General features: G+C 36.5%; 1 protein-coding gene and 3 pseudogenes across 1 annotated transcript; 3 read left to right on the top strand and 1 right to left on the bottom strand.

Annotated features, from left to right (window-relative positions):
* Positions 1–20606: 20606 nt before the first annotated feature.
* LOC149253896 (glucan endo-1,3-beta-glucosidase 14 pseudogene) lies at positions 20607–22593 on the bottom strand (annotated as a pseudogene).
* Positions 22594–22969: 376 nt separating this feature from the next.
* On the top strand, positions 22970–24477 carry LOC149253895 (benzyl alcohol O-benzoyltransferase pseudogene; annotated as a pseudogene).
* Positions 24478–24546: 69 nt separating this feature from the next.
* LOC149253894 (13-hydroxylupanine O-tigloyltransferase pseudogene) lies at positions 24547–52770 on the top strand (annotated as a pseudogene).
* An 8630-nt stretch (positions 52771–61400) lies between these two features.
* On the top strand, positions 61401–67711 carry LOC149253893 (uncharacterized). The gene is made up of 7 exons (XM_089454619.1): positions 61401–61449; positions 62119–63656; positions 63777–64388; positions 64614–65051; positions 66641–66727; positions 67358–67471; positions 67538–67711. The coding sequence occupies exons 1-7, from the start codon at positions 61401–61403 to the stop codon at positions 67709–67711; spliced, it is 3012 nt and encodes a 1003-aa protein (XP_089310745.1).
* Positions 67712–72089: the final 4378 nt, after the last annotated feature.

The following is a 72089-nucleotide window of genomic DNA, read 5'->3' as shown; positions in this document are numbered from 1 at the left end:
ATTAACTCTTTTTGGACCTATACTAATTCCTTCTTTTGAAACAAATGATTTTTTAGGATTTAGAGAAATCCCAAAGTTTCGGCATATTTCAAAATTTTGTTTTAAATCATTAAGATGATTATTCCTTTCCTTTAAGTAGATTGGAATATCATCCAAATAAACAACAACTGACTTATTAATAAAACCTTTGAAATAAATGTCTATAGCTCTTTGGAATATAGCTCCAAAATTTATCAATCCAAAAGGCATCTTCTAATAGGCGTATGTTCCCCATTTGGTCCTGAATGTGGTTTTTAATCTGTCTTCAAGATGTATAAGAATCTAGTTATATCTTGAAAAACCATCTAAAAATGACATAAGTTCAGAACCTGCAACAGATTGTAAGATTTGTTCCATTGGTGGTAAAGGAAAATTGTCCTTTTCACATGCTCTATTCAGATTTCTAAAATCAATACAAATTTGAATGTCTCCATTCTTCTTTCTAACTGGAACAAGATTTGAAACCCACTTTGAGTGTTTGACCAGGAAAATAATTTTGGCTTTAAGTAATTTATTCAACTCGGTCTTGATTTGAGCTTCAATATTAGGATGGATTTTCCTAAGTTTTTGTTGGACAAGTTTTACATCAGGCAACATGGGTATAGTATGTTGAATGATATATATATATATATATATATATATATATATATATATATATATATATATATATATATATATATATATATATATATATATATATATATCATATGTTTTTAAATCATCATAGCTCTAGGCAAAAATATCCTTGTATCTTCTTAACAAATGTATGAAAGAAGATCTCTCATTAGGTGAAAGTCCAAGGCCTAAATTGATATTTTGGGGTTTTTCATCAGACCCTAGATTAACCAGTTCAAATATTAAGGTACTACTCTAGAGTTTATAGTTAGTATCTTTCTTGAATCTATCCTTCAAATCATATAAGTCTTCTAATTTTACTATATGTTTTGGCAAGGAATTTTCCTCAGAAGACTTATTAAGTTGATTATCATGTTCATCCTCATCGATGATCTGATTTGAATAAGAACCTTCAAAAGTTAAAAAAATTAGAATATCATTATCATCATTGAATACTCGCCAATTAGTAATGTTATCAGGAATGGAGGGGCGAAAAATCAACTCTATTGAAAATCTATCAGGATTGAAATCTTCTAGAGGAATAAGCTTCGAAGCAACGTTAGCTAAGAGATTAGCACTAACATTCTATAATCTGGGAATTGGAGTTATATTGAATGTTGTGAAATGGGTAGTTAAATCTTGAATCAAGGATTGATAATGTTTTAGATGATTAGAAACATAATGAATATTATTCCTTACTTGTTTGATAACAATTTTTGAATCACCATAAACTTTAAGATACTTGACATCAAGACTGATAGCCTTTTGCAAACCCTGAACCAATGATTCATACTCAGTAACGTTATTAGTACAATCAAATTATAACCTGCATGTAAGCATGGTTTTCTCTCCGTTTGGATTAATTAAAATGCATCCAGCTCCTGCACCATCACTAGACTTCGATCCATCAAAATAAAGAATCCAAAACAATTCATCACACTTATTTACAATATTATCTACAATATTAATACATTTTGATGAATCTGTTTGTGAGAAATTTTCTATTTGTGACAAAACATAATCAACAGGAAAGGGGGAATTTAGAGCAGGGAAACTACCAAAGAAGGATTCTGAAGAATAATTTCCCAAGATATTGTTTGTAAAAACTACTGGTTCATTCTCTTCATCTAAATCATTCACATAGTATTTCATGTGTTTTTCCCTATCAAAATGAATTTTATTGTAAGGGAGCCAAAGATATAACCAATCTGTTGCGAAATAACCATGTAATTTCTCATACCAATCCCTGCTTAAGACGAGGCCATAAAATTCAGTGATGTCAGCAAACAATATATAAATTTTTTGACAAACTTTTGGGTTTGAAGATAGTCTGATTAAAACAACATTCATTTCTCCTAACACTTTAACTTTTGTTTTGTCTAATTGGAAAAATTTCACAACAAAATTTTGAGGTGTAACATTCAATTTAAGACATATCGAATAGGGCATGATATTGGGGAAGGCACCTAAATCTACTAAGAAATTGTGAACATTTTTGTTGAATATTTCAAAAGTCAACAGAAATGGATGAGTGTGAGAGTTAGATCTATCTCTAATCAATATAGTATCAGAAGGATCGATTTTATCTATAGGAACATTTGGGGGTTTATTTTTTCCTTTTGAGGCTTTTGAAGTGACAACAGTTGAATGTAATGGGGATGCAGGAACAAAATTCAAATCTTTAAGTCAATTTTTTTGTTGTTGTTTCAATTTACTAACCTCATATCAAGATATATTAGCTTTAGTGTTTTTCATGTCCTCTACAATATTATATTCGATGCTATCTGAAATTATCAAAGTTTTGGTGAATAGGGTTTTCGTAACAATGGGAATGAGTGTAAAAAAAAATGAGCCAATGATAGTCAATAGAAACACATTAGTTAGTTAAATCTGAGTGATGTGCAAAAGGGGGAGATTGGTGAAGATTGTTGATACTATAATCACTCTGCCCTGGTTCACCAACACGAAGATACCCTTTTTTTTCCAAATTTCATTCCAATACACAAGTTCTTTATTCTTGGTCATCTTATATGACTGTTTATATTTCCCTGTTAGCAAACAGATCATTGGAAAATGAAAATTAAGTCCGATCCATTTATTCCCACATTCTTCCATGCAAGAAATATATTTATGAACCCTTGTTAAGGCTATCTTTAAGTTGTTAGTGTTAAATTACTCCCTTTATTAGGTTTATTTTCCTGCATTATCCTATCTTTTTTTACATTCTTCTTGTGCTACAATCTATAATGTTTCAATATGCTCTCTGCAATATTGAAGAGCCTGCTACCCTTTCCTAGTCATAAACGCTACCTGCTCTAAGGAATTGACCTAGTATTGGTGTTTTTTAATCACCTGTAGAGGGATTTGAAATTCTTCTCTAACCCAGAGATTAATCTTGAAATTATTTTGATTGATTTCAATAGTTGAAAACCAACTAGTTTGATTTCTCAAATAAAATACAAAATCTCTCAACTGGACATCCCCTACATAATGGTTTGGATTCCAAACTTTATTATGAAACAAGATAATATTTTGTTGCTAAAATTCATAGAGAAAGTGCTTTTCTTCATTCGTATACGTCTCGTACACTTCTAAAAATGTAATTGGGGAAGTAATCTCAAAAGGATGATTGGTCATGGTAAAATTCCTCTGAGACATAAAAATATTTCTCGCAAGTACATGTTATAATTAGTTGAAGGATCCCTACAACTAACTCCAAATTCCATGAATAGTTCAAGATTTATCTTCTTGATTTCCAACCTAGTCAGCTTCTTTTCTAGCTCAAGCATATTCTTTTCTCCTTCTTTGAATTGCTATCTCTATTCTTTCCAATAAATTATGTGAGTATCAAAATATTTTGTCCATATCTTCCTATGGTCACTCATTATATTTTGGTGCTCTCGCAAGATTATTATTGGTGCTCTTGCAAGATTATTACTTCTTGTGTGTCAAAAAGGTGGCCAATTTGTGTTTCCATCTCTACATCCTATACAGGCCCATCTTTGGTTTCCTTCATTACTTCTGATGGTTCTTGTGTAGTAGCAAGGGAAACCTCTTTTGTTGGTTCTTGTGTGTCAGCAAGGTGGTCGAATCATATTTCCATCTCTACATCGAATACATGCTCACCATGGGTTTCCTTCATTACCTTTGTTAGTTCTTGTGTAGCAACAGGGGAAACCTACTTCGTGGTTCTTTTGTAACAATAGGGATGGTTTCAGGAATTGCATCAACATGGGACCTATTTGTCTCCTTCTTATTGGATATTGGCACTATTATAGGGTGCTTAACTCCTTATTCCTCTCAATCTTTTGGTGACAACTTTACTCTCCAATATTTCTACATAATCATCATCTTGGTTGTATTCTTTCTATGGGGAATTAGCAGTAAAATCCTTAGAAACCCTCATAATTCGAACATTGGGTGGATCATTTGCTAGAGGAGTTACCATATTGCAAGCTTATGTGGGAATTGTTATAGTTGTGAGATTGTGGGGTGGAGTTGCCACTTCTATTGCATCCTTTGGTGAAGTAGCAACATCGTAAGAAAATTCCTTCCAACTATGTCATTCCAAGTTATCCCTTCCTTTTGCAGCAAACGTATGACCGCATCTATAAAACGTCGGGTCTGTCACTTTAAGCGCTATTCTTCAGACCTTCGATCCACCCGAGCTTCGATCGCCGATTTATTGCTATCGACGATATCGCATTATCGCAATCGCTCTATTCAAAGACCCATTTCGACCCAATGGTTTCGACGATGCGATTAAATCATAGTCATTGATCTATGAGATCTAACGACTGCCGAGCATCACTTTACACTTCTCCATTTATTCCTTTTACTTGGAATTTCTTCGCATTTTCTTCAATTTCTCTCTGTGCTTGAGTTTTTTCAAAAGCTCCCGTTCTTGGTGTTTCTGTTGCGCGACTCCTCTTCACTTCTCCACTCTTCTCTTTTCTTATGTTTTGGCCATCTTCTCAGTGTTTCTCTATGGGTTTGAGTAGTTTCCTCAGGGTTTCATTCTTCCATGTTTACTGCTCAACTTCTCTGAGCTTGACTCCTCAGCGAACCTTCACTTTGCTACTTCTTCAAAGCTTCCCTATGTTCTTTTAGTTGGATTCAAAGATCCCTTATGATTCTTCTGAATCATTCTCCTCTCCGCATTCCACTTGGGTTGTATCTCGCCCAATTTCACTTCGTTGTTCTTCTCAAACAGTCCTCAATGTCTCCTTTGCGTGTTTCGCAGAACACTGTCTGTAACCCCATGTCACAGAGCCTACGAGTTCACATACAAATCAACACTTAAAACACACATTCAACTCTTTTGAGACATTCAAAAATAACTCTGTATATATATTAATGTAAAAACACAGATTACATTTGAGACTCCTCGTCTTGCATAGGCCTGATTCTCAAGATTAGTGGCCTCTTCCTTCTGCCCGTAGGCTTACATATATTTATATGGAAACTTTGGATTGGATTACTATGAAGGACTTGATCCCATCCTTTAACAAAATCCCTAAAGCTCGCTACATGCATACATATGTGGTAGACTTTATCCACTCCATCTTTTTCTCTATTTTAAAAACAGAAAAGTCGCCTTATCAGTTCAATGGTCCACTTCTACTCTAATTAATTCCTAAAATCTCTCTCTTGCTTCTAGGATCATGGAACTAGTGATGTTCTCATTTATTTATTTTGAGAGCATTTACATATTCTCCCATTATCTAATTAAATCACTTAAAAGCCTAAATATTTCATTGACTTGAGACTTAGGAAACTAATTTCCCTAAAACACATGACCCCCTATGTCTACTATTTACAATGATTTTCCTTGGGCTGAATGTTCCTGCATCACAATATCTCAAAGCCACTCCGAACAACCTTCGAATGTAAGCAATAAACTCCATATCACTTTGGTCATGTACAATAGTAGATTTCAAATGATTCATTATTAAACCAGATGCCTTCCCAAACTTAGTGAAAAATATGAAAAAGATGAAGCCAAGCAAACCTATTGAGCATCCCTGTGATGAGCACGTCATCCACGAATAAGCTGTGTGAGATATGGATGTTCCTACCAAGGTGAAGGGCAAGGAAATTTCCCTCCAGCATAGCATTTTTAATGTGGAGACTCAACCCGTCCATAGCTAGAATGAATAAAAGTGGGGATAGAGTGTAGCCCTACCGAAGACCCCTCCTAGCCTTGAATAATGTCATAGGGTGTCCATTAATAACCACAACATATTGTACATTTGAAACACAGGCCATAATCCACTCTACAACGTTGGCTTGTATACCAATTTTGTGGAGAACCAGCCTTAGATAGCCCAAATCCAAATAGTCAAATGATTTTTCTAAATCCACTTTCATGATAGCCGCATTTATTTTTTTGGTGTGAATTGAGTGCATACATTCCTGGGAAATCGCTGTAGCATCATGAATCTATCTATTTTGTAGAAACCCAAACTGTTGTGGGAAAATATACATGGAGAGGGTGTGCCTCATCCGCTTTGCAAAAGATTTAGACATAATCTTGTAAATCATATTACAAATAGATATAGGACGGAAATCTGAAAAGGTGAGAGAATGTGTCTTATTCGGGGTTAGTGCGATGTAAGTGGAGTTTATGTGAGGATGTATAAAGCCCTGAACCCTTGATTCCTCAATCATATCAACAAGGTCCTGTTTAAAGAGATCAAGAAAAGGTGTGAAGAGCTCCACTGTCCATCCGTCGGGACCAAGACTCTTATCCCCCTTGAACGATTTCAGTACCCCCCGGATCCTTAGCCGAAACAGGATGATAGAGCCCTGATTAGCATCCTCATCAAACATGGTAGGAAAATGTTCGACCCCGCAGATTTGGTCCTCCGGGCAAACCAAATTCCTTTGGTTGTAAGCTTGTTGAAAGTGGAAAATGACAGCGTGACTAATTTCTTGTTGCAACTGAAGCTTGTTACCATTTGAATTAGAAATCTCCCAAATGGAATTTATCTTGTGCCTATAGTTTGCATATCTATGAAAAAATTTGGTATTTCGATCCCCTTCCGAATCCAAATTCCTCTGCTTTTTAAATGCCAAGTAGTCTCTTTTATATGGAGTAGTTTTTTCCTTTGGAGTTCCAGAACTTGTATGCGGCTTCGAATGACATCAGGTAGATAATGTCCAATTAAATGTGGGTGGATATCCAGAAGTTATTTAGTAATAGAAGCAAGCTCTTTGTTCATATGCCATATTTTCCTTTCCTCCCATGCCTCAACCTCCTACTGCAAGATCCGAAACTTGTCCTGAATGTGCCGCATGGGAGAGGAGCACCGAACCCCACCTATGTTCAAGACATCACACACGAGAGAGTTAAAATATCGATCCTCAAGCCATACCCTATTGAATTTAAAGGGCATGCCACCTCTGTATTCATCCCTTCTTCAGTGAAATGCAATGGGTCCGTGATCATATATATAGAAAATAACCACTTCAGAATATACCATCCCAAGCATCTCAATGGTCTGATCGTGTAGGAGACAACGATCTAGTCACTTTGTAATATATCCCACACCCGACCTCTGATTGTCCCAGTGGGGATAAGCATGGAGGGGCAAATGTCCACCAGATTGTACTCTAGGATGAAATTCTTAATACGATCAACCATGACATCTACCTTTCTGGAACATCCCCAAATCTCATTCAAGCAAATAGTGTAATTTAGATCCTCCGCAATGATGAGTGAAGTAAGTTCCAGTAACTATGACTCGATCAGATTATCCCAAAAAATGGCTCGATCATGGTATGGTGCATAGACATTAAGAATGTGGATTCTACCCTTGAGCCTGAGAATGTGACCATCAAGGAGGATGCTAGCAAAACATGAAAAAGCCTTGACATTGATCCACCAAGGATCTCAGATAGCAACCAGCCCACTCGAGAGGCCATGTGCATCAGTGGCTGCCATATACCAGTACGGAATCATCTTTCTAAAGTACTCAACCACCTGAGGAAATACATGCATCGTTTCCTAAAGAAGAAGAATATAGGGATGGAAAGAAGAGAAAAGTTCTCTGAGGGCCAGGAATTTTGGGGCAGCCCCCAGCCCCCGCATATTAAGTGAGAGGATGTATGTCATGTTTGACCATGTGCGTGCATTCGTGCTCCAAGGGCCCGAGGGGAGGAAGTACCGATAATGGGGACATCAATGAGAGAATGTGCATCAGCGAGACTAAAAGGGAGAGGTCGGGGACGGCCTTGAAAGTGCCTATTGCCACGGTTTTGTTTTCGGTGAACAATAATATTCCCAGCAGATGAGTTGATAAAGCGAGGAGATGAGTGGCCAACAGGCTTGTGAATAGTGAGTGAGCGGAGATCTATTGTCTTTTTCTGTACGAGAAAATCAAGGTCACTGTCCACGGAATTTGTGGGGGAGTTTAGAGGAGAGTGTGGCCATGCAGGGCCAGATCCTGACATCGAGGAATGTGGAGTGACGCAAGAGGATGATGGCACATGGACATACATGATGTGGGTGGAAGATAACAGGTCTTGTGACGTTGGTTGGCGTGGAACATTAGGCGGAGGTGGCAGACAGTCACGAGGAGAATAGATGTTCTATTCAGTCAGATGTGGTGAGGTGGCTTCAGTGGAGGGAACATCAAATCCATCAGAATTATGAGGAGATGATAGAATAGGAATAGGGGCAGAATTAAAAGGATTAGCAGATAATTGAGAATAGTGATGTCTAGATGCGGCAAGATTCGAATTGCTTGCATGCTGAGGAGAGCCATGTCCGAGAGATGGAGTTTCAAGCCAACTACGTGGAGAAGCATCAGCTGGTGCCTCTTTGTTTTAATACCAATCGTGATGCCAATGTCGATGGGATGCCATGGATCTGCCACCCAACCTCTGTGGACAATGAGCCAGCAGATGTCTAGTGTGGTGACAGTTTAGACATCAAAATGGAACCCCCTAGAAATCCAGTCTTTGGACCAAATGTGTGTCACCCCAGTTCAATTCACTATGATCCAGAAACCATCCCCTGTACTCCTTCTTAATAAGAATCTAGGCCACCCGCTTATCAGGTGCACCCAAACACTGAGGATCTACGTACACATATTTTCCAATGGCATTGCCAATATCCACAAAAACTTGCCACGTCCAGAATTCGATGGGTAAGCCAGGGAGCTTAACACATATCAGCTTGTTTTGGGGAGTCTCCTTCAGAGGGTTGAAGCTAATGTACCATGAGTGCAATGCCATAAAACTTTGCCCGTTAATCCAAGGAATGGATTTGATTTTCATGAGGTCTTCCTGGCAGAGGAAGTGGAAACTATACCACTTGTTTAGGAGGCGAACCACTATAGGAATATAGCCTAATAGTGTTTTCCATTTGGTATCTACCCAAACCTGCATATTAACTTCACTCAATTATGAAAAATGCCACTTACCCACGAGAGCGCGCTTCTGAAGACTGGTCACTCTATCGATCAACACGTCATGGTTGAAAACCAGAGCAGGAGCCAAAGTAGTGATTTTAATATATCTATTGGGATGGCGGGATCGACATTCATGAACCGCATGGGAAAGTCCATGCAAAATCGGGTCCACATGTTGGCCATCTGGAGGATGCATCGATGGTTGAGATGAGTGCCAAGTGTCATGGATAGATGGGACCCTCCTCCTGAATTTAGACTCTGCATCCATCGTGGCATGGACGAACGCCTCCTGTGTTGAGGTGTACGATTCCAGAAAATCCATATCCACATATGCAGGAAAGAAGACCCAAATACAACCGGGAGAAAGTGTGGGAAAGAAATGTGATTTTAATGGTCGATCAGATGATACGTCGAAAAATAAAGTGAAGCAGCAGAGGATCATTGACAAGAATTTCTTGAAATCAGCAGAGTCCTAATCACGATGAATTGAGGCCACAGGGGTTGTCGCCCACATAATGCCAAATGTGGAGGGATGATGCTGAAAATAAATCCAAAAGAGGTAAGTAATGAGGGTTAGGAAAAAAGAGAATAAGGATATGATAAAGGATGGTGGGGTGGGGATCCCAATCCAGATTGTTAGATGGCAAATGACAGAGTGGTATGTGTGATGTAGACCCCAGTCACCTCGCAACAGAAGTAACCAAACAACCCCAACCGAAAATTCAAATTGTGCCAGAAAATGATGTAGACGTCGGTGTCGGAAAATCAAACCAGTCCGGAACTAAACCAGAGCCAAGAAGAATTCATGGAGAGAGATTCCAAACAAGAACAACTAAGAAAGAAAAAGAGTTATATGCCTTCACACTAGCAACAACAACAACATCCTGGGCATGTCCACCATCGATTACAAATCCGGATACCAAAAGCATTACAGGGACGTGAAATGATAAAAGAGTTATACCACCGAGTACAAAGAATTTTATAATTTGTAATGCGAAAGCAAGATCTATCCCCCAGTGAAAGCTGTGGACAAAAGAGATTAAGGAGCTTAGTCCAGTGGGGCATATGGACGTCTCGGGGGAGTAAGTATGTGAGAATGAAATATGCAGATAAGAAGGTATGAAGCGATACAGAGGAACACCACAATGTGGAGGACTTCTGAGTGGAGGAATGAAGAATGTGAATGGAGAAGTGAAAATGTCATGATATGAGAAGCAATGGAGCTAGTAGTATAAGGGAAAAACTCACCCTTCTAGGGATTATAGTAGGAAATATCTAGAATATGCAAACATCCAGAATATGCAAATAAGAGAGAAAGTGAAGTGGACCGGGGTGCACAAAAAGAGATAAAGAGGAGGAGATACAAACCATAAGGAAAAGGTAGGATCATACCAGAATCAATTTAGCACAGTCTGATGGTGGATAGAGTAGGCATAACCCATCAAAGTGTAGCAGCAATGCTCCCCACTCCTTCCTGTGCGCCCATGAGCAAACCACCTCGATCGAACTTACTTCAATTTAAGAGGTGAGAATAACGTCGGAACAATTCCTAGACATTGCAGAGGATATTGCGGAGCCTGGGAGCAAGCTCGGTGAACAAACGACACTCATACATACATTCTTGCTCTGGAACACCTCAAAAAAGAAAGTTAAATTACAGAGTCTTTTTTTGTATTTTTTATGATTAATTTGACTAATTATTAAGTTGATATTTTTAAGAATCACAAGATTAAGTTGTTTAATCTACAAAATTTGAGTGTCACAGGGTTTTTTGAATCTATTTATATATTCAAAAGAATATTTTGAACAACAAAAATTCACAATCTCACCTAAACTTGTATCACCGGATTCCACTGCAAAGGTCATTTTGTCTATTAGCTTCTTAGCATAATCTTTTAAATACCACTTATTCGCTCTATATTAAATAATGAGGAAATTGTGCATTAATTACATTATCTCTGGGTGAAATTAAACTAGAAATTGAGGTATTTTATTTGTGAAAGATATACAATTTTTGTATGGCTATTTGTTATTGTTAATGTAAGTATTATGTTATTATTTTTCAATGTAAAACACCTACATTAAGTATTTTTAATAATGTGGGTGTACTAGTTTTTATTTTAAATTATTTATTTTCCATATTTTCAAATTAATGATGAAATATATATATTGCAATGCGATTCTCATTATTCTACAACCTAGTATGATATGTCTGTGTTTAACTTGGATTTGACATGTGCCATTTTAAAATATATATATTGAAAAAATAGATATGATAAAAATGAATTAAAATGTTTGATTTGTTTAAAAAGTATTATAAAACATCAAGTAGTAAAATATTTCACTCATTCTCAACCATAAATAAAATATATAATTAAAAAAATGAATATATGTGTTTGGTTTGTTTAATTAAGAGTATAATAAACATCAATAATCTCACTCTATGTCCATACTATGAAGGAGTGGTAAAAACATTTCACTCTCACTCTCAAACTGAAGTAGTTTAAAAAAAAAAAACCTATATATACATTATATAAAGCAACTGGAAAAAAAATATTTCTTTATTGAGTCGAGAGGGTCATTCTACAGCCCAATATGATGATGTGTAAGTATGCCAGTGCTCAACTTGGAGTTGACACATGTCCCTCTTAAAATAAGAATAAAATATTCTCTAAATAGAAAAAGAATGTCTGTTATAATAAAAAAGAAAAAAAATATGCTATGGATGTTTAATTAGTTGTCCATATGACCTAATATAATTTCATGTAAAGTAATTAAAAGGAAAAAAAATATGTGAATAAGATTTTTAAACCTTATATCAATTTTCTATATATCTATATATATAGAAAAAAATGTTAAAAGAAAATATTTGAAATTGTATAGAATAAAATATGCAATGCCGTTTATGAATAAAATATTTTAATATAAATTAATATTGACATATACTTAAAAACATAATAATAATAAAAAGCCATTTCAATGTACATATTTTGTAAGATTTATAGCATTAAGAAATACAATGAGAAACAATGAAAAACTACACGTTATTTTTTGCACTCTCTACTCATTTTAAATCTATGCTTAAAATGGAAATGGATATATCCTCCTCGGTGAAACATTTTAAGCAATATCACTACTATGCTCATGTAAATTTTGATCTATTTTATAGATTCATGGATATATACTAGTAGGTGAAACATTTTAAGCAATCTCACTACTATGCCCATGTAAATTTTGTTTTATTTTATAGATTAAAAAATGCAACATAAATAATGAAAAATTACAAGTGATCTCTCTCTCTCTCTCTCTCTATATATATATATAATCAAAAGATCAAAATGAAAATATTTCATTCAAATTTTGTGAAGATTTGATCCCGCTTAGCTCTTACTAGATTATCATTAAAAGTGGTTAACATAAGTTGTTATTAACAAGATCTATCTTAATCACGGATCTAGCAAGAACCCAGAAAGATAAAATCTCTTGAGATGAAAACTTCTTTTAGAGTGCAAAATTTGAATAAAATGTCTACACTTTGATCCATCATCATCATCATCATAAAAAGATAAACTAAAAAAAAAAAAATAGTTTATATAATGTATATATAGTTCTTTTGAAATTTTTAACTACTTTATTTCTCTATAAAGTTGATATAAGATTATGTTGTTTAATATGGACTTCAAAATATTTTATTTATGGTTGAGCGTGAGAGTGAAATATTTTGACCACTTCTTAGTATAGTCATAAAGTGAAATTATTGATGTTTTGTTATAATTTTAATTAAACAAACCAAACACGTATATTCATTTTTGTTTTTTATTATATATTTTATTTATGGTGGAGAGTGAGTGAAATATTTTTCACAACTTCTTCTTAGTATGGACATAGAGTGAGATTATTGATGTTTTATAATACTTTTAATTAAACAAACTAAACACTTATATTCATTTTTGTTTTTTTATTATATCTAACATTTTTTTAATATATATATATATATATATATATATATATATATATATATATATATATATTAAAGGGACACATGTTAATTCCAAGTTGAACATGGGCATACTTACACATCTCTTTGAGTTGTAGAATGAGCCTCTCGCTAAATTAGTATTTATATTTCAAATATATGATTTTATATTCTTGATAAACTAAGACAACCATATAAATTGAATTGTTGATAAATGTCCATAAACATGAAAACATTTAGCTCATGATACATTTCACATTGCCCAAATTTTGAAAAGTCATAAAACTTAACTAAATTATAAATTTACTTTAAATGATTTGTGTTATTAATTTGAAAAAGAAGATATATATATATATATATATAATCATAAAAATTCGCATGGTAAATAGACTTTGTCGCAATATCAAAGGCCAATCTCATGACTTGGTAATACCACATGCCAAAAAAAACACAACTCATATTTATATGAATATGACATTTTTTAATTAATCAATTTAATTAAAAATGTTGAAGGAGTATACCTACTTTTTAAATCAATCTCAAGTTTTCATCTATTTTAAAATATTATGTAAATTAAATCTCTACCATCCACATAATCACTTACACAACCATATAAAACACTTACCCTCACTTTATCATGAAGATTCTTAATTTCTAAATAATCTTTGCTACAATACCATAAAGCTATCAAAAACGCAGCCCATATCTACGATCCTCCCTGTAAAATAGCAATCTCTAAGCTTAATTATATTAAATTGCTGTTAATTGAATAAAATCTAATATTAAGTTGCTTAAGAGTGCGCAAGAGTGTCCTTGTATTTCGGTGAAGTTGTGTACAAGTTGCCTTAGTCTTAGAGTACGTACGGTACAAAGGTCGTTGGGATTCGTTGACTGTCATTGAGGGTTGCAGGGGCGGAATGCCCTCCAGGATGGATTAATTTTTTTTTTTTCTTTCTTTTTCCTCTTTTGCAATATTTGTATTTCTCTATGTCTATCTGGATGTTTTTGTTTCTTAATGGCTTGGCGGATTTATCTCACAATAGGGCTTTTTTGAGCTTGGCGGATGTCTATTCTTCTAGTTTTTTCTCATGGTTTTAATTATTGGATGTCCGTTCGTCTGGTCCATGACTTTCAGTAGGCTGAATTTTCATATGTTGAATAAAGTGTAGTGTCTTAGTATTTGCTCTATAAAATACTTTTAACTTTGTTTATCTGAAGTTTCTTTTGATTAGTCTCTTTATTCCAAATCTAAAAATATGTAACTTCTCTTTTTAGAATGGGGAATATCTGTTTTTATCTGCTTTAAAAAAAAAGTACCATAAGAATGGCTTTTAATTTCCAGCATTGTTCTAGATGGCTAGTCACACTTTGTTGGGCTCTTCAATTCACTGAAAAAATTACAGTGGAGAAGATTGCAAACATCCAGAAAATTATGTAAAAAAATTATCTACAAATTTTTTTTTAGAAATAAACAATTTAGTTTATGTATAAATGATTTTTTTCGAGTTTTTTTTAGTATTATTTTCTGTAGATTTTTCTAGTCTAATTTCTCTAAAATCTAGCAAAGTGCTTCAAGATGGTGAATCCATATATACAATAAAAAACTAATTTAAATAATACAAATCAAAATTTGGCCACAATTTTTTCCACCAAACTCTAATTCTTTTCATTCATATAACTCAATAACATCAATTAAACAAATTACACGAAAAAACTACTTGATTCTTTACCGTATGTTTCCGAAGCACTCCGCATTCATTCATTCATTCATATAACTCGGCGACATCAATTGAACAAATTACATGATAATTTAACTGAAGAGCTATCATTTAACTGTTTTTTTTAAAACAAAAATTCTAGAAACCTATTTTGAAATAAACCACATTTATTAACATAATAATTGAAATTTTATTATTTACGCTCGTTGAAGGAAGGGCTTTATTTTAGTCTAAGCCTAGGCAAGGCTAGCCCCAATGTTGGATGGAAAAAACGATCTCCCTACTAGTGGGATGTTATGATGCTATGGGTAGATCGTTTTTCCATTCAACATTGGAATTAGATGTATTTTGGATAAATGTTATTATTCTCTTCCTAGATTTTATCTTTGTTGTCATACTCCATTCAACATTAGAATTGGATATATTTTGGGTAGTTGGGATAAATTTTATTATTCTCTTCGTAGCTTTTGTCTTTTTTGTCATACTCAATATTCTCCTAAAAGTCCTAAATTCCTTATTAAAAAAAAAAATCATTAATTATCTATATATATATATATATATATATATATATATTAATTACTAGAAAAACTAAATATTATTTTTTAGTTTTAAGGGAATGAAAAATAGAAAATTAAAATATTAAAAATTATTTTTCCTTAACCTGAGTGGTAGGTGAGAAATTTAAATACAAAAAATGGAAATTAAATATTAAAATATTGAAGAAAATTATTAAGATAATTTAAATTGGGGAAACAAAATAAATTTATAGTATTTTTATTTTAAAAAAATCAATTAATACTACTACATTATTATTAATTTTGTATTTTGTATTTTAAACTTTATATAAAACTATGCATAGTAACAAGGGGCTTACCATATGAAAAATCAAATCTTTTTCTTTTAATTTAAAATTAAAATTAGATTATTATTAATAAATTATTTAGGAGATATAAAACTCAAGGTAGAAAATAATACTATAACAATTTATAGTCTATAATCCAAACACATTTCATCAATAGAAAATAACAAGATAGAAAAAAATACAACAAAAAGAATAGAGACTAGTGGAAGATGATTTTTGCTCGAGAGCAATATCTAGAGTTACCTCCTCCGTTGTTGATGTTTGCAATGGAGATTCTTAAATTTTAAATAGGATTTGTTACAATGTCATGGGCTAATACCATGGCTTATTAATACTAGATGCCCAAAAAAACCCATAACTCACTTGTTTATATGTCATTTTTTAATTAATCAAATTTAATTAAAAGGAAAAAAAATAACACATAATTATTTTGGAGATAAATCTCAAGATTTGATTTGTGTATCTTGTTATCAATATTCTAGAGTATTCCTTGGAGGTTAAATCCTTCCACCTAACACAACCATATAAATTAAGTGGTTGGTAAATTCCCATAGACATTAATCTATAATAGGTAACAAAAAACTTATTACATGACACATTTGACATTGCTAAAATTAAAACATCATAAAACTAATTAAATTATAACTTTATTATTATACAACTTGAGTGGCCTAATGGTTAAGAGCATGTGTTTCCTAGTAAGAGGTCACAACCAGAGGGGGGTAGAGTATGTATGCCTTCGAAGACTTTAGCAGTTAAGGGAGGTGCATCCCTCGTCCCACAAACAAGGGACTCTCATACACCAATTTGGTCTCTAGACGTGACGTTAAAATCAAATATATTATTACTAACAATTACACTTGATGTTGCAAATGAAACACCGTAAGGAATCAATTCGAGAAGAATAACATGAACTTGAACACCTACTAATTATACACCTTAAATGCCCACTATGTTGCAAGAATGAAACCTTGAAGCACTTGTTTTAGTTTTGAAAATATGCTCATTTTAAGGTTATCCCCTCCGTGCTCTCATCTAATATTCCCTCAAATATTTCCGTATTGGGAGATTCTCTCCCCTGGGCCATATATTTTCACACAACACAACACTAGATTAGAATTAGTATCTTATATCTTTGGAACACAACAAACATATGTGTATTAAATGATTTTTAGCATATTGTTGATGTACTTAACAAGAAGGGTCTCTCATTTGTGCAGATTTGAGTCTGCATATCCAAGCAAAAATGTGGAGGGGGGGATGGAAATAATCCACTTACATGAGTTAATGGACTACTAGATAATGCACAATAAAAAAAGTGCCACCTCAAGGATATTCTCTAGCACACTACACACTCTCAACCTTCAAGCAACAACATTAACATAAGGAAGTCAAGTTGTAAGAGAGTGTCAAGAGAAGCAAAGGAATTGACACGCAACAAGAACCCTAAAGTGGTCTCTCAGTGTGACAAATTTCCTACTATTCCTCTATCTGTCATGATGAACCCACACATGACAATTATGGATCGCTGATACTAAGCCCACAACTGAAGGTTTCGGGCCTCCTCCCAAGGATGAAGACTCTCCTCCTTGAATTAGTTTAATTCTTGTAACATCATGGTCTATCTACTGAGTTTGACCATCTGCATCAGTTGAGAATATATGACTCTTATTCATTGGGATTGTTATATTTCTACTTATTAACCTTGTGAAAACCCCACCGTGTTTCTAATCTAAGAGAAAGTGGAGTCACATCCAGTATAAGAAGTTCCCTTACATTAGCCTGCAAAATTCCACTTTGGATGGAAGCACCCATTGTTATAGCCTCATTTGGATTAACACATTTACTTGGCGTATTTCCAAAAATCTGAAAAACAATCTCTTGAACCCTTGGCACCCAGTACATTCCTCCCATAAGAATAACTTCATCCAATTCCAATGTCGTAATCCCTGCTTTTTTTTTACAACTCTTGGAAGGGATTCTTGTTCTCTCGATTAAGTGATTTGCTAAGATTTCAAACTTCAAATGAGTTAATGTAACATTCAAATTCTTTATACTAGATGCATCTTCCATGATAAATGGTAGATAAATCTATCTAAGAAGAATATGACAACTCCACCTTCGGTTTCTCTGCAGCCTCTTGAAGCCTTTATAAGGCTAGCTTATCCTAGGATAAGTCATTTTTTGTCTTTTTGAACTCAACAACTAAATACTCAAGGAGAGAATTATCAAAATCCTCACCCGCCAAAAAGTATCACCATTTGTGGCCTTGACCTGCAAAAAAAAGCTAACAAGGTTATAATAATTTGTGTGAAAAAGCAGAGAAGGAGAAGAAATAAATAATCAATGTAAAATAACCTAACATCTCAAGGGAAGGAACATGTCTCGAATACACCATTGAATATTTCAAGCATTGTTACATCGAAAGTACCCCCACTAACATTAAACACAACAACTAGGCCCTCCTTCTCATTCATGCCATAAGAAAGGGTTGTTAGAGTAGACTTATTGCTAATTATTTTTACATCCAATCTTGTAATTTTACCAACATATTTCGTTGCTTAGCACTAAGCATCACTAAAATAGAAAGGCATAGTAATGACTGCATTCTAGACAATATTTCCAAGGTAACCCTCGACAATTTTTTTCCTAGGTCAAGAAAAACTAGGTGTAGAGATGAATGTAGACTAATGCACAATGCAAAATTGAAGAGCTACGATGAAAACAAATGGAAAAAATAGAGCACACATGTCTTCTATGTGATGAACAATCCTTTTCATAAAATAGTTATCTAGTTATTGGACTATTGTGCACTTATTGCCTTTGCGTTGAAACTGTATGTTACACTATATGATGTCTGTGTTGATCCATACTATTGTACTTATGCTTTTCCATATGAATGTTTTGCTACCTCACTTTCCGATCACAGGCCACCCATGACCATACTTAGACTTTTCAATGTTCCTGTCTGCTACGTACATCAAAATTCCTATTCAAAATATTATTCGGTAAATAAATCCCAACATTTGTATATATGTGATGCTATAGAATAAGCTATCAAGATTAGCATGTATCTCACTAAATAGTACAAATGCCTTTGCCCAACAGGGAAAAAATAATTCAATCATGATTATTACTTTGTCTTAATGTTGATAATCTGTTACAATCATTCACATGATATGTACAAATGCCCATCCGATACAAAACAAAATCCTAATGTCTTATACCAGTACCAAAATAGATAGTAGCTTAACATTCACATGATACATGCAAATATTTGATTCCATACTCCATCTTAGTATCAATCATTATTTACGATCAAATATAGTTTGAACACTTTGTAAAGTTAAAAAACAAATCCATTGTTGTCCTACGAGTAGCTTACAGGTATTTAGCACATTTTTGGGATGTACCTGTTGCATCCATTAGGAATAAAGATGAACCAAAAAGAGGAAGTTAGCAACTACATAATAACATATAATTAATTCTTTACTATGACCCAATTTAGATACATATAAAGATTTGTCGTGTCCAATTCTAGTCATCTATCCCTAAAACTTTGTTGAATGTTACAATGATCTTTGTCAGTCAATGACATGAACTAATTTCATTACAATATCATGGGTAGCATACCTCAGAACCAAAATCACATGTAGAACACATAAAGCATAACTAAAACATATGTTCTTGTGCATGTAAGGGAATGGCATAAAACCCATAGGCTCCCTAAAAATTTCCACTATAGTCTTCTTAAATTGAAGAGAAAAACCCCAACAAAGGAACCAAATTGAAAACTCAAAGCAAGATTTTTGAAGCTACCACCCATTGAAGAAGCAGATTATTACATCATTGCGCATTAGTTAGAAAGTTGATGAAATAATGTTTTATTCAGTGATTCAACAATGGCCCATTAAATTTCACATCCCTACTAGATTTCATCAACACAACAAGTCACCCATCATTGAATTGGATTCATATCAATTAAGTCATATCACAAAAACCTAGTTTTGATTCAATATCTTCATATTAGTCAAGTCATGTTAGTATGAACTAATTTTTATTGGATGGTTTAAATTGATAACAAATTTAACTAACCATTTGGAATTTACATAAAAGAGAATCTCCACAAATTTCAATCAAACATACTAAACAATCTTCTTCATGGGACCTTATTATTGTGGATAGGGTGACAATAAAAAAAAATGAACCAGCTGATCAACATGCCTAAAACAAATACAATGAAGAATTCAAGCACTCTTTCAGGGTAGATCCACTCATTTGATAAAAAACATGGATAATACACAAGAAGTTCAAGTATAATCCACGTTTAACAAAGTGAAACTAAATAGTTAGTTTCCCAGAAAAATGGAAGTCCTAATTTGCATTAAGGTTACAATTCAATATAGGTAGTACTACCCATTTGGAGAATGTGTCAAACATTAGCCAGTACAATAAATATATCTTGCAATTACAGACATCACATATATATCAATTCATGTATCCTCTAAAATATACAAAGTTGACACCACATCAAAATTTCCTTCTCATTCCTCTTTGAATATAAGCATTCTACTCCATACGTTCAAAACAATACAAAATTATCCAATCCACTGGGTTGCGATAGCCTATAGCGCATGAAAAACATAAACACAAAGCTTCACTAGAGAAGCAGAATAAGTTGTCTGAATTTTATATCTAGGAAGTGGTACTATAAATAAATATGTCGAATAAGCTCCCAATGGTTCTATTAGTACATGTGACGATTAAGTTTAAATCGCATTTTGGATAACCCGCTAAAATTCCTCAGGCTGCCAAAATCATTTGTAAGTACACCATCACAACAAGCAACTGATTCAGATAATGAGTATTACAATCGGTCCAATGTTCTGGAAAAAGGATTGGCTTTTACAATCTTTGATATCCAAGAGGAAGGGATGAGATTGAGTTACTAAAAGCACGTTGCCAATTTTATTGGATGCTCATTCTTGAGGATAGTGACAAGATCCATAGCCTGAACCAAAACAAGCCATGATCTAACCAGTTAGACCCTCATTTTAATAGTTTATATTGAAAATTTTAGTGACCTGCACGCTGGTATCTTCATGGCAATTTTGGTTTAAAAATTTGAACTATACATTATGAGAGTGATTATAGTGCATAAATTGGAATATAGAAGAATACTTCCATGTCCAATTCCCAATATATGGAAATTTAATGTATGGAATCATATTAAATATGAGGCACAAAAACAAATAATGCATCATACTTTTCAAGTAGCCAAAAAAAAGGAAAAATTAAAGGAATACATTCCCTAGAAGATAAAATGAGTGGAATAATCCTTACTTGGATAAGTAAATGTGACCATACTAGTGCCTTTGAAATCACAATTCTAGTAGTTTCTACTGTGAATCTAATAGTAACTATTCATTGTATATGAAGCACGGGCATGAACAATATTTGGATTATAGTAAGGTCCACCTTGACGAATTGAAGCACGATTTTCACTACCCATCCCACAAGAAAAATCAAAAGACTCTTGAAGAATAGACGAATCAGAACTTGGTTTGGCAACGCAATAAAAAACACTGCCAAGGCCTCCCCTTAAACCTTTTGGTGCTCTTGAGAATAAATAAATCATGTTAGGTGGTGGGTTTGCAGGAGGAAAATATGGTGGAGGAGGAGATGCACACCAACCACAACACAAATCTACATCATATAATTTTGAACCATCCGGGTTTAGCAGCCCAAAGTTCCTCTTAGTGGTTGGCCCTAGTTTATGGTTCTCATTAAAAAGTGCAAAAATAAAGTTATCTACGATTCTATAGGGCTCACTGGAGTTCCTTCATTGGAAGTAACATGTTTGACGACTCTAGTGTTGTAATTTCTAGCATTCTTAAGATTCAATCCTATATCATCTGGCTCTCCTTTGGAAGGCCAACCAGTCTCAGAGACAGTTATAGGGATAGTGTCATTTTGAACCAAAGCAACCATAACAGAGTAAATGGAATGAATTTGAGCATCTAGCATATTGTTATATGTAAACCCTTTTGGATTTGAAACCCCTAGAGACTACCCAAACATCACATAGTCCATTGAAACTTCTTTGGGCTTGTCTTTGTTTGCAAAATAAGGATATGAATTCAACATGAATAGAACACCTGTATCATCCAAGAATTGGAGGGGAGGATTCAAAATTGGTAGCAAACTAGTAGAAAATGTGGAGGCCGAAGGGGGAAAGGAACTTTAAAGGATAGCCATATGGTGTGGAGTAGATGCCTTAATATTGTCATCCAAGCCTAAAGAAACCAAACTAGAATGAATGTTCTGTATTGCAAGCACTAGTTCAGAGTCTAATGACCCATAATTATTTGTAAGGACCTCATTCCCTACGATTATCATAAATATTAAGGTTGAAGGGTAGTAAGGAGAAATCCTCTAAGCCACCCAAGCTTGGCTTGTAGTTGGACTTTCACTTATCCTATGGACTTTCTCATTCTCAAGACCCATAACGACCGCAATGCCTGTGTTGGAAAATGCTTACAGTATAGAGGAATATGACTTGTATATCTTGACTCTATTGACAATGATGTTTCCAATCATCTTAGCTACTTGCTTCGGTGATGGAAATTTATTCCTTTTTGTTCTATAGTTTACACCAATTCCAGGGTTTGGTTGTGATGATTCCTCCGACTCATTTTCCCCTGCAATGTGAAATACCAAAAAACATACAACCATAACCCACATTAACCCAATTTTTGGCCTTAATGGATGCAGGAACCCTTCAAATTTCAAAAACCCACATTAAGACAACATGCAGCCACTGATGCTTCAAAACACAGAGTCTGTATATATAATCAATGGATAATGAAGTTCTTAGATCGATTTATTACCTGTTGAAATCAAAAGAATCGAAATATAGGCAACAACTAGTACAATTTTATATGAATGCAGTCTTTGACAATCCATCTTGAACAAAGATACAATCCTGATACCTTCAATGTACCTTTAGACTACTACCCTTATTGGCTTAGAATGATCAATTTTTGAATTATTTGTGCATTACACCCATACCAACTTATTTTTCTGAAATTTTCTTTTAAAACCGAGACTAAGATATTGTCTAATCCACCCACAGGGATGAGTAAAGTCCCATACACCTTCTTCTATAACAAGCCTCTGGTTTGAATTAATCAAGTGTATACTATCTAATAACATGAACCCTAATAAGTCTCTACAAAGATGGTACAACACCATACACACCACATCGCTATCTACCATCAAAGCATGTAACAGTAGAACCTAGCCATTATAGATAATAAATTAAAACATATTGATATTAAGCATGGTTTATTTATCAACTCATGAGAGAGGGAGGCAGGTAAAATAATTTTGTTTTGGGGGAATTTCAAGCTTAGCTTTGATAGTGGTCGGGGAGAGAGTGGTTATTTATGTCATTAGATTTTATAACTAACATTAACACTATTAAAAAAAATATTTTGTAAACTAAATTTCTATCACCCACTTAATCACTTGCACAACTATATAAATTAAATGGTTGGTAAATATGATAAGAATCAATCCATAGTAAGCATCAAAATACTTATCTCACTTTACCATAGAAATTCCTAATTTCTCAATAAACTTGTTACAATACCATGACCTAATACCATGAGTTATCAATACCACATGCCAAAAAAACTATAACACTTATATATATAATTTTTTTTTAATTTATCAATTTAATTAAAATGACAAATAAAATAATTACCTTAGACATAAATCTCAATTTTTGACTTATATCACTTTAAATATTCTAAAAAATTTAACTTATATATTATTACAAATATTCTAGAACCTTTAATAAAAATTATATCCCTACTTAATAAATATTAATATTTAAATTGAAATTTTAAAATCTCTATCATAAAATAAAACACAATCCTCTCAATAAAATTATTATTAATTAAATTACAACTTTAAAAACCCCTTTCCAAAATAATAAAGATACGAGACCACGTTGTACTGGTCACATCACCTGATAAAAGGCTTCAATTTATACATATCTCACCAAACGCTCGCTTCGTCGTCTTCCCCATCTCGAAACAAGTCTGCACCGCACTGCATCCTGCTCTGCTGATCTTCGATTGCGTGCTTGCGTCATAGTTTCTCATTGATTCTCGATACCTTTGTTTTCATGGCTGCTCTGAATATGAAGGTCACCAGAAAGCCGACTGTCGTCGTCGCTCCTTCCCTGCCTACTCCCTGCCTACTCCGAAAGGGTTGCTATACCTTTCCAATCTAGATGATCAACTGTCTTTCAGATTTCATATTCCCGTCATCCAATTCTATCGCTTCAATCCGTCGAAAAAAAGTGAGGATACTGCCAAAGTTATCAGAGAAGCGTTGGTGAAGGTTTTGGTATTTTACTATCCTTTTGCCGGAAGATTGAGAGAAGCGCCCTTCGATAAGCTTCTCGTGAACTGCACCAGCGAAGGCGTGTTGTTTGTAGAAGCTGATGCCGATGTTTCCATGGAGGAATTCAGAGACCTGCACCCGCCCTCCCCTACTTGGCTGATCTGCTGCATGATGTGCCGGGCTCAAAAACTATTACCAATTCTCCCCTCCTTCTCATTCAGGCTAATTCACTCATGCTTTCATGAACTCAATTCATATTCCAGTCGAAATTATGTAACGCGGTTGAGATGCGGAGGGTTCATATTGGCCCTTCGTTTGAATCACACCATGAGCGACGCGCTTGGCCTCGTTCAGTTCTTGAAATCTCTCGGCGAAATGGCGAGGGAAGCTGCGAGGCTTTCGGTTCATCCAGTCTGGGAAAGAGAAATCCTCTGACCCCGGACGAATCCCACAATTAAATTCCCCCACTACAAATATGATCAAATCGAAGACAAAGACGGGCGGATGGCGAACATGAAGGAGATGAGGCAGAGTTCATTCTTTTTCGGGCCGAAGGATATCGAGTCGCTAAAGATACAAGCAGTAGGGCAAGGCAAGTGCCTGACCTGTGAAGTTATATCGGCGTGTTTATGACATTCGAGAACGAGGGCTCTCCAACTGCCCGCTGAGCAGGAAGTTCGGTTGATATTCACCCTGGATGGCCGAGCGAGATTCGACCTGCCGATTCTCGAAAACTTCTACCACAATGCCATCATTTTGTCATGCGCAAAGACGACCCGCATGAGAGTTGGCAACCAAACCGTTGTCCTTCGTTGTGAAGTTGATCTGCCAAGCGAAAATGAGTGTGAATGGCAAGTACATGCGATCGGTGATAGATTTGATGGAGTTGAGAGGGCACCCTCTCTTCACAGTGGTGGGCACCTATGCGGTCTCGAACTGTACTAAGATCGGGTTTGGAGATGTGAATTTGGGTGGGGAAGAGCAACCTACAGCGGGCTAGCACAAGGTTGAGTGGGACCAGCATCAGTGGTGGGCTTAACAAGCTTCCTTCTCCCTTATCATAACAAAAGTGGGGTGGAAGGTATAATGGTTCCCGTATGTTTGTCGCCCGCTGCCATGCAAATATTTCAAGCAGAAATCAATGAAGCTATCGCGAATGCAGCCCCATATCTACGATCCAATATAAAATAGAAATCTCTAAGCTTAATTATATTAAGTTGTTGTTAATTGAATAAAATCTAGTATTAAGTTGCTCTTACGTGAATAAAATGAGGTGGGTGCCTCGTGCAGGAGTGTCCTTGTATTTCGGTGAAGTAAATTGGGTACATTGCAACTTGTATTTCGATGAAGTAAATTGGGTACCTTGCAACTTATTGAGTTGTGTACAAGTTGCCTAATGGCTTTTAATGCTTTAGCATTGCTCTAGATGGTTCGTCCGAGTTTGTTGGGTTATCTAATTCACGTGAAAAAATTACATGGAGAAGACTGTTCAAACATCCAGAAAATTATGTACAAAAACTCTTTTAAAAATAAATAACCCGGCGTATGTATCCTAGATTCCTAACCGTATGTTGTCGAAGCACTCTGCATTCATTCATGTAACTCAGTGACATTATTTGAACAAATTAAACAATCATTTAACTAGGAGAGCTATCATTTCACTGTTTTTTATATAAAACAGAATTTCTAGAAACCTATTTTGAAATAAACCACATTTATTAACAATAATTGAAATTTTATTATTTATACTGGTTAAAGGATGTTTATTTATATTATGTACCAATGTATATATTCAATGAGTCATAAGTACATCTAGTTTTCATATTTCATATATTTTACGGGTCGATCGAGAAAAATGATCTATACATATCCTTCCATATTCAAAAGGAGTACTATCTACGTTGTCAAATTGTCACAATTGAAATAGTGGCATTCTATCTAAATAGTATGTGACAAAATGAAAGAAAACATAACCATATATACTAGCATGGATCAAATATGAAAAGTCAATAACCACAAACTATGGGAGGAGAAAAGAGCCCTCCGCCCATATTGTCTCTCCCTCCAAAGATGTATAATGTATGATACCATAATAATCAACAATCCCAAGCTTTGACAGTGAGTTTGCAATTTGATTCTTCTCCTGGAATATGTGCCGGAAAGTGATCGTTGTGAAGGTATCTCGGAGAAATTTGATCTGGGCAATACAAGTAGAAAGATGTATGGGGGAGAAATCCAGGTTTGACAATAGACCATTGATGAGGACTTGTGAGTCCCCATATACAAATAAAGTATCGATACACAATTGCCTGGAGATCCACAAGAGGCCCCAGAGAGCCAATGTTTCCACCCTCATGTTGGTACCCGGTCCACCATTCCAATGAAACCTGTAATGGCATACTTGATCCACCCGAAGCCAAACACCGCAGCCACATTTGGAATTCTAGGCGACACCATCAAAGAAACCCACCGGAAAATGTATTGCATTTGGAGCAAATATGTGAGATTGATCCTTTATTATGCGAATGGGAACTCTGACATCAAGCAAACTAAGAAGGACTTTGTGGATAATGAAACGTGTGTTAGCTGGAATCCCTTAAAAAATAAGTCGATTTCTAGCACACCATATTTCCCAGGTGGTGAGAAAAGGAACAACCTTTACCTTTGTGCCGCGCTGCAACCACCATAAATAACAATCGACAATGTTTCCAAAGTTCCTATAAGGAAGGTTTAGAGAAGTACATATGCCATTGCAGACACAGGATGCAATCAAACATTCTAAGAAAAAATGAAAGTTATTTTCAAAAGATGTCCTACACAAGGGGCATCTCCCCAGTCCCATCAATCTCTGCTTACATGGGAAAATGCAGGGGGAATCTCCCCGGTCCCATCAATCCCCGCTTACATAAATTCTCCCATGTAAGGTTCTTATTTATCCATGTCATCCAGTTAAAAAGTATGATTTTAATATGGATGTCGATTTTATAGACTAGAGAAAACTAGCAAGGTTGGTGTAGATTATTGTGAGAGTGAATCAGGTACGTGTATATTTCTGCCACCTCGACCAAATTTGAGCATAGCTTTCTCGCCCAGGTGAGAGAGTCCCTAACATCAGATCTGCAAAGTCCTGCGAGCCTTAGATTTAGGATATATTCCTCCCACTCAGCAATATAAATGCCATTTAGTCCCAACATATCCACACGTTTCCAGATTGGATCTGTTCCATTCAGCTATGACCCGTTCCAACATGAAGATGCCTCTTAGGTGAAGGCGTTGAATGAAATCGCCTGCCATATTCTGAGTAGCCTCCACTTCCTTGATGCTATCCATCTCGATCAGAATACGGTTCCCTATTCCGAAAATCCAACAAACTCTCTGCAAAAACATATCTCTCACCTTTTGGAAACATCTCCATATATAGGGACCCATGTTGCTTCCAATTAGTCCCAATCTTCTATCCTCATGTTCTGTAAGTACTTTTTTGCAACAATTTCTCTCCATATACGTTCCTTGAAGAACCAACACCACGTTGATTTAATGATGAGAGCCCACCCGAATAACTTGATGTCTAAGATGCTCCAACCACCAAGATCCTTAGGAATAGTTATATTATCCCATTTGGTTAGGTGGTATTTGTCGATGTCCTCCCTTCCATACCAAAGAAATTGTGCCATAATTTGTTTGATCTTGTTGATGACAGTTGCGGGAAGAATATACAAGTGTGCCCAATGTACATCGAGTTGTTATAGTACAACTTGAACCAAGATGTATCTGCCCCCTAGAGACAAACTCGTATGCACCCAACCACTAATCTACCTCTTGTATTTGTCTATTATCCACAACCAATATGATACTTTATACTTGTTTTTCTTGATACATAATGGTTGTGTTTGGAAGTTGAACATTCTCCCAATCTCATTAATCTCCCTGGGGTTTCCTATTGAATATAATATAAACAATTTTCCTTCATTTTCCTTTATACTAGAGGCATCCCTAAATCACTACAGAATGTTACAAAAATACCTCCATTGTGGGCATGAAATCATTCCAAAATCTAGTATGTCGTCCACAAAGAAATTATGGGAGACCTTAATACCTATCTGTTGGAAATAATACTGAGAGGGGGGGGGGGGGGGGGGGGGTGAATCAGTATTATCAGATCAATAAAACTTTTTCAATGCTCAGAAACATATACGCTACTTCAGTTAAGTGAACTCGCGTGTACACGCTACTGTGTCTAATGAAACTCGCGTATATCCAGAAATCTTATAATTCAGTTAGGTTAATCTTCAGTAAATGCATCAGAACATTATTAAGCATATTAACAGTAAACAGGTGCAGTATAACAGAACAGAACATCACACAAGAGCCACACACATGAACACCATGATATAAGGTGGAAACCCAATGTGGGTGAAAACCACCTGCTGCAATTCGTCTCTTTCTTCTTTAATGAGAAACTTCTTTTACAATGTACTGGTGCAGTCCTTTACCAGTACGCAGGCTACAACCTGCAGAGGGCTACAACCCTCTCTCGTTTTCCAACTACTTCTGGAAGGGAGCTACAACCCCCTCAGCTCTTGTACTAGCTGATCCATTTACTAGTACGTAGGTGTTGATCCTACAACCTTCAGGGACCACGTTTCATCAATTTTCAGACTGGATCCAAGAGTACAAAACAAACATTACTGCAATACAATCATCAACTTATACTTGCATCATAATTCATTAAACAACCCAATACCGAATCACTGAAACCCTGTCATCAAGAACACAGAACCCAAACCAGAGTCCAGAACTCTGCAACAACCACCAGAATCAACAGCAACCTGAAATATCAAACCTTATCATGCATACGCTACTTCACTGTACCAAAACCGCGTGTATACGCGCTTTCACCAAAGGCAACCCGCGTGCAGATCTAGAAATGATTACTTCTGCCTTCGCTGTCAGATCCGACCCTTGCCAAGCGTCCCGAACAGATAAACAGCAATACCAGCTCCTCTCACTGCGTCAGACACACAATACATGTCTCTTTGCCTAATGATCTTCTCCTTATATAGCCTTAGGCCTTGTTCAATACCAAGAGCCAAAACCATAGTAACACAATACCATCAACCTCAAATCTAGGGATCGACACGCCCGTCGAGACACCATGGTCCGAAACCATAGGCACAACTTCCAAGGACTAACCACCATGGACCAAAGGTACTTTTTCACATACACGCTCTTTTACTGAAGCAAACCTGCGTGGACACGCGACTTGGGCTTAACAAACCTGCGTGTATGTTGTACTAAGATCTGTCCTCTGATTAAGATGCCATCACTTGTACCAACCTCTGAGCACCTGTACCAACCTCTGAGTGAGTTGCCATCAAGGCCAACACTTGAATCATAATGCCAACAATCTCCCCCTTTGGACTTGATGGCAACCACCACACCAAGTCACTCTCCCCCTTTGACATCAAGGGCAAAGGGTGGACCAAGATGTTCTCTTCTTTGGTATACCTCCTACTGTCCATACTGCTGTCCATACTCCCCCTGAGTACATGCTGAAGTTTCTGATTTGGCTCCCCCTTTGTTTATGCCAAAGTGTACCAATCTATCCATGCTCCCTCTGAGCAGATGCAGGTTCTAAGACCAGCCATTCAGATCTGTACCATAAGCATAAACCTGCAATACTATTCCTTTGATCAAACAACAAGATGTATCATTTAGTTTCATCAGCAATCCATAATGCCAACAATGAATTATTTGAAGTATATGCTCCCCCTGAGTGTGAGCCAACCATGACTGAACCATTTCCTAAGTCTGTTCTGCTGCCCCCTGAGCCTGAGCCAACCATGACTGAACCTGGGTCTGTTCTGCTGCCCTTTCTCCATATACGCGACTTTTCAGCCTGTAACTCGCGTATATACGCGACTTGTCTTCATTATATCAGCGTATGCAGGATGGAATACTGAATTTCATCACTTTTAGATTCCCCTGTATCTGTCATGTCAGTTGACTGAGTTATGCCACACCTTTCTATCTCTGTCTTCTTCAATTCCTGCAACTGTGATGATGTATGGTCCTCTTGCCTTGAATTTTGAGATATGCTCCTGCATTCCCTTGCTTTGTGCCCATAGTTGTTGCATGTATAACATCTTACATTTTTCATGTTCCTTCTATCACAATCAATTGCTTTGTGTCCATATGCATTGCATGCAAAACAATACCCTCTGAAATACCTGGGATGCGACGATCTTTCTTGAACCATTCTACTTCTACATCTGGCTGCAACATGTCCAAGATTATGACATACATAACATTCAACATTATTCAGTGGAGGAAATAATCGTCTATCACGTCCATAGTTAGGAGTAAATGATCTTCTTTGAGGAATTTCTTTCCTTGGTAGTTCCTTGAGCATTTCAGATTTCTTATTAGAGTTTCTTGCCTCACCTTGTGAACTAGATTCACCTTCAACATATTCATGAAAACCAAGACCAGCCTTGATAGCAGGAGATCTTTGACTATTAAGAATATTATCCAAGACTTTAGAACTATCTTGAAATCGTAAAAGCTTATCCTTTTCTTCTAGTTTACCTTTCAAGATATTTACCTCAACTTGATGTTGTTCTTCCTTTTTCAGATACTGCTTCCTTAGGTCTTCTTCAACTTTTCTCCCTTCTTCCACTTGTCGCTTTAGTTTGATCACTTCATGTTCTTGATCTTCAAGATCTTCCTTTAGAGAGAGGATCTTTGATTCAAGCCTTTGAATAGTTATGCTTTGATCCTTTACTACATCCTGCAATTTCTCTCTTACCCTGGTTTCTGTCTCCAATTGTTCTTTTAATTTGGCAACTTCTTCAGTTTCTGCATTCTTCTCTTCATGTGCCATGAGACTTTTAATATCTTCGTTATTATTGGATGGAGCATTCTTCTTCTTATGTGCCATGAGACTTCTAATATCTTCACTATCATTGAATGAACTTTTAATATGGGTATAATAGCTTCTACCATCTTCTTCAGATATCTTTCCTTTGTTATGAGGACATCTAGCAGCATAGTGACCAACTCTACCACATAGAAAACATTTGAAAGGTAGCTTACCTTTGAACCGTCCAGTTCCCCGTTCAAGATTCTTGACAAAATTTACCTCATCTTCTTCCTCTGACACTTCGAATGCGGCCTCTGGTGGTACCTCTTGTCGCATTTCAAAAGCAGTTAAGATCCCGTGAAGCTGTGACATGGTGATTTTCTGCACATTCTCCTTTTCTTCTATGGCAGATACTTTAGAATCAAATTTAGTAGACAGAGATCTCAAAACCTTTTCAACTAAGACAACTTCCTCAAATTCTTCACCCAGATCCCTCATACAATTCACAATCTCATCCATACGCAGGAAATAATTAGCTACTCTTTCATTACTACGCATCTTAAGAGTTTCATACCGGATTCTGAGAGTTTGAAGCTTTGCTCTTTTTACCTAATCATCTCCTTCGTAGCTTGTAACGATTTTGTCCCATATTTCCTTAGCTGATTTGAAATGCATGATCTTCATAAATTCTGATTGAGTCAAAGTACTCAATAGGACAGTAACTGCTTTGGCATTGAGCTCATATTGCTTTTTCTCTGCTGGATCTATAGGAGTTGCTGATGGGAATTTGTATCCTCCTTCTACGATTCCCCAAACTTCTGTTCCAAGTGATTGTAGATATGCAGTGGTTCTTATCTTCCAGTGAGTAAAATTGTTCCCGTCAAAGACTGGTGGCCTGATGTGTGCCTCTCTTTCTTGATTAGCCATACTGATGGATCTTTTCCTTCAAGCGATCAAGCTTCCTCTGAAGGACCTGCTCTGATACCAATTGTTGGAAATAATACTGAGAGGGGGGGGTGAATCAGTATTATCAGATCAATAAAACTTTTTCAATGCTCAGAAACATATACGCTACTTCAGTTAAGTGAACTCGCGTGTACACGCTACTGTGTCTAATGAAACTCGCGTATATCCAGAAATCTTATAATTCAGTTAGGTTAATCTTCAGTAAATGCTTCAGAACATTATTAAGCATATTAACAGTAAACAGGTGCAGTATAACAGAACAGAACATCACACAAGAGCCACACACATGAACACCATGATATAAGGTGGAAACCCAATGTGGGTGAAAACCACCTACTGCAATTCGTCTCTTTCTTTTTTAATGAGAAACTTCTTTTACAATGTACTGGTGTAGTCCTTTACCAGTACGCAGGCTACAACCTGCAGAGGGCTACAACCCTCTCTCGTTTTCCAACTACTTCTGGAAGGGAGCTACAACCCCCTCAGCTCTTGTACTAGCTGATCCATTTACTAGTACGTAGGTGCTGATCCTACAACCTTCAGGGACCACGTTTCATCAATTTTCAGACTGGATCCAAGAGTACAAAACAAACATTACTGCAATACAATCATCAACTTATACTTGCATCATAATTCATTAAACAACCCAATACCGAATCACTGAAACCCTGTCATCAAGAACACAGAACCCAAACCAGAGTCCAGAACTCTGCAACAACCACCAGAATCAGCAGCAACCTGAAAATTCAAACCTTATCATGCATACGCTACTTCACTGTACCAAAACCGCGTGTATACACGCTTTCACCAAAGGCAACCCGCGTGCAGATCTAGAAATGATTACTTCTGCCTTCGCTGTCAGATCCGACCCTTGCCAAGCGTCCCGAACAGATAAACAGCAATACCAGCTCCTCTCACTGCGTCAGACACACAATACATGTCTCTTTGCCTAATGATCTTCTCCTTATATAGCCTTAGGCCTTGTTTAATACCAAGAGCCAAAACCATAGTAACACAATACCATCAACCTCAAATCTAGGGATCGACACGCCCGTCGAGACACCATGGTCCGAAACCATAGGCACAACTTCCAAGGACTAACCGCCATGGACCAAAGGTACTTTTTCACATACACGCTCTTTTACTGAAGCAAACCTGCGTGGACACGCGACTTGGGCTTAACAAACCTGCGTGTATGCTGTACTAAGATCTGTCCTCTGATTAAGATGTCATCACTTGTACCAACCTCTGAGCACCTGTACCAACCTCTGAGTGAGTTGCCTTCAAGGACAACACTTGAATCATAATGCCAACAATCTCCCCCTTTGGACTTGATGGCAACCACCACACCAAGTCACTCTCCCCCTTTGACATCAAGGGCAAAGGGTGGACCAAGATGTTCTCTTCTTTGGTATACCTCCTACTGTCCATGCTGCTGTCCATACTCCCCCTGAGTACATGCTGAAGTTTCTGATTTGGCTCCCCCTTTGTTTATGCCAAAGTGTACCAATCTATCCATGCTCCCTCTGAGCAGATGCAGGTTCTAAGACCAACCATTCAGATCTGTACCATAGGCATCAACCTGCAATACTATTCCTTTGATCAAACAACAAGATGTATCATTTAGTTTCATCAGCAATCCATAATGCCAACAATGAATTATTTGAAGTATATGCTCCCCCTGAGTGTGAGCCAACCATGACTGAACCACTTCCTAAGTCTGTTCTGCTGCCCCCTGAGCCTGAGCCAACCATGACTGAACCTGGGTCTGTTCTGCTGCCCTTTCTCCATATACGCGACTTTTCAGCCTGTAACTCGCGTATATACGCGACTTGTCTTCATTATATCAGCGTATGCAGGATGGAATACTGAATTTCATCACTTTTAGATTCCCCTGTATCTGTCATGTCAGTTGACTGAGTTATGCCACACCTTTCTGTCTCTGTCTTCTTCAATTCCTGCAACTGTGATGATGTATGGTCCTCTTGTCTTGAATTTTGAGATCTGCTCCTGCATTCCCTTGCTTTGTGCCCATAGTTGTTGCATGTATAACATCTTACATTTTTCATGTTCCTTCTATCACAATCAATTGCTTTGTGTCCATATGCATTGCATGCAAAAAATACCCTCTGAAATACCTGGGATGCGATGATCTTTCTTGAACCATTCTACTTCTACATCTGGCTGCAACATGTCCAAGATTATGACATACATAACATTCAACATTATTCAGTGGAGGAAATAATCATCTATCACGTCCATAGTTAGGAGTAAATGATCTTCTTTGAGGAATTTCTTTCCTTGGTAGTTCCTTGAGCATTTCAGATTTCTTATTAGAGTTTCTTGCCTCACCTTGTGAACTAGATTCACCTTCAACATATTCGTGAAAACCAAGACCAGTCTTGATAGCAGGAGATCTTTGACTATTAAGAATATCATCCAAGACTTTAGAACTATCTTGAAATCGTAAAAGCTTATCCTTTTCTTCTAGTTTACCTTTCAAGATATTTACCTCAACTTGATGTTGTTCTTCCTTTTTGAGATACTGCTTCCTTAGGTCTTCTTCAACTTTTCTCCCTTCTTCCACTTGTCGCTTTAGTTTGATCACTTCATGTTCTTGATCTTCAAGATCTTCCTTTAGAGAGAGGATCTTTGATTCAAGCCTTTGAATAGTTATGCTTTGATCTTTTACTACATCCTGCAATTTCTCTCTTACCCTGGTTTCTGTCTCCAATTGTTCTTTTAATTTGGCAACTTCTTCAGTTTCTGCATTCTTCTCTTCATGTGCCATAGACTTTTAATATCTTCGCTATTATTGGATGGAGCATTCTTCTTCTTATGTGCCATGAGACTTCTAATATCTTCACTATCATTGAATGAACTTTTAATATGGGTATAATAGCTTCTACCATCTTCTTCAGATATCTTTCCTTTGTTATGAGGACATCTAGCAGCATAGTGACCAACTCTAACACATAGAAAACATTTGAAAGGTAGCTTACCTTTGAACCGTCCAGTTCCCCGTTCAAGATTCTTGACAAAATTTACCTCATCTTCTTCCTCTGACACTTCGAATGCGGCCTCTGGTGGTACCTCTTGTCGCATTTCAAAAGCAGTTAAGATCCCGTGAAGCTGTGACATGGTGATTTTCTGCACATTCTCCTTTTCTTCTATGGCAGATACTTTAGAATCAAATTTAGTAGACAAAGATCTCAAAACCTTTTCAACTAAGACAACTTCCTCAAATTCTTCACCCAGATCCCTCATACAATTCACAATCTCATCCATTCGCAGGAAATAATTAGCTACGCTTTCATTACTACGCATCTTAAGAGTTTCATACCGGATTCTGAGAGTTTGAAGCTTTGCTCTTTTTACCTGATCATCTCCTTCGTAGCTTGTAACGATTTTGTCCCATATTTCCTCAGCTGATTTGAAATGCATGATCTTCATAAATTTTGATTGAGTCAAAGTACTCAATAGGACAGTAACTGCTTTGGCATTGAGCTCATATTGCTTTTTCTCTACTGGATCTGTAGGAGTTGCTGATGGGAATTTGTATCCTCCTTCTACGATTCCCCAAACTTCTGTTCCAAGTGATTGTAGATATGCAGTGGTTCTTATCTTCCAGTGAGTAAAATTGTTCCCGTCAAAGACTGGTGGCCTGATGTGTGCCTCTCTTTCTTGATTAGCCATACTGATGGATCTTTTACTTCAAGCGATCAAGCTTCCTCTGAAGGACCTACTCTGATACCAATTGTTGGAAATAATACTGAGAGGGGGGGGGGGGTGAATCAGTATTATTAGATCAATAAAACTTTTTCAATGCTCAGAAACATATACGCTACTTCAGTTAAGTGAACTCGCGTGTACACGCTACTATGTCTAATGAAACTCGCGTATATCCAGAAATCTTATAATTCAGTTAGGTTAATCTTCAGTAAATGCTTCAGAACATTATTAAGCATATTAACAGTAAACAGGTGCAGTATAACAGAACAGAACATCACACAAGAGCCACACACATGAACACCATGATATAAGGTGGAAACCCAATGTGGGTGAAAACCACCTGCTGCAATTCATCTCTTTCTTCTTTAATGAGAAACTTCTTTTACAATGTACTGGTGCAGTCCTTTACCAGTACGCAGGCTACAACCTGCAGAGGGCTACAACCCTCTCTCGTTTTCCAACTACTTCTAGAAGGGAGCTACAACCCCCTCAGCTCTTGTACTAGCTGATCCATTTACTAGTACGTAGGTGCTGATCCTACAACCTTCAGGGACCACGTTTCATCAATTTTCAGACTGGATCCAAGAGTACAAAACAAACATTACTGCAATACAATCATCAACTTATACTTGCATCATAATTCATTAAACAACCCAATACCGAATCACTGAAACCCTGTCATCAAGAACGCAGAACCCAAACCAGAGTCCAGAACTCTGCAACAACCACCAGAATCAGCAGCAACCTGAAAATTCAAACCTTATCATGCATACGCTACTTCACTGTACCAAAACCGCGTGTATACGCGCTTTCACCAAAGGCAACCCGCGTGCAGATCTAGAAATGATTACTTCTGCCTTCGCTGTCAGATCCGACCCTTGCCAAGCGTCCCGAACAGATAAACAACAATACCAGCTCCTCTCACTGCGTCAGACACACAATACATGTCTCTTTGCCTAATGATCTTCTCCTTATATAGCCTTAGGCCTTGTTTAATACCAAGAGCCAAAACCATAGTAACACAATACCATCAACCTCAAATCTAGGGATCGACACGCCCGTCGAGACACCATGGTCCGAAACCATAGGCACAACTTCCAAGGACTAACCGCCATGGACCAAAGGTACTTTTTCACATACACGCTCTTTTACTGAAGCAAACCTGCGTGGACACGCGACTTGGGCTTAACAAACCTGCGTGTATGTTGTACTAAGATCTGTCCTCTGATTAAGATGCCATCACTTGTACCAACCTCTGAGCACCTGTACCAACCTCTGAGTGAGTTGCCATCAAGGACAACACTTGAATCATAATGCCAACACTATCGCCCGTCTTATGCCATTAAAAAGAACCCCCGAAATCACCATCTTTATCTTAAGGCTAAGGCGGTCCATCATCAATATGAATAATAAAGTTGAAAGCGAACAACCCTGCCAAAGTCCCTTGCCATTCGTGAATAAATTAGAGGGGTAGCCATGGATCAGTACCGTGAAATGTGTCGATGAGATACAAGCCATGATCCATTCTACTATAGCAGAAGATATGCCAATCTTAGTAAGAATAAGGCGAAGGAAGGCCCAGTCAACACAATCATACACTTTCCAAAGATCCACTTATATCAAAATTGGCTTCATCTTTCTGGTATGAATCAAATGGATTACCTCCTGTGAGTGGTGGAAACATCATGTATCAATCTGTTATGGAGGAAACCCAATTGTTCCCTTGAAATGTGGATTGAGAGGGTTCCTTTGATGCATTCCACAATTATTTTGGAGATGAGTTCATAAGTAATGTTGCATGGGCTTGTAGCCAAGAAATGTAGAAGTGGTGGATGCTTTAGGAATCGGTGCAAGGAAAGTGGAGTTTATAGGTCCAATACACACCCGAGAGACCATGATTCTTCTACCATGTTTAACAAGTACTCCCTGACCAAATCAATGAAATGAAGGAAGAATTCGATTGTCCACCCATCTGAACCTGAACTCTTATCCTTCACAAAAGTTTTTAGTACCTTTAGAATTTCATCTTGTTGACACCTAATCCGAAACGGATGGGTGAACTGGACAGTCATCTAGAAGATGAACTGATCCGTTGTATTTATGTATATAAATATGAGTTAGCTAATGAATAAAACATCAGTTTTCTCTCCCGCTCATTCTGGAGTTACCCTGGCCTGACATGGTATCAGAGCACAGGTCCCAGAAATAGTTGTAACTCCTCTTGTTCTGAGAGCTGCTCATACCTGAGCGCTGCTCTCTCCTGAGCGCTGCTCTCTCCTGAGCGCTGCTCTGCTCTGACATCCTGAGCGATTCCCTGACTGCACTATAAGCATTGATGTGTTTCTGATTTTGAATTGATATTGAATGCCCTGCGCTCTCTGACTGCCAGAGACCGCGCCCTCTCAGATCATGAGTCATTGATAATGAATACACATAAGCGTTGATGCGTTTCACCTGGACTTGAATTCAAAGACTTTGAGCGTTTACCTATCCTGTAACCCTCGTAATCCTCTAGGGTTTGCTCCAACACCTGCTGTGCATCATGCAATTTCCTAGCAAAAACGCGCATTGCAGAATCCTTGGACACAATCTCTTGAAGCTCTGTCACGGCTTCCTATAAGAGATTCTGGTGCGATTCCAATATGGATAATATTTCTTTCGTCGTTGTCGCCGCGGCTGCCTCCGGAGGAATGCAAGACCCTTGAAGAAATGTGGGAATTGAACCCCGATTTTGGTCCTGTGGTAATATAATTCGTGGAGCTACGTCCTGTCCTGGAGAAATGCTCTGAAAGGGTTTTTATAGCGAATCAAATTTAGTTTGATGTCCCAATGGATTATGTGCCTCCTCGAATGGTAAGACTGCAGTGTGCATTCTGTGTCGACTGTGTTCAAATACCGATGGCATTTTGTAAGTCCTTTTAAAGACCGAGATCCATTAACAAACTCATATATTGAAGAACTTTGATGGTGAATAGCATATATGGTGAATGCATAACGTTTTTTTGGTATTCAATTGAATGGTGATTCGGTTCTGTGGAGAAGTCCTTTCGGACTTGTAGAAAAACAAGTGCGTTTACAGTAATAGATTCTGCTGCCGCATAAAATTTCTGAAGTTTTGCAGTGACCTATGTACGCTATGGGGAGATCCGCATAAGATTGTATGTGGCTCGGTAATTGAAGCGGAAATAATCAAAACGTTTTTTTTACCATGCATTCATTTGGACACAAAGTTGCGGGGATTGTTGGCTTCGAATTATAGTGATAGATATTTTTTTCAAATATTTTGTGCTTTATTTTGTGATCTGTGCGTGGCCTTTGAGATTGCGGGAATTGGAATATTAATACAGTGAAGTGAAGTGATATAGTGAAGTGATCCTTGCGCATCTTTTCAATTTCATTATATATTGATATATTGAAGTGATATATTAATAGGATGAAGTGATATATTCCATTGCGCTTTTTTCAAAACATAGTAGTATTGCAGTGACGTGTACAATGAAATGCTGATGTTTTTAGCAAATATTAGAGGGATTTGAAGGCTGTAACGTAAGGATTTTTTTTTTAGCAGAAGTAATTTTTTATAGAATGCATTCAATCATCTCTATGGTCGGAATAGTTCTCACTGGCAAGGAGAACTATTCTGAATGGTCTCGGATGGTAAAACACACCCTCATCTACAATGAGCTGTGGAAAGGAGTGTGTGTCGGAGAAGAAGACAAAGACCCTGTGCAGCCTACATCAGATAAAGAACTTGTCATTTGGGAAAACAAGAACAGCAAAGCCTATGCATTGATCGCAGCATCTGTAAATGAGGAAGTAAGTCGTCATATTTCATCCTATTCCACTGCCTTTGAAGCTTTACAAAAGCTGAAAGAACTCTATGATACACATTTTGCACTTGAAGTTGTTCAGCTCATGATTAAACTCTTCACTCTTGAACTGAAAAATAATGATCCTCTTGCTCTTGCATCTGAAATAAAGTCTATAATGCATGATATTAAATCCACTAAGGTTGAGCTGGATATCTCTCTTATTGCCTTTCTCAAAGCACTCTATCCTACCTACTCTAATTATCTTGAGTCTTTACAAGCAAATGGAAATCTTAAAGATATAACCTTTGACTCTCTTGTGAAAAAGTTTGCTGAAAGAGAGAAAGCCTTTGGAAAGAAAACAGTCCCTGAATCTTCTGAAGAGACTGTTTGCCTTGCTCATAAAGAAAAGCATCCTGCTCAAGATTCTACAAGAGGAAGAGGTGGACGAAGAGGAAGAGGAAGATACTTCAGAGGTAGGGGGGGCAGACATCCTCAAGCAAAAAAGGAAGATCTGCATTGCATTCGCTGCAAACGAAATGGATCACATGATGCTTCTACATGCAAGCTACCATGGGACAAGGTTGAGCAGAGAAGAAACCAGCAGAAAGGTAAAACTGATGACACAGACAAAGGTAAAGCACCTGAATCTGCTCACTATATTGAGGCACAATGTAACGTTGGAGTAAATGAAGACTTGTTTAATGCTTCACTTGCTTCTTCGAAAAATGACTGGTTGCTTGATTCAGGAGCAAACTGTCATATGACTCATAGGAAAGAGTTTTTTGAAGATTTCACTGACAATGTTGATGGAGCAGTATACTTTGCAGATCAGTCAAAAATCAAGCCATCAGGGCTTGGCACAGTCAGGCTTAAACTGCCTGGTCTTCTAGACTTTCTTCTGGACCATGTTCTATATCTCCCACAGCTCAAGAGAAACTTGTTGTCCCTGGTCCACATCCGCCAGCAAGGTCACTCCATTCATATGTTTGATGGAAAGCTTGAGGTAAGAAAGGCATCTGACCATTCACTTGTCATGAGGGGTATAGAAGAAGAAAGACTTCTTAAACTGCAAGGAAACTCTGCTCATGCACAACATTTTTCATATATTTCTCATCATGAAGAAGGTACACTTCCATCAAGTTTATTATGGCATGCTAGATTTGGACATTTAAACTATGATAGTCTCCGCTTGTTGAAGAAAAAAGGTGTTGCTGGTTTGCCTACAATTCCTAGAAAACATAAGCAATGTGATGCTTGCATTCTAGGAAAGCATAGCAAACAGTCTTTTCATGATTCACATTCAAGAGCACATAGGAAGCTTGAACTCATTCATTCATATTTATGTGGTCCAATGCCTGTTTCTTCTACAAATGGAAATAAATATATCATGACATTTATTGATGATTACACCAGAATGTGTTGGGTTTATTTATTGAAGAACAAATCTGATGCTTTTCAAACATTCAAGAATTTTCATAAGTGGATTGAAAATGATGCACAATCTCATATTGGGTCTATTCGCACTGATAATGGAAAAGAATATACATCAAATGAATTTGAACCTTATCTACGCCAACATGGGATTAAACATCAAACAACTGTACCTTATAATCCCCAACAGAATGGTGTAGCAGAAAGAATGAATAGAACAATCTTGAATATGGTACGATCCATGCTTTTCTTCAAAAATGTAAAGACAATGTTTTGGGTTGATGCTGTTCTATGTGCTGCATATATAAAGAATAGATGTCCATCTAGTGCTATAAGAAACAAGACTCGTTATGAATTGTGGTATGGACATGTTCCTTCGGTAAAACATCTTAGGATATTTGGTTCCACCTGTTATGCTTTAATACCAAAGGTACATAGAAACAAACTTGGTGCTAGAAGTCGTAAGTGTATCTTCCTGGGGTATTCAAACACATCTAAAGCATACTGCCTCTATGATGAAGTAAATAAAAAGTTTGTTTTATCTAGAGATGTCATTTTTCTTGAATCATCCAAATCTAACAATGTTGTTGAGCGGCAACTTGATCGCTTGGATAGATTCACAAAACCGAAATCATTTCAAGAGTTTGATAATCAGATTCCACATCTTGAAGGGGGGATTCCTATATTAGATCAACATGTGGAATCTTCTTCTGAATAACAATCTCCCCTGCATGACACTCCAACAACGGATGATGCTTTAAGTGATGTAATTGATAGAATTGGGAGACTCAATCTTGATTCAGACCCAACTCAATCAACAGAGCACCCTGGACCATCTCAGAAAGGTCCCCCAAAGTGGCTGACAAAGACACTTGAAAGTGTTCATCCTGATGAAATTGGAAAAACAGGAACCAGAAATACAAACCGACAAGATGGAGGTGATGTAGATAACTCTAATTCACCTGTTGATATGGATGTTACTTATGATTGTGAATTGAACTTGTCTACAGATTTTGAACCAACTTCCTTCAAAGAAGCTGCTTCTCATGATGAATGGAAAGAAGCCATGCAGAAGGAGTATGATGCCCTCATAAAGAATGGCACTTGGAAGCTGGTTGATCCTCCATTTGGAACCAAACCAATTGGCTGCAAGTGGGTCTACAAGAACAAGTATAAAGCTGATGGCTCACTTGACAAGCACAAAGCTAGGCTTGTGGCAAAAGGCTTTGCACAGAAGGAAGGGGTCGATTATGAGGAAACTTTTTCCCCCACAGCAAAATGGGCAACCATCCGGACACTCTTTGCACTAGCTGCTCAGAACGGTTAGAAAGTCCATCAAATGGATGTAAAAACTGCATTCTTGAATGGAGATCTAAAAGAGAATGTTTTTATGTCCCAGCCTGAAGGATTTGCTGTGAAAGGACATGAACACAAAGTATGCAAACTTGTGAAGTCCTTGTATGGCCTCAAACAAGCACCACGAGCCTGGTATGAAAAACTAACTGAGCATCTTCTGAAACTCAACTTCAATCATTTTGATCTTGACGATGCAACTTTATTTGTTAAGAAAGTTGGCAAAACAGTTGTATATCTTGTGGTATATGTAGATGATATTTTAATGACAGGGAACAATGAAAGCTATATTGCATCCATAAAGAAAGAATTAGGAAATTTTTTTGAAATGACTGATTTGGGCTATGTTCATTACTATCTTGGCATTGAAGTAACCCAACATCCAAAGTCCATATTTCTTTCTCAAAAGAAATACATTGGAGATTTGTTAAACAGATTTGGCATGACAGAGTGCAATCCCCTTTCTACTCCAATGGAACAAAACTTGAAGCTCACATCTATTGAAGGAAAGGAATTTGAGGATGCAACAAAGTATAGACATCTTGTAGGAAGTCTCATCTACCTCACTACTACCAGACCAGACATTTCATTTGCTGTTGGAATCCTCTCCAGGTTTATGCAAAAGCCTTGTGAGGGACATTGATCTGCTGCAAAAAGAGTTCTAAGGTACTTGAAGGGAACTCAAGACCTTGGAATCAAGTATACACAGGTGGACGACTTCAACTTGATTGGATACTCTGATTCAGACTTCGATGGAGACAAAGAAACTGGGGTATCTACTTCAGGATATGCTATGAGTCTTGGATCAGGAGCTGTCTCCTGGAGATCACGCAAACAATCAGTACCAACATATTCCACAACAGAAGCAGAATATGTGGCAGCAGCTGAAGCAACGAGAGAAATTGTGTGGATCAGGAAAATTCTTGAAGATTTGCAGGTAAAACAAATACAATCAACTCCACTCATGATTGATAACACCTCTGCAATAAAGTTGGCCAAGAACCCAAAGTTCCATGATCATACTAAGCACATCAATACTAAATATCATCTCATTCGACATCATGTTGAGGCCAAAACAATCCATCTCCGTCATTGTTCCACAAACGAGCAAATTGCAGACATCTTCACCAAAGCGCTTGGAAGAGAAAATCTTGAAAGATTCAGAACGATGCTTGGACTCACCAACATCCCTTCAGATTAAGGGGGGGAATGTTGACACCTAATCCGAAACAGATGGGTGAACTGGACACTCATCTAGAAGATGAACTGATCCGTTGTATTTATGTATATAAATATGAGTTAGCTAATGAATAAAACATCAGTTTTCTCTCCCACTCATTCTGGAGTTACCCTGGCCTGACACATCTAATGTGATTAGTCTGTATATTTCCTCGTTCAACTCCTCATTGAACATATGTGGGTAACCATTCGAACCCCAAATTTGATCCTCTGTATAATTTCTAGGCCGCTTTTGAAAGAAAGTCCGGAAGTGGTGTACAAATTCACATTGAATCTCTTCGGTATTATATGCTACATACCCATCTAGTCTCTGAATTTTGCAAATGGTATTCTGATTTTTTCTTAGATTTGCATATCTATGAAAATACTTAGTGTCTTTGTCGCCTTCCTACAACCAAAGGGCTCTACTCTTAAGCCGCCAGGTCGCTTCTTGTATGTGAATGACTTGTCGCTTCTTACACTCCAGTGTTTTGAGTGCGTCCCAAATGTTTCCAAATGAATTACCCCTCTCCACCAAATTGTAAAGTTTCTCAATTTCCACCGTTATATCCTTCAGCTCCCGAGACATTATTTTTTTCTTCTCTCTTTCCCATATCCTAACACGAATTTTTAATGCGTGTAGTAAACTAGACAGGAACAACATCGGGGATTTCCCAACCTTTCGGGTGTGTGCCCTCCAAAAATTACAGACCAATGAAATGAAGTCCACGTTCTCCAGCCAGATTCTATTGAATTTGAATGGAATGCCCAAACGAGGGTGCTCCAGTCTCCACTGTAATACAATATGCATGTGGTCAAAGATTAGAGATTTTTCTACCCATGATCGCATACATCCCAGACTCTCTAACAGGTTTTCATGTACTAAGAACTGATCCAGTCTTTTACCAATGTGATCGACACCCGCACGACCATTGTGCCAGGTAGGAGTTAGAGTGAGGGGTCTGATATGCAGTAAATAATTAGACTCAAAGAGTTGACAAAGATGGTCAGCTAAGGAATCTACCCTACATCTGACGTACCAACATTCATCTCCAAATAAAACTACATTGAAATCACCTACCATAATTAAAGACCCAATTTTAAATATATCACACTTACAATCATCCATGCACTTGCAAAATGTATATTTTCCATTAAGGAAATGTAGTCTTGATGGATGACCCCAAATATAACAAGTCAAAGAATGACACTCGTTGAAGGACTTTAATCTAAAGAAATAATACAATTGAAAGAAATAACACACTAATCTAGCGGTCATCGCGAAATATTAGTATTTCTTTAAATGTTTTGAAATTCGCGACTTGATTTGAGTGGCAGTGTATGTAGAGAGTTTGTGATGTGAATGAAAATGTACAACCCATCATCATAAATCTGACAGCTTTAATTTTTTTTTGCTTAAAAATTAGTTATTAAGTTGTATGGTTCTTAAATTTGATTTTGATGTTTTGGACCCAAATTTTTTTGAAACTTATTTAAATCTTTAAATAATTATGTTTTAATCAAAAATTTGTTAGCGAAGTTTATAATACATTAAAAGCTTTGTAATTGAAAAATAATTTTAATAGAAATTTGTATAAGAAAGTTAACTTATATTATTGACCAAGTAATACTAAATAGATGTTGGGTCAATTCTCATTACTCACAATGTGAAGCTAGTCACACCTTGACCACCATGATACTAAGTAGATGCCATGCTAACTAACATCACAGAGAATGTGGAGTTACTCACATGTGGAATTTCAAAAAGATATTAAAGATTCCAAAACCTTAACATTAATTACGGATTGAGACATGTAAAAACTCTAAGCTTAACCTTAAATTATTATCATATCATGATAAAAATTGAGTTAAATTGGGTTAAACACTAGGTTTATAGGAAACAACTTTGAAGGATAAGAAAGAAGTAGAAGATCATCTTAATGTAACAACCATTTAATACATACATTGTCCATAGAAACTCCATAGTGAGTGCATTTTCTTTATATTTGCACTTATATATATGTGAAAAGGGTAGAGCATATGCCTCTCCTCGAACCTGGGTTTTTTATATTGGATTTTTTCCAAAGTACATATTATGTTCATATTCTTTATATGTATGATAAGTTATGCAACATTAAATATGTGAATGCAATAAACACAACATATATATATATATATATATATATATATATATATATATATATATTCGAACTAGGTTGAGCCTAGGCCAAAGTTATCCCCAATTTTGGATGGAAGAACAATCTCTCAACTACTAGTGGGATGTTATGATGCTATGGGTAGATTGTTCTTCCATTCAACATTGGAATTGAATGTATTTTGGGTAGTTGGGATAAATGTTATTATACTCTTTTTAGTTTTTATCTTTGTTATCATACTCCATTCAACATTAGAATTGGATGTATTTTGGATAGTTGGGATAAATATTATTATTCTTTTCTTAGATTTTGTCTTTTTGTCACACTCAATATTCTCATGGAAACCCTAAATTCCTCATATAAAATATAAAAATAATAATCATATATATATATATATATATATATATATTATTTTTTAATTCTTTGGAAGACTTAAATTCCGTATATAAAATATAAAAAAAATTATATATATCTATTAGTAGAAAAACTAAATATTATTTTTAATTTTAAAGGAATGAAAAATAGAAAATTAAAATATTAAAAATTCTTTTTCCTTAACATTAATGGTAGGTGAGAAATTTAAATGAAACGAAATATAAAAATATTGAATAAAATAATTAAGATAATTTAAATTAGGGGAACAAAATAAATTTATAACATTTTTATCAAAAAAATCAATTAATACTATTGCATTATTGTTAATTTTATTTTATATTTTGTATTTTGAACGGTATATAAAATATACATAGTAACAAGGGGCTTAACGTATGAGAAATCAAATCTTTTTCTTTTAATTCCAAATTAAAATTAGATTATTAGTAATAAATTATTTTTTTCTTTTAATCCAAATTAAAATTAGATTATTATTAATAAATTATTTAGGAGATGTAAAACTCATTAGTAAAAAATAATATTATAATAATCTATAATTTATAATCCAAACACACTTCCTCAACAGAACATAATAAGATAAAAAAAATACAACTAACGAAAACAATAAAGACCAGTGGAAGAGGATTTTTGGTAGAGAACAATATCTAGAGTTACCTCCTTTGTTGTTGATGTTTGCAATGGAGATTCTTAACCTGTAAATAGGATTTGTTACAATATTATGGGATAATACCATGGCTTATTAGTACCACATGCCCAAAAAAATCATAACTCACTTGTTTATATGCGCTATTTTAATTAATCAATTTAATTAAAAGGGAAAAAAATAACACAAAACTATTTTGGAGATAAATCTTAAGATTTGATTTGTGTATATTGTTATAAATATTCTAGAATATTCCTTGGAGGTTAAATCCTTCCACCTAACGCAACCATATAAATTAAGTGGTTGGTAGATTCTCATAGACATTAATCCATAATAGGTAACAAAAAACTTATTACATGACACATCTCATAAACTAATTAAATTATAACTTTATTATTATACAACATGATTGGCCTAATGTTTAAGAGCATGTGTTTCCTGGTAAGAGGTCACATTCAGAGGGGGGTATATTATGTATGCCTTTGTAGACTTTAGCAGTTAAGGGAGGTGGGTCCCTTGTCCCAAAAGCAAGGGGCTCTCATACACCAATTTGGTCTATGTTTGAGACCTTAAAATCAAATATATTATTTCTAGCAATTGGACCAGATGTTGGAAAGGAAACACTATAAGGCATAAATTAGAGAAGAATAACATGAGCTTGAACACCTACTGATTCTATACCTTAAATGCCTACTATGTGACTGATTCTATACCTTAAATGCCTACTATGTGGCAAGAATGAAACATTGAAGCACTTGTTCTAGTTTTAAGAATATGCTCATTTTAAGGTTAGCCCCTCCTTGCTCTCATCTAATATTCCCTCAAAGATTTAAGTATTGGGAGATTCTCTTCCTCGGGCCATGGATTCTCGCACAACACAGTACTAGATTAGAATTAGTATCTTATATCTTTGGAACACAACAAAGATATGTGTATCAAGTGTTTTTTAGCATACTGCCGATGTACTTAACAATAAGGGTCTCTCATTTGTGTAGATTTGAGTCTACATATCCAAGTGCAAATGTGGAGGGGGAGATGGAAATAATCCACCTACATGAGTTATTGGGTTACTAGATAATGCACAATGAACAAAGTACCACCTCAAGGATATTCTCTTGCACACTACGCATTCTCAACCTTCAAGAAACGACATTAACATAAAGCAATTCAAGTCTTAGGAAAGTGTCAAGTGAAGAAAAGGCATTGACCCGCAACAAGAACCCCAAAGTGGTCTCTCACTTCGACAAATTTCATATTATTCCTTAGGCCATCAAGATGAATCCACGCACGAAAATTATGGATAGTTGATACTAAGCCCTCAACTGAAGGTTTGGGGTCTCCCAAGGATGAAGACTCTCCTCCTTGAATGGGTTTAATTCTTGCAACATCATGGTATATCCACCGAGTTTGACCATATGCATCAGCTGAGAATATATGACTCTTATTCATTGGGATTGTTGTATTTCTGCTTGTTAACCTAGTGAAAACCCTTCCAAGTGTTTCTAATCAAAGAGAAAGAGGAGTCACATGCAGTAAAAGAAGTTCCTTTAACTTAGCCCGCAAAATTCCACTTTGGATGGTAGCACCCTTTGTTATAGCCTCGTCTAGACTAACACGTTTACTCGACATCTTTCCAAAAATCTTAACAAAAATATCTTGAACCCTTGGCACCCAGTACATTCTTCCCATAAGAATAACTTCATCCACTTCCAATGTCATAATCCCTTCTTTTTTGGGACAATTCTTGCAAGGGATTCTTGTTCTCTCAATTAAGTGATTTTCTAACATTTCAAACTTCGAACGAGTTAATGTCACATTCAAATGCTTTGTACCAGATTCATCTTTCGTGATAAATGGTAGCTTAATTTGTCTTAGGAGAAGATGACAACTCCAACTTCGGTTTCTCTACAGCCTCTTGAAGCCTTTGTAAGGCTAGCTTATTTTAGTATAAGTCTTTTTTTTGTCTTTTTGAACTCAACAACTAAATACTAGAGCAGATCATTATCAAAATCCTCACCCCCAAAAAAAGTATCACCATTTCTGGTCTTTACCTATAATAAAAATCTAACAAGGTTAGAATAATTTGCGTGATAAAGCAGAGAATGAGAAGAAATAAATAATGAATGTAAAATAACCTAACATCTCAAGGGAAGGAACATGCCTCGAATATACCATTGGATATTTCAACCACAGGTACATCGAAAGTTCCCCCACAAAGATTAAACACAACAACTAGGCCCTCCTTCTCATTCATGCCATAAGAAAGGGATGTTGCAGTAGGCTTATTTATGATTCTTTTGACATCCAATCCTGTAATTTCACTAACATCTTGTGTTGCTTGGTTCTAAGCATCATTAAAATAGGAAGGGATAGTAATGACTGCATTCGAGACAATTTTTCCAAGGTATCCCTCGATAGTTTCTTTCCTAGGTCAAGAAAACCTAGGCGTAGAGATGCATGTAGACCAATGTACAATGCAAAAGTGAAGAGCTAAGGTGACATGAATGGAAAAAATAGAGCACACATTTCTTCTATGTGATGAACAATCCTTTTCATAAAATAGTTATTTAGCTATTTGACTATTGTGCACTTATTTCCTTTGTGTCGAAACTGTATGTTGCACTATATGATGTCCATGTTGATCCATACTATTGTACTTATGGTTTTCCATCTGAACGTTCCTCTACCTCACTTTCTTGTCACAAGCCACCTGCAGCCATATTTAGAATTTTCAATGTTCATGGTTGTGGCCATATTTAGAGTGTAAAATTTGAATAAAATGTCTACACTTTGATCCTATATATATAAGAAAATAAACTAAAAAGGAAATTCAATTGGTTTATATAATGTATATATAGTTTTTTAAACTTTTAAGTACTTTATATCTATATAAAGTTGATCATATAAGATTATGTTGTTTAATATAGACATAAAAATATTTTATTTATGGTTGAGAGTGAGAGTGAAATATTTTTACCACTTCTTAGTATGGTCATAAAGTGAGATTATTGATGTTTGATTATACATTTAATTAAACAAACCAAACACTTATATTCACTTTTGTTTTTTTACTATGTATTTTATTTATTGTCTAGAGTGAGTGATATATTTTTACAACTTCTTCTTAGCATGGACATAGAGTGAGATTATTGATGTTTTATTATACCTTTAATTAAACAAACTAAATAATTATATTCATCTTTGTTTTTTATTTTTATATATATATATATATATATATATATATATATATATATATATATATATATATATATATATATATATATATATATATATATATATATATATATATATATATATTAAAGGGATACATGTCAATTCCAAGTTGAACATGAGCGTACTTACACATTTCTTTGGGTTGTAGAATGAACCTCTCGGCTCAATTAGCATTTATATTTCAAATATATGATTTTATATTCTTGCTAAACTAAGGCAACTATATAAATTAAATTTTTGATAAATGTCCATAAGCATGAAAACATTTAGCTCATGATACATTTCACATTGCCAAAATTTTAAAAAGTCATAAAACTTAACTAAATTATAATTTTATTTTAAATGATTTGTGTTATTAATTAGAAAAAGAATATATATATATATATATATATATATATATATATATATATGTGTGTGTGTGTGTGTGTGTGTGTGTGTGTGTGTGTGTGTGTGTGTGTGTGTGTGTGTGTGTGTGTGTGTGTGTATGGTAAATAGATTTTATCACAATATCGAAGGTTATGGTAAATAGATTTTATCACAATATCAAAGGTCAATCTCATGACTTAGTAATACCACATGCCAAAAAAAACACAACTCTTATTTATATGACACATATGAATTGGACATTTTTTTTAATTAATCAATTTAATTGGAAATGTTGAAGAAGCATAACTACTTTTGAAATAAATCTCAAGTTTTCATCTATTACTACAACAAAAAATATTCTAAAATATTTTGTAAATTAAATATCTATTATTAAAATGATTTTAAAATATTATGTAAATTAAATCTCTACCATCGACTTAATAGCTTGCACAACCATATAAAACACTTACCCTCACTTTATCATGAAGATTCTTAATTTCTAAATAGTCTTTGCTACAATACCGTGGGCTAATACTATAACTTATCAATACCACATACTTCAAAAAACCATAATTGACTTTATATGATACTGTTTCACATGAGAATATTTTAATTAAAAAAAAAAATTACCATAATTGACTTTATATGATACTATTTCACATGAGAATTTTTTAATTAATAAATTTAATTAAAAAAAAAATCACTTTGAAGGTAAATTTCAACTTTTGGCTTATGTATATCACTCTAAATATTCTAGAAATTTGACATATATACAATAATATTGGCTAATGCTATGGCTTGTCAATACTACATACTTGAGAAAACCATAATTGACTTTATATAATACTCTTTCACATGAAATTTTTTTAGTTAACAAATTTAATTAAAAAAACAAAAAAGAAATAATTATTTTGTTCATAAATTTCAACTTTCTAAATAGTCTTTGTTACAATACCATGGGCTAATACTATGACTTATAAATACCACATACCTAAAAAAAACCATAATTAACTTTATATAATACTCTTTCACATAAGAATTTTTTAATTAATAAATTTAATTAAAAATACAAAAAATAAATAATTACTTTGAAGATAAATTTCAACTTTTGATTTATGTATATTATTGTAAATATTTTAGAAAATTTGAGATACATATAATATTATTGGCAAATGTTATAACTTATCAATACCACGTACCTAAAAAAAACTATAATTGACTTTATATAATATTCTTTCACATAATTTTTTTTTAATTCATAAATTTAATTAAAAAAAAAAAAAAAACTATTTTGTTCATAAATTTCAACTTCTAACTCATGTATATCACTATAAATATTTTAGAAAATTTAACATATATACCATATTCTATAGAAAATTTGACATATATACTAATATGTCGAAAATTTAACATACATATTAATATTTTAGAAAATTTGGTAAGAAATTTGACATATATACTAATATTCTAGAAAAATTGATAGGGATTAAATCCATTCCACTTACTTTAAATTTTAAAAAGCTATTGTAAAAGTAAACCAACTTATTCAAGATACTTATTAATAATTAAATTTAAAATTAAAAAATCCAATATGAAGTCGCCTTTGTTGTAGATCTTCCATGGTTAATCTTTCATTGTTGATGGTTATATTGGTCACATCACTTGAGAAACACGGGCTTCAATTTATATATATCTCTCCAAATGCAAGCTTCGGTGTCTCCTCCATCCCAAAAGATCTTTGTGTCTGCAACACACTGCATCCTGCTCTACTGATCTTCGATTGCATGCTCGCTTCATAGCCTTTCATTGATTCTCCACACCTTTGTTTTCATGGCACCTCTGCAAATGAAAATCACTAGAAAGTCGGTTATCCTTATCGCTCCTCTCCTACCTACTACTAAAGGGTTGTTATACCTTTCCAATCTAGATGATCAACTGACTCTCAGATTTCATATTCCCAACCTTCAATTCTATCTGTTTGATCCGTTGAAAAAAGGTGAGGATCCCGCCAAAGTTATCAAAGAGGTGTTGGTGAAGGTTTTGGTGTTTTACTATCCTTTTGCGGGAAGATTGAGAGAAGCGCCCTTCGGTAAGCTCCTCGTGGACTGCACGAGCAAAGCCATGATGTTTGTGGAAGCTGATGCCAACGTTTCCATGGATGAATTCAGAGACCTGCACCCGCCCTTCCCCTGTTTGGCTCAGAAACTATTACCAATTCTCCCCTCCTCCTCACTAAGGTTAATTGATAACTCATTCTTTGATGTGTCGGGCTCAGAAACTATTACCAATTCTCCCCTCCTCCTCACTAAGGTTAATTGATAACTCATTCTTTGATGAACGTAATTCATATTCCAGTCGAAATTATGTTTTTTTAACGTGTTTCTTATCACGATATTTCAGGTAACACGATTGAGATGCGGAGGGTTCATTTTCACCCTTAGTTTGAATCACACCATGAACGACGCGCTTGGCCTCATTCAATTCTTGAAAGCTATCGGCGAAATGGCAAGAGGGGCTGCAAGGCCTTCAGTTCGTTCAGTTTGGGAAAGAGAAATCCTCTGACCGCAGATGAATCGCACAGTTAAATTCCCCCACTACGAATATGATCAAATCGAAGACAAAGATGGGCACATGGCGAACGTGAAGGAGATGAGGCAGAGTTCATTCTTTTTCGGGCCGAAGGAGAATGAGTCACTGAAGAGACAAGCAGTTTGGGAAGGCATGTGGCTGACCTTTGAAGTTCAATCAGCGTGTTTGTAGCATTCAAGAACAAGGGCATTCCAACTGTTGGAGGTACTATACGCCTAGGACCTTCATTACTAGCACATGCAAACACTTAGTTAGAGCATTCACTGACATGCAAGGCTTCAACATTGGAATCTTCACCAGATTGGCGCCTTTGACTGTCCATTTATGCATGGGACTACATGCAAGATCCTTTCTACATGATTTACTCCCTGATTTTTGCGTCCTTTCGCTCCACAACTAGCTAGTTCTCTCCGGAATTTGTTGTAGGTGTCGAGTCCTCTCATTGATCACCGCTATGGTGCATTACCTTGGGATCTTCACCCAATGATGTGTATTAGTTGACTCTCATGTAGTATATCATGAGCATTGTAACCTATTTTCTGTTAATCAATAATTATTTTTGTTCTTTCGATTTTTTTTAGTGTTTTTGCTCTGCAAAGCTGTGTGTTCAACCTTATAAGAAATCTCCCAAATGAAATTTATCCTATGCCTATAGTTTGTATATCTATGAAAAAATTTGGTATTTCGGTCCCCTTCCCGAATCCAAATTCCTCTGCTTTTTAAACGCCAAGTAGTCTCTTTTATATGGAGCAACTTTTTCTTTTGGAGTTCGAGAACTTGTATTCGGCTTCGAATGACATTAAGTAGATAATGTCTAATTAAATGTGGGCGGATATCTAGAATTTATTTAGTAATAACAACAAGCTCTTTGTTCATATGCCATATTTTCCTTTTCTCCCATGCCTCAACCTCCCGCTGCAGGATCCACAGCTTGTCCTGAATGTGCCGCATGGGAGAGGGGCACCGAACCCCACTTATGTTCTAGACATCGCACACGAGAGAGTTAAAATATGGATCCTCAAGCCATACCCTATTTAATTTAAAGGGCATACCACCTCTGTAGTCATCCCTTTTCTAGTGAAGTGCAATGGGTCCATGATCATATATATAGCAAATAACCACTTCAAAATATACCATCCCAAGCCTCTCAATGGTCTAATCGTGTAGGAGACAACGATCTAGTCGCTTTGCAATATATCCCACACTTGACCTCCCATTGTCCCAGGTGGGGATAAGAATGAAGGGGAAAATGTCCACTAGATTGTGCTCTAGGATGATATCCTTAATACGATCAACCATGACATCTACCTTTCTGGAACATCCCCAAATCTCATTGAAGCAAATAGTGAAATTTAGATCCCCCGCAATGATGAGTGAAGTAAGGTCCAGTAACTCCGAATCGATCAGATTATCCCAAAAAAAATGGCTCGATCACAGTATGGTGCATAGACATTAAGAATGTGGATTCTACCCTTGAGCTTGATAATGTGACCAACAAGGAGGATGTTAACAAAACATGAAAAAGCCTTAACATTGACCCACCAAGGATCCCAGATAGCAAGTAGTCCACTCGAGAGGCCATGTGCATCAGTGGCCACCATATACCAGTCCAGATGCATCTTTCTGAAGTACTCAACCACCTGAGGAACTGCATGCATCGTTTCCTAAAGAAGAAGAATATAGGGATGGAGAGAAGAGAAAAGTTCTCTGAAGGCCAGGAATTTTGGGGCAGCCCCCAACCCTCGCATATTAAGTGAGAGGATGAATGTCATGTTTGACCATGTGTGTGCATCAATGCCCCAAGGGCCCGAGGGGAGGAAGTACCGGCAATGGGGACATCAATGAGAGAATGTGCATCAATGGGACTAAAAGGGAGAGGTAAAGGATGACCTCGAAAGTGCCTGCTGCCACGATTTTATTTTCAGCGAACAGTAATATTCCTAGCAGATGAGGGGATGATGCGAGGTGATGAGTGGCCAGCAAGCTTATGAATAGTGAGTGACCAAATATCTAGTGTCTTTTTCTGTAGGAGAAAATCAAGGTCATAGTCCACAGAATTTGTGGGGGAGTTTAGAGGAGAGTGTGGCGATGCAGGACTGGATCCTGATGTCGAGGAATGTGGAGTGACGTGAGAGGATGACGGCATAGGGACATACATGATGTGGGTGGAAGAGAGTGGGTCTCATGACGTCGAATGGTGTGGAACATTAGGCGGAGGTGGCAGACAATCATGAGGAGAAGAGATGTTCTATTTAATCAGATGTGGTGATCAAGTGGCTTCGGTGGAGGGAACATCAAACCCATCAGAATTATGAGGAGATGATAGAATAGGAATAGGGGCAGAATCAAAAGGATTAGCAGATAATTGAGAATAGTGATGTCTAGATGCGACAAGATTCGAATTACCTGCATCCTGAGGAGAGCCATGTCCGAGAGATGGAGTTTCAAGAAAACTACATGGAGAAGCATCAGCTAGTGCCTCTGTTTTTTTATACCAATCGCCATGCCGATGTCGACGGGATGCCATGGATCTACCACCCAACCTCCGTGGACAATGAGCTAGCAAATGTCTAGTGTGGTAATAGTTTAGACATCACAAAATGGAACCCCCCAGAAATCCAGTCTTTGGACCAAATGTGTGTCGCCCTAACTCAATTCAATATGATCCAGAAACCCTCCCCTGTACTCCTTCTCAATAAGAATCCAAGCCACTCGCTTATCAGGTGCACCCAAACACCGAGGATCTACATACACAATTTTTCCAATGGCGTTGCCAATATCCATGAAAACTTGCCACGTCCATAATTCGACGGGTAAGCTAGGGAGCTTAAACCATATTAGCTTGTTTTAGGGAGTATCCTTCAGAGGGTTGAAGCCAATGTACCATGAGTGCAATTCCATAAAACTCTTCCCATTAATCCAAGGAATGGATTTGATTTTCATGAGGTCTTCTTGGTAGAGGAAGTGGAAACTATACCACTCGTTTAGGAGGCGAACCACTGTAGGCATATAGCCTAACAATGTTTTCCATTTGGTGTCTACCCAAACACATGTATCAGTTGCACTCAATTATGCAAAATGCCACTTACCCACAAGAGTGCACTTCTGAAGACTGGTGACTCAATCGATCATCACATCATGGTTGAAAACCAGAGCAGGAGCTGAAGTAGTGATTTTAATAGATCTATTGGGGTGGCAGGATCGACGTTCATGAGTTGCATGGGAAAGCCCATGCAAAATAGGGTCCGCATGTTGGCCATCTGGAGGATGCATCGATGGTTGAGATGAGTTCCAAGTGTCATGGATAGATGAGACCCTCCTCCCTATTTTAGACTCTGCATCCATCGTGGCACGGATGAACGCCTCCTGTGTTGAGGTGTCTGATTCCAAAATGTCCATAGCCACATATTTAGGAAAAAAGACTCAAATACAACCGAGAGAAAGTGTGGGAAAGGAATGTGATTTTAATGGTCAATCAGATGGTAGGTCGAAAAATAAAGTGAAGTAGCAGAGGATCATTGATGAGAATTTCTTGAAATCAGCAGAGTCTTAATCACGATGAGCTGAGGCCAAGGGGGATGTCGCCCACATAACGCCAAATGTGGAGGGACACCACCGAATATAAATCCAAAAGAGGTAAGTAATTAGGGTTAGGAAAAGAGAGAATAAGGATATGATAAAGGACGGTGGTGTGGGGAACCCAATCCAGATTGTCAGATGGAAAATGACAGAGTGGTATGTGTGATGCAGACCCCATTCATCTCGCAACAGAAGTAACCAAACAACCCCAACCGAAAATTCAAATTGTACCAAAAAATGATGTAGACGTCGGTGCCGGAAAATCAAGCCAGTCCAGAACTGAACCAGAGCCGAGCAGAATTCATGGAGAGAGATTCCAAACAAGAACATGTAAGAAATAAAAAGAGTTATAAGCCTTCAAAACAACAACAATAGCATCCCGGGCATTTCCACCCCATCGATTACAAATTCGAATACTGAAAACATTACAGGGATGTGAAATGATAAAAGAGCTATACCACCGAGTACATAGAATTTTATAATTTGTAATGCGAAAACAAGATCCCTCCCCTAGTGAAAACTATGGACAAAAGAGATTAAGGAGCTTAGTCCAGTGGGGCATATGGACGTCTGGGGGAGTAAGTATGTGAGAATGAAATATGTAGATAAGAAGGTATGAGGCAACATAGAGGAACACCACAATGTGGAGGACTTCTGAGTGGAGGATTGAAGAAAGTGAATGGAGAGGCAAAAATGTCATGATATGAGAAGCAATGAAGCTAGTAGTGTAAGGGAAAAACTCACCCTTTTAGGGATTATAGTAGGAAATATCCGGAATACGTAAACATCTAGAATACGCAAATAGGAGAGAAAGTGAAGTGGACTGGGGTTCACAAAAAGAGATAAAGAGGAGGAGATACAAACCATAAGGAAAAGGTAGGATCATACCAAAATCAATTTAGGACAATCTGATGGCGGATAGAGCAAGCATAACCCATCAAAGTGCAGCAGCAGCGCTCCTCGCTCCTTCCTGCACACCCATGAGAAAACCACCTCAAACAAATTTACTTCAATTTAAGAGGTGAGAATAACGTTGGAACAATTCCTGGACATTGTGGAGGACATTGCGGAGGCTGGGAGCAACCTTGGTGAACAAACGACACTCATACATGCATTCTTTCTCTAGAACACCTCAAAAAAGAAAGTTAAATTACACAATCTTTTTTTTGTATTTTTTTACGATTAATTTTATTAATTATTAAGCTGAGATTTTTAAGAATCAAAGATTAAGTTGTTTAATCTACAAAATTTGAGTGTCACATGGTTTTTCGAATCTATTTATATATTCAAAAGAATATTTTGGACAACAAAAATTCACAATCTCACCTAAACTTGTATCACCGGATTCCACTGGAAAGGTCATTTTGTCTATTAGCTTCTTAGCGTAATCTTTTAAATACCACTCACCTAAACATGTATCATCGGATTCCACTCGAAAGGTCATTTTGTCTATTAGCTTCTTAGCATAATATTTTAAATACCACTTGTCTCCTCTATATTAAATAATGAGGAAATTGTGCATTAATTACATTATCTCTACGTGAAATTAAACTGGGAATTGAGGTATTTTATTTGTGAAAGATATAAAAAAAATTATGGCTATTTGTTATTGTTTTTTTTTTTTGTAAGCTTCGGTAGGACCCACTTTACAACATTTTACAACCTCCACATTTTACAACATTTTACAACCTCTCCGCAGGATTCGAACTCGGCTGGGCGGTGTGAAAGCCATCCGCCCCAGCCATTACATCATGCACGTCATGTGCTGGCTATTTGTTATTGTTAATGTAAGTATTATTTTATTATTTTTCAATGTAAAACACATACATTGAGTATTTTTAATAATGTGGTTGTACTAGTTTTTATTTTAAATTATTTATTTTCCATATTTTCAAATTAATGATAATATATATATATATATATATATATATATATATATATATATTGAGCGAGATTCTCATTATTCTACAACTTAGTATGATATGTCTATGTTTAACTTGGAGTTCACATGTGTCATTTTAAAATATATATATCTATATCTATATATATATATATATATATATATATATATATAATAAAAATGAATATAAAGGTTTGATTTGTTTAATTAAAAGTATTATCAAACATCAAATAGTAAAAATATTTCACTCATTCTCAACCATAAATAAAATATAAAATAGAAAAATAAAAATGAATATATGTGTTTGGTTTGTTTAATTAAAAGTATAATAAACATCAATAATCTCACTGTATGTCCATACTATGAAGGAGTGGTAAAGACATTTCACTCTCACTCTCAAACTAAAGTACTTAAAAATAAAATAAAATAAAACTATATATACATTGTATAAAGAAATCTAAAAAAAATATAATTTCATGTAAAGTATTTAAAAGGAAAAAAATATGTGAATAATATTTTTAAACCTTATATCAACTTTCTATATATCGATATATAGAAAAAAAAAAAGTTAAAATAAAATATTTAAAATTGTATAGAATAAAATATGCAATGTCGGTTATGAATAAAATATTTTAATATAAATTAATATTGACATATACTTAAAAATATAATAATAATAAAAAACCATTTCAATGCACATATTTTTTAATCTTTATAGCATTAACAAATACAATTTAAACAATGAAAACTACACATTATTTTTTGCACTCCAAAATAAGTTTTCATGTAATGCCCCTAGTTAATCGTTAGTGATTAAATTAAAAACAATAATTTAACTGTTGGTTATGGTTATGATTGGTAAAACTGAGTAATTATTATTGCTGTGACTGTTTTAAATTAATTATGTTGATAAATGTTATTGGTAGTCATTAAGTGTGATTTGGAAAATAAAAAACAACTGTCAATGGTTATAGAGCTCCCTCATCAGAGGGATATTAGAATTAAAATATGACATCTGTCAGAAAAAGGGAAAAACCCTAACTACTTTCAGATGACGGTTGAGACCCTCATAGAGGAGGAATACTTAATGTCAAGAAAAAAAAAAAGAGAAGGGGGTTTTGCTACGTCTGGTAAGGACCAGATAGCAAGGCTTATGAAAAGTTGCAATTGGGCAGCGAATGCTATGTCTGGTAAGGACCAGATAGCGTATGTTGGGAAGCAGAGAACTCCCTGAAACTGCTATGTCTGGTAAGGACCAGATAGCGTAACTCTGGCGGTGCCAGAGAGACTGTAGATAGCAAGAATCTTGCAGGAGTGCTTGGGGGTGGAAGGTCGAGGAGGACCCTCCTAAGGTCGGGAGGTTTGACAAGCGCATTAAGAGGTTTGCCTCTGAACATGTATGTATGATCGAGATTTGGTAGTTTGCATATGCTGTCGAAATATTTAAAGTTATGACTGAGCAGGAAACTGCGAATGGAATAGAGAAAATATTTTCTGAAAAAGCAAGTAGTGAAAGACTTGAGTTAGGCTTAAAACATTTATCTGTAAAAGAAAGAAAACCTCTGTTCGTTTACCATAAGGAAAGAACAGTCAAACAGAAAAACGAACGAGACCCAGAACATAGAAATGACCACAGACTTCCTTCTGGAAAAGAAAACCTGGGTTGATGGAGTAACTGTAAAATGAAAAAGATATTTTTCCTTGAACAATCATCACAGTATGTGAATTTAATAAATGATATTACAAAAGCCTATATTTATAAACTCTTGGAGCGACTACCTGTAAACAAAGAAACAGTAACGGGTCGACAAAATAAATAAACCATGAGCTCTTAGGATATTCTTTCCAAAACAGTGATTGCAGGTCTCCTTCATTAAATACAGGAAGTAGTAATATATTTGGAGCATGTGTAATGGTGCTTACACCAGAAATATGTCCTAACCCTGTGCCAAACGCTCCAAACCCATAGTGGAGCACCATTGTGAAATGGGCAGCTGTAGCCGGTAGGAACAGGGTAGGAAGTCGACGATTAGTCGCTAAACAGAAACATTAAACCATATTTAACCAGTAACACAGCATGCAAATTTGGAATGATAGTCCTACTTGAAACAATGATTTACAAGAGTGATGTAGAACAGACAAACTTAGCAGAAATTTCAATGAATAACTACATTCCTGAAAACAAAGTAAATATCGGTAATAACCCAACAAGAGACTTCGAAATCCACTACAAGCCATAACACTTACTATGAAATATACATATACAATCATTAACCAGACAAGAGAAATTTACAACCGCTGTAATCGCCATTAAATATGAATGTTCGCCGTAGGGTTAACCCTCGGCCCTGTACCCAATACAAAGCATAATAAACAGCATGTCACGAGCGCAGTCCGGTTGGATATTGCCGCCATAACAGTTCTGGGCGGTAATCAAACAATACCATGGGAAACCCGAGCGGGTTTCCGTCTAACCCATTTTCAGGGGATGAATTCAAAATAACAATAAACGGATACAGTAGCTTAAACATTGTTTCGGCAGCATGCCAAGAGCGGTCGGAAACCACTTTCAGAATTCCTCTAATAACTAGATATATGGTGTTGGTTCCTCTTACCCGGAAGCGGGAAAAAGGATGGATGGGGCGGTTCTCCACCATGCGCTGGTCACGGCACTCGCATCCTGTACCTGAGACGGAGCAAAAGCTAGGAAAACAATGAGCGAATAAGTATCAGATTCATAGCAAGTAAAAGAATAAAAGATAATATCACAGAGAAGCGTTTGTTGCGAGCAAGGAGGGCACATATACCGTGGCCAAGGCTGGCATGCGGACCTCCATCTCCACCATGGACAATCTGTAGGTGACCTGCACTGTGCAAAAATGCTAATCGCCAGAGACCCGCTAAGGATCAGAACCCCTGCGGAAATGAGCGGCATGAAGCCAAATGCGAATTAGAAAAACCCTTAAGATTTTTATCCATACCTGGCTATGATCGATCGTCGATCTGGGAGATCCCATCTCCACCGTAGAAACTGGCGCGGGCTCTTCTGTCACATGGCTCATTCGTGCCTTTTACGAGGCGCATTGATCCGCCTACAGTGTTGGGAACGGGGTAGCAAACTCGCATGCCGCAGCTTAAGCCAGCTGGCTGGCTCTCATGCTGCACCGCGCCAGGTGGGCATCATGTGTAGCATATGTATTGATGTGTCAAGGAGCGGTGATCAGAAAACGTTCGCCGGAGAAAACTTTCCAAGGAACACAATAAATTTAGTCCTGACTGAATAACGCTGGCACGGCTAGCCTCTGCTGACAACTGGAGATCATAATGGCAAATTGCAAAGACCGCAGGACAATGACTTAAATAAATATCAAATCATTTAACCAAAGAAAAAGGGTAAGTACATCCATGCCATCCATCAGATCCTTCTCGAGACGGTGGATAGGGTAAGTTTAACAATTAACCAAATATCATAATGTTACCGTAGGCATGGATACACACATATGTTTAATTCCAACCTGTTCACGTATTATGTTACCATGGATAAGATCTTATAGAATGCCGAGCCTAGGTATAATGTTGCCCTGTGTGATAAAGTAATGTGGCTAAGATTTATTTTGCCATAAAAAATGTACATGTAATGCTTATGTTAATAAGAGTAAATAATTATTTTTTTATGGTAGGAGTTTTACAAGTGGTATCAGAGCGAGGTTGCAACTCTGTGACCTTGAGACAACCATGACTGGGAAAACTGTTATAAATAATTGAATTAATGAGCAAGTAGGGGTCATCCAACGATGTATTGTATGTAGTATCTGTGGAAAAGGAACTAATTTTCTGAACAGGTGACAACAGAATGAGGAGAACGAGCAGCGCTCCTCATGGAAATGTGGACAGACCAGACAACGTCACGCACCCTCAGGGAAATTCAGAGATTTGGGTGCAGTTAGGGGAGGAGGCACGCAGCACCAATTTGACCATACTGGAGACGGTCCAGGAATTGAAGAACGAGATGGCTCGGTTGCGTGAGGACAACACCAGATTAACCATGGAACAGGAAAGGATCCTGAAAAGTTTATCAGATAAACAAAACCAGCACCAGCCCAACCCCAGTCTAGAGCAAAAACATGTATCAGAAGAACAAGATTACCATACTGATCAGGAAGAAACAGAGGGAAGAGCGGAGGCTCGAGGTGAGAAATCTGACAACGCTTCTGAACATCAAACCTCAAAAAGACAGCGGATAGAACTACAAGGGGAGTTTCGGAAGATTAAGCCGCCGCATTTTGATGGGGAGTCCGAGGAGGCTGCGGAAGCCTGGTTAATAAACATGAACAAATATTTCCAAGTTTACGAATACGACCACCATCTTAAGGCACGACTGGCTATTTTCCAGCTACAGGCCAAAGCTACATTATGGTGGGAGGAAGTCAAGATGGTGCGGGGAGTGAGTGAACAGGATATAACTTGGGAAATCTTTCAGAAATACTTCAAGGAGAAATACCTGACTGAACGCTTCTACGATGAAAAAGCACGGGAATTTCATGATCTGCGGCTTGGGCAGCAGACCATGGATGAATTCATTACCAAATTTACATCTCTACTCCGCTATGTACCATACATACGGGAGGAAAAGGCAAAAGTGCAGCGGTTTGTTAGCAGTCTACCCCAAACGATGCAGGAAAGGATTGAATTTGATAATCCGAAGACCATGGATGAAGCGATTCGGAAAGCTAGGATATGCTATCAGCAGAATAAACAAAAGGGAGAAAGTTTTGGGAAGCGTTGGGTGGATAAGAAGGGTGGCAAAACCACTATGGGAGTTAAGGGAGCTCGTGGCAGTTTCAACAAAGGAGGCTCAAAAGGGCCCAGTAGTAGAAATCAGTCTAGAAACCAGCTCAGATTAAAACCACCCAATGAGCCCAAATATAGCGAGCAGCCGGGTAGAGTTGACAATGAGGGGACAGCTAGACCGCCAGTACAGTGCTGGGGTTGTGGCGGGCCACACTATATTAAGAACTGTCCTCACCAAAAGGGTAGTGATCAAGTGTCTCAGGTTTATGAAGCTTCTACAGTGGGAGATGTAGCTCGGTCCATACCAAGAATAAATGCCGCTCTCGAATACCGTCAAGCTGATTACCAGCCAACGATGATAGAGTTCAAAGGTAATATTTTTGATCGAACTGTTTCTGTTTTAGTAGACCCAGGAGCTACATTAAGTTATGTTAGCCCCAAAGTAGTGGAAAGCTGTAATTTGCAATCTGTTAAGTTTAAGAGTCCCTGGTTGGTTCAACTAGCTACCAGGGCCAAAAGGCGGGTGCTGGCCAAGGTCAGCAACTGCCCATTAAAGATAGCTGGACAGACAGTGACAGCAGAATTAAACGTACTTCCTCTCGGCTGCTATGATGTGTTAATTGGAATGGACTGGCTAGAAAGGTGATGGTCCATAATAAATTGCAAAACCAAGACAATTTCTTACCGGGATGAGCTGGGGAATCAACAGGAAATTCAGGGTATCCTGAAGCCAGTACAGATCCGGCCAATTACTGCCTCACAATTGGCTAAATGCATCCGGAAAAAGTGTCAAGTATATGCAGTTCAAGTGGGTCATGCCAAATCTGAAGGAAAAGATAATGCATTGGAAAGCATACCGGTAGTGCAAGAATTTGCAGATGTGTTTCCCGAGGAAATACCAGGACTGCCCCCTAAAAGAGATTTGGATTTTACCATAGAGTTGGTGCCTGGTGCAGCCCCAGTGTCCCGGGCACCGTACCGGATGAGTGTGCCGGAATTAACAGAATTAAAGATGCAGCTGCAAGAGCTGCTGGACAAGAAGTACATTCGTCCCAGTGTATCGCCTTGGGGAGCCCCAGTACTGTTTGTTAGGAAAAAGGATGGGACTCTCCGTATGTGCATAGATTATCGACAGCTGAATAAATTGACAGTGAAAAATAAATATCCACTACCCCGTATCGATGAACTGTTCGATCAGGTAAAAGGGGCGACGATATTTTCAAAGATCGATTTGAGATCTGGTTACCATCAAATCAGAATTAAGGAAGAGGATATAGCCAAAACTGCTTTTCGAACCCGATATGGGCACTATGAGTTCGTGGTATTGCCTTTTGGGTTGACCAATGCACCTGCGACATTTATGTGTCTGATGAATAGTGTATTTCATCAGTATTTAGATAAATTCGTGTTAATTTTTATTGATGATATACTGATATACTCTCGGAATATTAAAGAGCATGAGGAGCATCTCAGACTTGTGCTACAGACTCTACGGGAACATCAGTTATACGGAAAATTTAGCAAATGTGACTTTTTCAAAAAGCAGATCCAGTATTTGGGGCACATCATCACTGAGGAAGGCATTGTTGTGGACCCTGAAAAGATTAAAACCATAATGGAATGGCCAACACCAAAGGATGTGGCAGATATCCGATCTTTTATGGGGCTGGCTGGATACTATAGGCGGTTCGTGGAGAGTTTTTCCAGGGTTGCATACCCCATCACCTCCCTGCAAAAGAAAGGGAAAATATTTAAGTGGACAGCGGAGTGTCAACAGAGTTTTGAGCAACTCAAACACTTGCTCACCACTGCACCTGTGCTGAGTATTGCAGACCCGGAAAAAGATTACGTAGTCTGCACAGACGCAAGCAAAGAGGGTGTAGGTGGGGTGCTGATGCAAGAGGGAAGGGTGATCGCGTATGAATCCAGAAAATTGAAAGAACATGAACAGAAGTATTCAGCCTATGATCTGGAACTCACTGCTGTAGTACATGCGCTGAAAATGTGGCGCCATTATTTGGTGGGAAGAAATTTTTTATTGATGACAGATCATCACAGCTTAACTAGCTACTTAAGTCAACCAACTTTAAATGCTAGACAAGCTAGGTGGGTGGACTTTTTGGGCAGTTTTGATTTTGAAATTAAACACTTAAAAGGAAGAGAAAACCGGGTGGCGGATGCATTAAGCCGGAGAGCGCATTGTCTCTATGAAATTGGCTTTAGTGAAGGACGACCTACCCTTAGCAAAGAAATTATAGAGGCTGCTGAGCAAGATCCAATTTACCAGCAAAAGAAACAACTTGTGCAAAACTCAAACATCCACATCATGCAACAAGGTTATGAACTGGACGCAGTAGGCATTTTATGTTACAAGAAAAGAATATGTGTGCCCGACCGGAGCGATATTAAGAGGAAAATTCTGGATGAAAATCATAAAAGTCCTTATGCAGGACATCCGGGCTATCAAAAGTTAATCACTTTGCTTCGAAAGGAATATCATTGGCCAGGCATGAAAAGGGATGTAACGGAATATCTGGCACGATGCATAGAATGTCAGCTAATTAAAGCTGAACATCAACATCCCGCGGGTTTTCTACAACCATTACCCATACCAGAATGGAAGTGGGAAGTTATTACCATGGATTTTATTACAGGGTTACCGAAGTCCAAGAGGGGCAATGACTCTATTATGGTTGTAGTGGACAAACTCAGTAAGACAACCCACTTCATAATAGTTCAATCTACGTATCGTGCAGCCCAAATCGCAAATGTTTTTATGCAGAACATATTTAAGCTCCACGGGCTGCCAAAAATTATAATATCTGATCGCGATGTCAAATTCACATCAACCTTTTGGAGGACCTTGTTTGAGGGTCTCGGAACTCAATTGAATTTTAGCACCGCATATCATCCGCAGACTGACGGGCAGACTGAGCGAGTGAATCAAGTGTTGGAGGACATGTTGAGATCTTATGTGATGCAACAACCCACTCGGTGGGAAGAGTATTTGCATCTTGTGGAATTTGCTTACAATAATGGATATCATGCATCCTTGTGGATGAGCCCATTCGAAGTACTTTACGGCAGGAAATGTCGCACGCCATCCAGTTGGAGTGGACCAGAAGACAGACTCATGTTGGGTCCTGAAATGCTAAAAGAGATGGAGGCAATGGTTAAGAGAGTGCGGGCTAATCTAAAAGTAGCCCAAGACAGACAAAAAAGTTTTGCAGATCGTAAAAGGACCTTTAGGGAGTACCAAGTGGGAGAACATGTATATGTCAAAATTCGGGCGAGGAGAAGCGCTTTACAATGGAATGGTTGTGCCAAATTGGCACCCTGTTTTTGTGGACCTTTTCAGATTTTAGCGCGAGTGGGGCCGGTACCTTATCAGCTAGCCCTACCTAGCCACATCCGGGTCCATAATGTCTTCCACGTGTCAGTTCTAAAAAAATATGTCTATGACCCTAAACACATAATTAGCTGGCAGGACATACAGGTAAGTGGATATTGTGAGAAACTTAAACTAAAAGTGTTTGCCAGGAGAAACACTGATTAGATTGTTGTGTGTTTCAGGTGGAACCGGAAGGAGAATTCCTAGTCGAGCCGGTGAGCATATTAGATCGGAGAAGGGTCGTGCTGCGGAAACGAGTCATCACCCAGGTTAAAGTGCAGTGGCAGCACTTTGGGCCAGAAGAGGCCACCTGGGAGGATGAACAGAGCATGAAAGTAAATTACCCTGAACTGTTTATGGGTGAACAACATCGGGACGATGTTGAGCTTCAGGAGGGGGAGATGTAATGCCCCTAGTTAATCGTTAGTGATTAAATTAAAAACAGTAAATTTAACTGTTGGTTATGGTTATGATTGGTAAAACTGAGTAATTATTATTGCTGTGACTGTTTTAAATTAATTATGTTGATAAATGTTATTGGTAGTCATTAAGTGTGATTTGGAAAATAAAAACAACTGTCAATGGTTATAGAGCTCCCTCATCAGAGGGATATTAGAATTAAAATATGACATCTGTCAGAAAAAGGGAAAAACCCTAACTACTTCCAGATGACGGTTGAGACCCTCATAGAGGAGGGATACTTAATGTCAAGAAAAAAAAAAGAGAAGGGGGTTTTGCTACGTCTGGTAAGGACCAGATAGCAAGGCTTATGAAAAGTTGCAATTGGGCAGCGAACGCTACGTCTGGTAAGGACCAGATAGCGTATGTTGGGAAGCAGAGAACTCCCTGAAACTGCTATGTCTGGTAAGGACCAGATAGCGTAACTCTGGCGGTGCCAGAGAGACTGTAGACAGCAAGAATCTTGCAGGAGTGCTTGGGGGTGGAAGGTCGAGGAGGACCCTCCTAAGGTCAGAAGTTTTGACAAGCGCATTAAGAGGTTTGCCTCTGAACAGGTATGTATGATCGAGATTTGGTAGTTTGTATATGCTGTCGAAATATTTAAAGTTATGACTGAGCAGGAAACTGCGAATGGAATAGAGAAAATATCTTCTGAAAAAGCAAGTAGTGAAAGACCTGAGTTAGGCTTAAAACATTTATCTGTAAAAGAAAGAAAACCTCTGTTCGTTTGCCATAAGGAAAGAACAGTCAAACAGAAAAACGAACGAAACCCAGAACATAGAAATGACCACTGACTTCCTTCTGGAAAAGAAAACCTGGGTTGATGGAGTAACTGTAAAATGGAAAAGATATTTTTCCGTGAACAATCATCACAGTATGTGAATTTAATAAATGATAATACAGAAGCCTATATTTATAAACTCATGGAGCGACTTCCTGTAAACAAAGAAACAGTAACGGGTCGACAAAATAAATAAACCGTGAGCTCTTAGGATAATTTTTCCAAAACAGTGACTGCAGGTCTCCTTCGTTAAATACAGGAAGTAGTAATATATTTGGAGCATGCGTAATGGTGCTTACACCAGAAATATGTCCTAACCCTGTGCCAAACGCTCCAAACCCATAGTGGAGCACCATTGTGAAATGGGCGGCTGTAGCAGGTAGGAACAGGGTAGGAAGTCGACTATTAGTCGCTAAACAGAAACATTAAACCATATTTAACCTGTAACACAACATGCAAATTTGGAATGATAATCCTACTTGAAACAGTGATTTACAAGAGTGTTGTAGAACAGACAAACTTAGCGGAAATTTCAATGAATAACTACATTCCTGAAAACAAAGTAAATATCAGTAATAACCCAACAAGAGACTCTGAAATCCACTACAAGCCATAACACTTACTATGAAATATACATATACAATCATTAACCAGACAAGAGAAATTTACAACCGCTGTAATCGCCATTAAATATGAATGTTCGTCGTAGGGTTAACCCTCGGCCCTGTACCCAATACAAAATGTAATAAACAGCATGTCGCAAGCGCAGCCCGGTTGGACATTGCCGCCATAACAGTTCTGGGCGGTAATCAAACAATACCACGGGAAAACCCGAGCGGGTTTCCGTCTAACCCATTTTCAGGGGATGAATTCAAAATAACAATAAACGGATACAGTAGCTTAAACATTGTTTCGGCAGCATGCCAAGAGCGGTCGGAAACCACTTTCAGAATCCCCTCATAACTAGATATATGGCGTCGGTTCCTCTTACCCGGAAGCGGGAAAAGGGATGGAAGGGGCGGTTCTCCACCATGCGCTGGTCACGGCACCCGCATCCTGTACCTGAGACGGAGGAAAAGCCAGGAAAACAATGAGCGAATGAGTATCAGATTCATAGCAAGTAAAAGAATAAAAGATAATATCACAGAGAAGCGTTTGCTGCGAGCAAGGAGGGCACATATACCGTGGCCAAGGCTGGCAGGCGGACCTCCATCTCCACCATGGACAATCTGTAGGTGACCTGCACTGTGCAAAAATGCTAATCGCCAGAGACCCGCTAAGGATCAGAACCCCTGCGGAAATGAGCGGCATGAGGCCAAATGCGAATTAGAAAAACCCTTAAGATTTTTATCCATACCTGGCTACGATCGACCGTCGATCTGGGAGATTCCATCTCCACCGTAGAAACTGGCGCGGGCTCTTCTGTCACATGGCTCATTCGTGCCTTGTACGAGGCGCATTGATCCGCCTACAGCGTTGGGAACGGGGTAGCAAACCCGCATGCCGCAGCTTAAGCCAGCTGGCTGGCTCTCACGCTGCACCGCGCCAGGTGGGCATCGTGTGTAGCATATGTATTGATGTGTCAAGGAGCGGTGATCAGAAAACGTTCACTGGAGCAAACTTTCCAAGCAACACAATAAATTTAGACCTGACTGAATAACGCTGGCACGACTAGCCTCTGCTGACAACTGGAGATCATAATGGCAAATTGCAAAGACCGCAGGACAATGACTTAAATAAATATCAAATCATTTAACCAAAGAAAAAGGGTAAGTACATCCATGCCAACCATCGGATCCTTCTCGAGACGATGGATAGGGTAAGTTTAACAATTAACCAAATATCATAATGTTACCGTAGGCATGGATACACACATATGTTTAATTCCAACCTGTTCACGTATTATGTTACCATGGATAAACACTTATAGAATGCCGAGCCTAGGTATAATGTTGCCCTGTGTGATAAAGTAATGCGACTAAGATTTATATTGCCATAAACAATGTACATGTAATGCTAATGTTAATAAGAGTAAATAATTTTTTTTTGTATGGTAGGAGTTTTACATTTCACCTGAATAAATTTGATCCCTCTCTACTCATTTTAAATCTGTGTTTCAAATGGATATATACTGGTAGGTGAAACATTGTAAGCAATCTCACTACTATGCCCATGTAAATTTTGTTCTATTTTATAGATTCAAAAATGCAACATAAATAATAAAAAATTACAAGTGGTCTATATATATATATATATATATATATATATATATATATATATATATATATAATCAGAAGACCAAAATGAAAATATTTCATTCAAATTTTGTGAAGATTTGATCCCGCTTAGCTCTTACTAGATTATCATTAAAAGTGGTTAACATAAGTTGTTATTAAGAAGATCTATCTTAATCATGGATCTAGAAAGAACCCAGAAGGATCAAATCTCTTGAGTTGAAAACTTCTTTTAGAGTGCAAAATTTGAATAAAGTGTCTACATTTTGATCCTATATATATAAAAAGACAAACTAAAAAAAATCATTTAGTTTATATAATGTATATATAGTTCTTTTTAAACTTTTAACTACTTTATTTCTCTATAAAGTTGATATAAGATTATGTTGTTTAATATGGACTTCAAAATATTTTATTTATGGTTGAGGGTGAGAGTGAAATATTTTTACCACTTCTTAGTATGGTCATAAAGTGAAATTATTGATGTTTTATTATAATTTTAATTAAACAAACCAAACACGTATATTCATTTTTGTTTTTTATTATATATTTTATTTATGGTGGGGAGAGTGAAATATTTTTACAACTTCTTCTAGTATGGACATAGAGTGAGATTATTGATGTTTTATAATACTTTTAATTAAACAAACTAAATACTTATATTCATTTTTGTTTTTATTATATCTATCATACACACACACACACACACACACATATATATATATATGAATATGGGCATACTTACACATCTCTTTGGGTTGTAGAATGAGCCTCTCCCTAAATTATTATTTATATTTCAAATATATGATTTTATATTCTTGATAACCTAAGACAACCATATAAATTGAATTGTTGATAATTGTCCATAAGCACGAAAACATTTAGCTCATGATACATTTCACATTGCCAAAATTTTGAAATGTCATAAAACTTAACTAAATTATAAATTTATTTTTAATGATTTGTGTTATTAATTTGAAAAAGAAGATATATATATATATATATAATCATAAAAAATCTCATAGTAAAAAGACTTTGTCGCAATATCAAAGGTCAATCTCATGACTTAGTAATACCACATGCAAAAAAAAACACAACTCATATTTATATGACATATATGAATATGACATTTTTTAATTAATCAATTTAATTAAAAATGTTGAAGGAGTATGCTTACTTTGGAAATCAATCTCAATTTTTCATCTATAACTACAACAAAAAATATTCTAAATATTTTGTAAATTAAATATCTATTATTAAAACTATTTTAAAATATTATGTAAATTAAATCTCTACCATCCACCTAATTGCTTGCACAACCATATAAAACACTTACTCTCACTTTATCATGAAGATTCTTAATTTCTAAATAGTCTTTGCTACAATACCATGAGCTAATACTCTGACTTATCAATACCACATACTTGAAAAAACCATAATTGACTTTATATGATATTATTTCACATGAGAATATTTTAATTAAAAGAAAAAATTACCATAATTGACTTTATATGATACTATATTTCACATGAGAATTTTTCAATTAATAAATTTAATTAAAAAAAAAGAAATAATTACTTTGAACTTAAATTTCAACTTTTGACTTTTGTAGATCACTCTAAATACTATGGCTTATCAATATTACATACCTCAAGAAACCATAATTGACTTTATATAATACTCTTTCACATGAAATTTTTTTAGTTAACAAATTTAATTAAAAAAACAAAAAAGAAATAATTACTTTGTTCATAAATTTCAACTTTCTAAATAGTCTTTGTTACAATACCATGGGCTAATATTATGGCTTATAAATACCACATACCTAAAAAAAACCATAATTAATTTTATATGATCCTTTTTCACATAAGAATTTTTTAATTAATAAATTTAAATAATTACTTTAAAGATAAATTTCAACTTTTAACTTAGATATATTATTCTAAATATTTTAGAAAATTTGAAATACATACAATATTAGCTGTAAGTGTTATAACATATCAATACCATCAACCTAAAAACCATAATATATTCTTTCACATAAATTTTTTTAATTGATAAATTTAATTAAAAAAAAAACAAAAAAAATATTTTGTTTATAAATTTCAACTTTTAACTCATGTATATCATTATAGATATTTTAGAAAATTTAACATA

Source organism: Pinus tabuliformis, chromosome 7 (assembly GCF_031772625.1).
Source record: "Pinus tabuliformis cultivar Carrire ecotype Pingquan chromosome 7, CPIR1, whole genome shotgun sequence".
In the NCBI taxonomy this organism is placed as follows: Eukaryota; Viridiplantae; Streptophyta; class Pinopsida; order Pinales; family Pinaceae; genus Pinus; species Pinus tabuliformis.
Note: the sequence above shows the minus strand (reverse complement) of the source record. Positions and strands in the feature narration are given on the sequence as shown.

Excerpts from the sequence above, each read along its gene's own strand:
- LOC149253893 (XM_089454619.1), top strand. The coding sequence starts at position 61,401 with ATGCCGCAGCTTAAGCCAGCTGGCTGGCTCTCATGCTGCACCGCGCCA. Across the intron at positions 61,450-62,118 it reads CTCATGCTGCACCGCGCCAG|GTGACAACAGAATGAGGAGA; the intron begins GTGGGCATCATG and ends TTTTCTGAACAG. Across the intron at positions 67,472-67,537 it reads AGAGGTTTGCCTCTGAACAG|GAAACTGCGAATGGAATAGA; the intron begins GTATGTATGATC and ends ATGACTGAGCAG.